General features: G+C 61.4%; 1 protein-coding gene across 1 annotated transcript; it reads left to right on the plus strand.

Annotated features, from left to right (window-relative positions):
- PLXND1 (plexin D1) lies at positions 4,600 to 52,969 on the plus strand. Its single transcript, XM_018067223.1, is given in 37 exon segments — positions 4,600 to 5,943; positions 21,738 to 21,914; positions 24,667 to 24,798; positions 25,047 to 25,147; positions 25,232 to 25,361; positions 26,659 to 26,836; positions 26,994 to 27,102; positions 27,523 to 27,625; positions 32,179 to 32,283; positions 34,866 to 34,955; positions 35,169 to 35,262; positions 36,181 to 36,335; positions 37,089 to 37,240; positions 38,316 to 38,415; positions 38,496 to 38,520; positions 38,523 to 38,634; positions 39,344 to 39,511; positions 39,600 to 39,690; positions 39,855 to 40,118; positions 40,692 to 40,841; positions 41,606 to 41,720; positions 43,859 to 43,966; positions 44,119 to 44,231; positions 44,926 to 45,030; positions 45,520 to 45,650; positions 46,011 to 46,209; positions 46,791 to 46,937; positions 47,055 to 47,211; positions 47,536 to 47,639; positions 47,719 to 47,782; positions 48,452 to 48,486; positions 48,706 to 48,810; positions 49,285 to 49,448; positions 50,107 to 50,254; positions 51,177 to 51,317; positions 51,496 to 51,570; positions 51,852 to 52,969. Coding segments are annotated over 37 exon segments (5,793 nt in total). The 5' UTR covers positions 4,600 to 4,614; the 3' UTR covers positions 51,969 to 52,969.

The raw sequence follows: 56,643 nt of genomic DNA on the forward strand, positions 1-56,643 counted from the left end.
ACCTGCCAGGCCTTTATGTGTCGGTTTTTCCATTCTCACCGCAGCCTTGTGAGCCGGCTTACCCTCCCCTTTGCCAGATGAGGAAACCGAGGCTCAAAGAGAGGCAGTTGCCACCAAGCTCACCCAGGCAGCTGGGGCAGACACAGCTGGGCCTGGAACTCAGGCCTCCCCAACGCCAGGGCAGGACATAGAGGGTCACAGTGGCCTAGAGCGGGGTTCAGAAGCCGCTGAGCCGTGCCACTGTGGGCAAAGGGTGGCACCTCCCTGACCCTCAATGTTCCCATCTGTAAAATGGGGCTGAGAAAACCCACCCATCAGGCTTGTTCCCAGGGGGAGTGAGATGGGCAGAGCCTTGAAGAGGAGCTGCAGGGGGGCCCCTGGCGCTGTCAGGGGGCCCGGGCTGGGGTGCTGAGCTGTCCCGGAGGACCCTGTCCCTGTCACCATGGTGGTGCACGAAGCAGGGAGCATGTGGGGATCACTTCCTGCAGGGGAAGCGCTGGGGGAGGAGGCCAGCCCACGGGACCGGAGGGCAGGGGCCCCCTCCTCCCTGCCAGCCCTGGCCCCACTGTTATTTTTTCCAATTGAAGAAGGAAAACATTTCCTCCTCCTCCTCCTCCTTGCACTCTGCCCTGGGCGGCCAGAGAGCAGAGGACAGACGTGTCAGGATGGGGAACCCCCCGCGCCCCGGCCCAGCCCAGACGACGGGGAAAGGCCCAGGGCCCCCTTTCTCTGGGCGGGCCTGGCCGCTGGACCCCTGGGTGTCGAGGCAAGGACCTGCCCCATCTGGGCACCGTGTCCTCATCTCCAAGCACACTGGTTTCTATCAGTGTTTCCCAAATGTTAGACTCTTCATACCACCTGGATTATGACCCTATTTGTCTTTAAATCAACCCACATTTTAAAGACTTCCATAAATGCATTTATCAAGCATGCTTGACATCGGTATTACTTGGAAAGCCAGCTTCACTTGCCCAAGCCATAAAATAAGTGCCAATATTATAAAGAAAACAAGGAGCTATAAGCAAAATTCTAGAATGCTGAGCTTGAGTCCGCGTCTCTATTAAAAATGGACAGTGACAAATGTTAGAGAGGTATTAAAGATACATGGGCCCCAAGCAGAAACTTCCTCTTGAGCAGACACAGAGAAGGGCCTGATCACAGTGCGACCCAGGGTAGCTGGCAGCCACTCCAGGGTGGGTTAATCCGGGTGAGTTAACTCAGCGTGGGTTGATGGTGGGTACCACCTAACCCCCCCTGCCTGGGGACCATCCATCTCCCCCGTGTCCCCTCTAAAATCCCTTCTCAAAGGATACCCCCTACCCCTCCACCTCTTAGCATGACTAGGGGAGATACGGGCTCTTCCCTTCCTTCCTTCCTTCCTTCCTTCCTTCCTTCCTTCCCTCAGCCTGCAGCTATCAGCACCTCTCGGGGGTCCAGCACGCCCAGCCGGGGGTCCAGTGTGGCCGCCACCGCGATCCATCGTGGCCTGAGGGCAATGAACGGGCAGAGGGGGAAAAGCATGTGACCTGGAGAGAGCTGGGTTCAAATTGTCACCTCGCTGATGCCCCCTCCATTTCTCCATCTGTGAAATGGGTTTGATGACCCCTGCGTTTTCCGCTGACTGTGAGGATGGCATGAGGTTGTGCAGGGCAGTGCTGGGTACAGTAGTTTGCTCTTGGTGGAGAGTGGGTCTGCGAGCTGCCATGGGGCCCTGATATAAGGGGAAAAGCAGACAGTTACCCAGGGCCTGCTGTGTGCCCAGCACTGGGCTGGCTTCACATCCACAGCCTCCCAGGGGCTGGAGGCCTGTTACGACTCTCCTCATTTTACAGACAAGGAAACAGGCTCAGAGAGGGCAAGGGCCTTGCCCTAGGCCACACAGCACTTCCACCTCCAGCTTCCGTGAAGACGCTTAGACCCTGGCCGTGGCTTCCGCGGCTCACCTGGCCTGTGTAGCCCCAGCTCCCCGGCATCTCCAGAGACCCAGCCCTTGGCTTGGCAGGTAGTTTGGTGTCCAGAGCTCCCGGAACCATCCACCATGCGCAGACTGAAGTTGCGACCACAGAGAGCATTCTCCTCAAGGCTCGGTGGGGGGAGCTGCAGGATGTGGCAAGATGAGCTGGGAGCCAGGAAGGAAGCTAGGAGGGGCGAGGGGGGTGGGGAGAGAGAGGGGTTGGGAGATCGGGGGAGGGAGATTAAGAGAGGCAGAGACTCAGAGAGAGATGCCCACACAAAGATACAGAGTGGAAGGGTTGGGTGGGAGAGACAGAGAACGGGGGAGAGACCGGGAAGAGTGAGAAGGCAGACAGAACCAGAGACCAAAGACGGGGTGGGGAAGGCTGAGGAGGATGAGATGGGGCGGGATTTATTCAGAGGGAGGGGAGCCCCGGGGAGGGGGGCGAGGTGCACTGGGGCAGCCCCCGCACCCGTCCCGGGCTGCCCCACAGGTAGCACAGCTAAGTGCTCCCCACCAAGGCTGGAGGTGGGGACATGGGTCTTATCAGGCTGTCTGCTGAGTGGCCTTGAGCCCCCAGGGGTGGGGGATGGGGCCCGCGAAGCAGAACCTCTGGCTTCCTGCGTGGAGTGCTGGCCGTCAGGGCAGCAGTCAGACCCGTCGGAGGGCTTGGAAAGAGGCAGGCTGATGCGCACATCCTGATGGCAGGAAGCCGGGGCGTTTGGGGAAGTGGGGGCCTGCTATCAGCCTGGCCTTTCCTGTCTGCCCCATGGGGCCCTAGAAACACCCCCCCATCCTTCCTTCCTGGCTAGGTGGGAACAGGTGAGGGAGGCTACACTCCCCATCACAGTCTAGACCCAGGCCACCATGTGGGAGCTCCCCCCACCCAGTTCTGAGAGACTGGAGCTGGCCAGGGCTGCAGCGGGAGAGTTAGGTGGGGTTCGGACCGGGGCTTTCAAACATCATAGCTCTGCTCCTTAGGAGGTGTGCGTCTGGAGCCAGTCCCTCCACCCCTGGGGCCTCAGGCTCTGAATCTGTAAGGTGGGACAGTAATCTGAGCAGCCTCAGAGGTGGCTGCGAGGGCCGAGTGAGTCAGAGTGTGCTTGGTATGGCGTATGGCAGGGGGCGAGCCTTGCTTGGGCATCCGCAGTGGTCAGATGCCACGCGTGTGCGTGCGCCTTGTGCAGGCCCCGTGACCTGTCATCATCGCTGCCCACTGCTGCCCCCAATGCCCACCTGCTCCTCCCACGTGAAAGGAGAAGCAAGCCTGGGGCCAGCTTACCTGTGGCTGTGCCCACAAGCAAGCATGCTAAGTCACTTCCGTCGTGTCCGACTCCCTGTGACCCCATGGACCATAGCCCACCAGGCTCCTCTGTGCATGGGATTCTCCAGGCCAGAATACTGGAGTGGGTTGCCATGGCCTCCTCCAAGGGATCTTCCCAGCCCAGGGATCAAGCCCGCCTCTCTTGCACTGGCAGGCGGATTCTTTACCGCTGCATCACCAGGGAAGTCCCAATGTGGCTGATCTTCCCCTAAATTTGGGGGGATTTTAGATCCTCCTAGAGTTCTTAATAAGTTCTGGAAGGGCAGCTTCCACCCTGTGGGCCTCCTGGGGCCATCACACCGCCCCCCCCAACCAGGACCAAGGCCCCACTCTGGGTGCCCTGGGCTCTGCGCGGCCCTGAAATAGTTCCTCTCCGCTTTCCCCTGATCTGTGTGCTGACCCTTGAGTCCAGGCCCCTGCCACTGGTCAAGGCCCCTTCCAGGCTGAAGATCATGGAATCTGAGGGGGTGGTGCCCCTGCCCAGCTGACCTGGGGGTGCCCAGGCTCTGGGGTCTGAGGCCTGGACAGTATATCCTGTGAAAAAGACTGGAGTGTGAGGTGGGGAGAGACCAGGAGTACGGGGATGAGGAGGGTGGACAGAGGTGGACGAGAGGGGACAGAGGGCTCCAGGGAGACAGAGGGCCCGAGGGGGCGGGCTCAGAGGGAGCCACCAGGCCAGAGCAGGGGAGGGTGGGTGAAGCAGAGACCAGGAAAAGGAGAGACGGCGCGCACGGAGCTGGGGTGAGGGGCGGGCCACGCAGAGACGGGGAGACGCCGAGAGACATTCAGCGAGAAAGACAGACACAGAGAAAGAGATGGGAGAAAAGAGGAAGGAAAAATAAAGCACGAGAGACAGGCCAAGGCAGCCAAGAGGGAGAAGGAACTCAGCAGCCAGCGACGGAGGCGGGGGCAGCTCCGAGTGCCGCGCGAGAGGGCCGTGCAGGGCGCCGGGCAGCCGACCCACCGACAGCCGAGCGGCACCCGGCGGGGCGAGGCCCCTGGCCGCCAGGGGCGGGGGACCCGGGGTGCGTGCGGGAGCGGGGCCCGCGGCCGGGAGGGGGCCCGGGAGGCGGGGCGCGGCCGGGCGGGGCGCGGCGGGGGCGGGGCCCGAGGGCGTGTCCGCGGCGGAGCCGCCCCCGCCCCGCCCCCGAGTTGCGCGGAGCGACGGAGCCGGGCCGGGGCGCCGGGGCCGGGGGCGGCTGGCTGGCTGGCGCGGGCAGGAAGCGCGCCTCGCGGCCCGGGCCCGCCCCCCGCCTCCTGCCGCCTCCGGGCTCCCGGCTCCCGGCCGCGCCGCGCCCCATGCACTCGCCGTGCCGCGCAGCCCGCGCACGCCCGGATGGCTCGTCGCGCCGCGGGCGGCGCACCCCTTAGCGCCCGGGCCGCCGCGGCCAGCCCCCTGCCGCCGCGCCCGCCATTCCGGGCCCCGCAGTGCCCGCCGCCGCCGCCGCCGCTTTGGCTGCTGCTGCTCCTGGGGGCGGCGCGGGTCGGCGCCCTGGAGATCCAGCGCCGGTTCCCCTCGCCCACGCCCACCAACAACTTCGCCCTGGACGGCGCGGCGGGGACCGTGTACTTGGCGGCCGTCAACCGCCTCTACCAGCTGTCGGGCGCCAACCTGAGCCTGGAAGCCGAGGCGGCCGTGGGCCCGGTGGCCGACAGCCCGCTGTGTCACGCCCCGCAGCTCCCGCAGGCCTCGTGCGAGCACCCGCGGCGCCTCACCGACAACTACAACAAGATCCTGCAGCTGGACCCGGGCCAGGGCCTGGTGGTCGTGTGCGGCTCCGTCTACCAGGGTTTCTGCCAGCTGCGGCGGCGGGGCAACATCTCGGCGGTGGCCGTGCCCTTCCCGCCCGCCGCGCCGCCCGCCGCTCCCGTCACGGTGTTCCCCAGCATGCTGAACGTGGCGGCCAACCACCCCAACGCGTCCACCGTGGGGCTGCTCCTGCCACCGGCGGCCGGCGCCGGGGGCAGCCGCCTGCTCGTGGGCGCCACGTACACGGGCTACGGCAGCGCCTTCTTCCCGCGCAACCGCAGCCTGGAGGACCACCGCTTCGAGAACACGCCCGAGATCGCCATCCGCTCCCTGGACGCGCGCGGCGACCTGGCCAAGCTCTTCACCTTCGACCTCAACCCCTCCGACGACAACATTCTCAAGATCAAGCAGGGCGCCAAGGAGCAGCACAAGCTGGGCTTCGTCCGCGCCTTCCTGCACCCTCCCGACCCGCGACCCGGCGCGCAGACCTACGCGTACCTGGCGCTCAACAGCGAGGCGCGCGCGGGCGACAAGGAGAGCCAGGCGCGGAGCCTGCTGGCGCGTATCTGCCTGCCCCGCGGCGCCGGCGGCGACGCCAAGAAGCTCACGGAGTCCTACATCCAGCTGGGCTTGCAGTGCGCGGGTGGCGCGGGCCGCGGCGACCTCTACAGCCGCCTGGTGTCCGTCTTCCCCACGCGCGAGCTGCTCTTCGCGGTCTTCGAGCGGCCGCAGGGGACCCCGGGGGCCCGCGCGGCTCCAGCCGCGCTCTGCGCCTTCCGCTTCGCCGACGTGCAAGCCGCGATCCGCGCCGCGCGCACCGCCTGCTTCGTGGATCCTGCACCCGACGTGGTGGCCGTGCTCGACAGCGTGGTGCAGGGCACTGGGCCGGCCTGCGAGCGCAAGCGCAACATCCAGGTAGGACGCCCAGGCCGCCGGGGCTCGGGGACCGTCCCAGGGCGCCGGCGGGAGGGCGTGCGGGTAACTGGGCAGGTTGTGGAGCTGAGCAGGTCCCACGTGTGAGCGTTCCTCGACCCAGATGTGCATGTATGGGGACCCAAGTGTGAACTCTGCGCCCCAGGTGCTTCTGGGGAGTCCCGGGTGTTGACCGAGGATACAGGTGTCAGCCGAGGTGGGGGGCACTGGCCTGAATATGGTGTGAGCCCGTTGGGCAGTCCTAGGAGTGCTCCCTTACAGGTGCACGTGTCTAGGTGTAGGGGCATATCTTCTAAAGAGGCATCTGAAAGACATGTTCTGAAGAGAGGTGGGTGTGCAAGTCAGGGTCGTAGCAGTGGGCTGAGGGCACAGAGTGAGTGCCGTGTCTCCCCAAGGTGTGTTCAGGGCTGGCTGTGTGGGCCCCTCAGAGCCGCCTTTGGGAGCTGGCAGATGTGTGCATGGGTGTGGCAGGTGTGTGCCAGGGCCGTGCTGGCGGGGCGTGGGGAGAGGAACAAGTGTGTGCAGCAGACCCGCGTGTCGCTGAGCTGGGTGACGCGGGAGTGGAGGCAGTCCAATGGGGCGGCACAGGGACCCTGGCATTTGGGAACCCATCGGTGCTCCAGGGAGGCTGCCGCTTGGCAACAGCACCGTTACGGAGCATTTAGCTTGCACCAGGCGCGGGGTTCCCTACTAAGTGCATCCCAAGAGCGTGACTCTATGTTCAAGCAGTAGTCCTCTCAAGTAGGCTCTGTTCCCATCCCCATTTTACGGATGAAGCAACTGAGGCCCAGAGAGGTTGAGTAACTTGCTGCAGATCACACAGCTCAGGAGGAGCAGAGGCGGGATCTGGGTCCAGGCTGTGTGGCCTGGAGCTCAGAGTGTGAGTGTCCGAGGAGGAGTGGAGGGAGGCGAGCAGAACTGTGTGTGTAGCGCCTGAGTGGGAGCTGGAGGGAAGGGGGAGGGTCAGGTACCCCAGCAGAAGAATGGGAGGCGGCCCAGGCATCTGGGGCTGGGCTTGGCAGGGGCGAGGGGATGTCCAGGCTGGGGGTTCGATATCTCCGTTGATCTGGGGTGAACGTGACTCGAGGGCGCTGGAGGGAATTGTGTCGTCCTCAAGGAAGCCAACCAGCAAGGGGTCCCTTCTTCAGGGGGCCCTAGAGGTGGACCCCCGTGCCTTTTCCGCTTTTTCCATCCCCAGCTGAGTCAGGGGACCCCTGGCCACTCCCCTCGGAAACCTCGACTTCTTCAAGTGCAGAACTCAGCCTTCCCTGGAGAGGACGGGAAGGAGCCCTCCCTGGGGCTGGTCACGAGATGAATTATTCCCCCTGTGGGTGTGCCCAACACTGGAGCTTTGGGAAAACACAAATTCCTTCGCTGCAGCTGGGCTGGCCCCCGCCCTGGCCCCCACCAGTGCCCACCACTCGGCTGGCCGGCTGCCCTGAAAGTGAAGGTCACGGTGGGTGAGCGGGGTGGGCGGACCGGGAGACAGCAGCCGCCCAGCGCCGTGCTTGGGACATCCACTCTTCCCCTCCCTGAAACCCTCAAGCTCTGCCAGGCTGTGGGACACAAGCTTTGTGTCCAGGGTGGGTCTCAGAGCTGCAGGAGGGGAATGGGGAGTCTCCCTGATCCCTGGAGGAGAGACCCCGTTGGAAGGGCCTTTCCAGGCCTGCACGGCCATCCGGGCCCACGGTGTGAGGCCATCTGTGGGATTCCTCAGGCCGCAGCCTCCCTTCCCCCTCCAGCAGGAGCCGCCCTGGTTCCCACGGTCCCTCGTCCCCAGCCTGGCCTGGCCTGCTGCCGTGAGTCACTCTGCTGAAGGGGGCTGGGGCTTCCCTTTCCTGGGGGGCAGGGCCTCTGCAGGGACACCGCCCCAGGAACAGTGGCCCAGTGCCTCCTTGCCACCCCAGGGCCTATTCTTGGCCCTGCCTGGCACTCTCCCTGTGTCCTCCACACCCCCTTCCCTTCCCTGTGCCCAGCTGTGGGCACAGGCCAGGGCTGCTCCCAGATGTGTGCAGGGTCCCCGGTCCAGACCTCTAGCCCTGGGGGGCAGGCGGCAGTGGGAAGGGCAGTGGTTTTTCTCGCCCGCTCCCCCCTTAAAAGCTAAGGATGTGGACTTCGCACACTGGGTTAAATCCTGCTCTTGCTGCTTTCCAGCTGTGTGACCTCGACAACTGGCTTATCTCTCTGAGGCTTAGTTGCCTCCTCTGTAAACTGGGGACCTTAGATCACTAAGGATTCAGTTCAGTTCAATTCAGTTTAGTCGCTCAGTCGTGTCTGACTCTCTGCGACCCCATGGACTGCAGCACGCCAGGCCTCCCTGTCTATCACCAACTCCCGGAGCTTGCTTAAACTCAAGTCCATTGAGTCAGTGATGCCATCCAACCGTCAACCCTCGTCTCTAAGGATTGATAAGGACCAAATGAGTTAATTTTCAGTATCCAGCACACAACGGGCGCCTGGGGTGTTAGTAGCACGTCTGAGCTTAGTCCTGGACATCAACCAGTGACCTCTCCTGGCTTATTCTGCAACCCTGAAGACCCCGGAAACATTGCCTAAGTCCCTGTGGTGTTACTGGGGCCCAGGGGAGGCTCCCTCACCGTCTGTTCTCCTGGACCGTGCTAGGCGAGTGGAGGCCTGGACACGTGGCCAGGGCGTGGGCGCTGTGATGGGGGAGCTCAGAGGGGCCTCCAGGCCTCTGGGGAGAGTGGTGTCAAAGCGCAGGTGGGTGGGTGAACCGGAGTTGGGCTCATGAAAATGGCAGGAGGAGAAGGAAGGGGTCCAGGTCAAGGGTCACAGGTCCAAGGGCCTGGAGCGGCAAGGCGGGCTGGGGCGGTGCAGGGTGAACAGTGTGCCGGGGCGGGGATCGGGAAGTATGAGCTGGGTCAGGGGGGTAGGCGGGCCTGCCCTCGGCACAGCTGTGTCCTGGGGACACGGGGTAGGGGGTTGGGGGACTCTAAGGGCTTCAGCCAGAGCATCCGATCTGAAGGAGCATCTCAGTTTCCCCGTCTGTAGAATGGGAGTGATAACAAAAGTACCGCCCTTCCAGGACTGCGGTGGGATTAAATAAGATGCCACAGGTGAGGCCCCTAGCAGCGTGCTGGGCACAGGTGCTTGCAGTTACTGGGGTTATATTTAGCGGAGCTAGTTTAGAAAGTTGCTAGTTGAGAAGGACAGAGGAGAAGCAGGGTGAGAAGGAAGGAGGCTGGTGCCATCTTGCAGGCAAGTGGGTTCCTCCTGTATTTGCACGTATTTCTTAAGCACCTACTGCGTGCTGGGCCCTGTGGCGGACGCTGGGGCAGCCGTGGGGGCAGCCAGCCGGGCCTTGTTCCTGGGGGACGGGTGTGAGCAGCCTGGCGGGCCTGGTCTGAGCGCGTGGAGGGAAGCAGGGGGCTCTGGATGGGTTCGCATGCCCCAGAGGTGGGGACAGACAGGATGGAGGAGGGAGCGGCCCCGTCCAGCCCAGCACCGGGGTAGAAAGTGGGGTAGGAGCTGAGACAGGTGCCTCTTGGGGAGAGAGTGAGTTCGGTCAGGGGTGGGGGTGAGTACCAGGGGCCTAGAGTCCATCTCCCTCCCAACCTCTTGGGGCCTGACCGCCGCAGCAGCAGGGGGCCTCGGTGGGGCTGACCACGGGGGCCAGGACCCTGGTCTCTCATCTCCTCTCCAGGGATGTCTGACCCCCAAGCCAGGTGGCTCCTCCAGACCTGTGGATACCCGACCCTCATGCTCTTTTCTTTGGGGCCTGGAACTCCAGAGCCCCGGTTGGGGTGGCCTTGGACATTCCAGCTCCTCTCCTGGCAGACTCTGCCCCTTGCCCGCCACCTTGAAGACAATGAAGAGGTGGGGAACCTTGGCTCCCAGGCTTCAGAGGCCCTCAGCTTTGTCACTGATTGTTTTGGGCGTATTTGGGTCTTTGGACTATTCTGAGAAAGTGAGGGAGGGAATGAGCCTGCATCGCGTGTAGATCGCATCCCTTCCCTCACTTCGTGACTGCGGTTTGAAAGTGGGACAGGAGGTCGCCTCATGCTGTCATTGGGGAAACTGAGGCACAGAGCCGCCCAGCACGGCGAGGGCAGGCTGAATCCAGCTCCCTTCCCTGGGTCTTTCCCTTCAACCTTTGAATGACCGAAAGTTCGTGTTTTTAAATCAAAAAGAAAACCAACAGGGAAATGTCAATGCTGCATTTTCAAGGTGTCTTTTTATAGTAAAGGTGGAAAAAAATTGCTCAGGCAGTTTTAAACTGGCATGCAGTGGGTGGGTGCCCGTTGTCAAGAAGGCGTTTTCTGAGCCGATTTAGGGGCTGAAATACAGGGTGGAGGTGGAGGGAGATAAGCTTGCAAGATGGCTTTCCATTTGGAGTTGGGCTGGAGGCTGGGAGTGAGCTCCCCGTAGTCAAGGGTATGAGCAGAGACACCGGGTAGGACTTAGGATGGGGGTTCCAGTGGGGTTGGCAGAATGACCTTCTAGCCTAGAGAGACAGACAGGTTCCTCGGCCAGGAGATGGTTACCATCCCTCTCTGCCCAGGGCACATCATCAGTCTTGATCTCCAGGTACATTAGGGTAAAGCTGATGGTGACTCGTCTTCCTCCTGCCTGTAAGCTGTGTGACCCGGGGTAAGTCATTTACCTTCTCTGGGCTCCATGCATTCTCCTGGTCAAATGGAACAGTGTCTCCTCCTGAACTGAAATCTCACATGAAGCACTCAGGCCATGGCAGGTGGAGGTACTGGTACCAGGAGAAGAGAAATACCTCTGGGAAAAGTGTGCTCAGTGTGTGGAATAGCCGCTGGGGCAGGGAGCACTCAGAGGCGGGAGGAGATGGGCCAAACCAGGCCCTGCAGGTGAGCGGGGTGTGGGGTGGTGGGGAGAGAGGGGAGTGTCGGGTGTCCCCCAGCCCAAGCTCCCTGGTGGTAGACACACCCCAAAATAAACCAGGCCTGGCATCACCACTGCTATTCGTGGTGCAGGCGCTGCGTGTCTAGTGGGCCTGAGGGGTGTGTGGATGGCTCTTTGGGGCTGAATAGGAACCATGGCTGCGTTCCCGGTTCTGAGAAGAAAGCTCTGAGGGCCCTTCAGAGGCATCAGTGTGTTTGTTCTCACAGCCCCCGCCCCCAGCCTGTGAGGGAGGGAGTGCTGTTATCCCCACTTTACAGATGGGAAAACTGAGGCCCAGGGTCTCACACAGCTGGTTAACAGAGTAGGGTCTGCAGACTGGCTGGCTGGCTGGCTCTGGAGTCGGCGGTGGATGTCCTCCCGTGTTAGCTGTGGGCTCTCAGCTGGGGGTCTGCAGTTACCCCCACACCCCAGGGAAATTTGGGAGGGCCTCTGTGTTGACATGAAACGCCCTCTGTGACAGCACCTCCCAGCTGGCCCCAGATGGAAGCCAGGAGCCGCCGCGGCAGTGACTCAGTTCCTGGGCAGCGTGATGCTGGTGAGGATGTCTGCAGAGGCCAGGCCACAAGATGGGGGCTGGGGGTTGCTGATCGGGTCTCCTAGGGGAAGTGAGGGCATCAGGGAAGGTGCCTGGTAACACTCATCTCTGAGAAGGGGATTGTTTGTTAGCCCTGGCCGTTTGGGTGCGTGAGTGAGAGGTGTGGTCGGTTTGAGTGACTTGACAGCTGCTTTCCGCCCTGACCGCAGCCCCGGATGGTGCTGTGTCCTGGGGCAGGGCAGTGCTTCAGGGTCCGGAGTTCACTAGGAAAGTGGAGGGTACGTCACTGCCCCCGCCACGCCCAAAGCCGTGGACAGACTGGTGCAGACTCCCTGGATGCAAATCCTGCCTCTGCACCTCCTCCCTGTGGCCTCCAGCTAGTCACCCTCCTCCTCCCAGCCTGTACTTCCCCATCTGTAAAGTGGGCTCGGCCGTCAACGAGAACAGGGCTGCCTGAAGTCCAGTGGAGGCCGAGCATGTGTCGGCTCGGGCCCTGCAGAATCTGCCTCTACAGGAGTCTGACTTGCCCGTGGCCGCGGCTGGTGGATTTCATGGAGATGAAGGAAGCAGGCCGGGTTCTGGGTTCTGGTTGCCCGAGGGTAGAGAGCAGATGCAGTGTGTACAGAAGAGGAGCCTGAGGGACCCCCTCCCCGTTCTGGGCCTCGGTTTCCCAGCCTGAACTGGGCTGCGGGGTGGCCAGAAAGCCCTCACTGTGCCGCCAGAGCCTCCGTCAGCAGCAGCATGGTTACTATTCCCCTATTATTGTTGCTTCCTGGGAACTGATTTTCTGTTGGGCACTTCGCGAAATTGCATGTGATGTGTATCTTTTAACCCTGCCAGAAACAGAATGGGGTTAGGATTACCCCCAGGCTACAGAAAGGGAAAACAGAGGCCCAGAGAGGGAAAGTGACTTGCCTGAGATCGCACAGCGGTGGAGCAGGTATTGGGCTTCAGAGTCCGCGCTCATCGCCTTCCCTTCTTGTTTGCTCTGAAAATGCTGACCTGATGGGTGTGAGCCGCAGAGGCCCTCAAGGTCATGGTGGGAAGGGGTGGGTGGGTCCCTCATGAAGGTGAGGGACCTGAGACCCAGGGACGTCCTTCCCCTGCTGGGGCTGTGGCAAGATCTCCCGTGCCCAGCATGGTCCCAGGCTGGGACCAGGTCCCCTGGGTGCGGGGCTCCTGACCCCATGATGACAGCCGTCTCCAGCTTCGCCCACCAGAGCCCAGACCTCCTAGGCAACATGCCCTGCCTGTCTGCGCTACTGGTGGAGGGTGCTCTGGAGTGTGGCAGGGAGGGGGGCTCAGCTCTGTTACCCAGCAGCCCCTCAAAAGAGATGAATCAGCCCCTGCCTCTGTCCTCCAGGAGCCCCTAGATGGTCTGGCAGGAGATCAAGACAGGAGGTAGAACACCCAAGCCAGAGCTGCATGCTGACCAGCCTCCTCTGAGGCAGTCAGGGAGGGTTTCCTGGAGGAGGGGGTATTGCAGCAGAGCCTTTGATGGATAGGGCTGGAGGATGCCTTCCAGGCAGAGGGCATGGCTGGGGCAGAGGTCCAGAGATGCAGCAGAACACGGCCTGGGTAGCTGGCAGAGATGAAGCTGAGAAGTCTGTGAGGCCTGGGGTGCAGGCCAAGGGTCTGGACGCTGTCCTGTGGGCTGCGGGGAGCCAGCAAGGCCTTGGGGAAAGAGTGAGACACGGGCGGTCTGGCTCTGGAGCAGACCCAGCGCTGTCTGCCCTGCATCAGTCCTGCCTGGAGCCGGCGGGAGCCCCCACTGGGGCTGGACCAGGTGACTCCTGAGGGCCCACTGGCTCTGCCAGTGGCGTGGGGGTCGCTATGGAAACCAGCTGGTCCCCGCGTGGGCACAGGCCCGGGAAGTCTCCTAGCGCCGGCCACGTGGATGTGGATCCCGGCTGTCCCCAGAGCTCGGCCGCTTCCGTTTTCTCCAAAGCCCGTGTTGGGCCAGGGCTGAGCCCAGCAGGCCACGTGGAAGGACCCCGAGCTGCCCACTCTCTCCAGCAGCCCTGGGTCCCGGTGTGATGCCAGTGCTCCTCCGATCGGCCGGGCCAGCAAGGCTCGCCCCGCCCCGTCCACCATCCGTCACCCTGAAATTCAATAAATCATGTGCTGGGGGAGGGAGGAAGCTCGCAGCTCCATTACGAGGCCCCACGAGGCCCCGGTGGGGCGTTAATCACGGAGCGCTTCTGCTCTGATCGGTAAATAATGAGGGAGCGGGCCGTGGGCAGAGGCCTTGAAACGGAGGCCGGGCCAGTAACAGAACTCAGCCACCATCAGCGCTTACCTCCACCCCCAGCCCCTCTCAGAACCCTCCACTGTCTGTGGTGGAGGCGGTCATCTCCTTGATGGGCCCCAGTTTCCCCAGCTCACAACCCAGGGCCTTTCCAGCTCCACGCTGCCAAATTCCCAGCAGCTGTTGGTGGTCCGCAACAGAACAGGGGGGTGGCGGGACTGTGGGGTTCCGGAGCCAGCCTGCCTAGGTGTGAGGCTCACGTCCGGCTCTTCAGGCTGTGTGACCCAGGGCAAGTCACTTGACCTGTCTGTGCCTCAGCTTCCTTTTCTGTAAAGTAGCAGTAGCAAGTGAGGATCTGGTGAGGGTTCCATGAGGTTCTCCAGACAGAGGTCTCTGCACACGGGAAACCATCTCTGCTTTTTCTTGTTGTGTTACCCGTGCTATTGCGTTGCTGTAGTTGTAAAGCTATCCCTTCTCCGTTGAGGGTCAGCCCCTGGACTGGGATGCTGGCAGCTAGAGAGAAGGGACACGTCTCTGTGTCTCCAGCACATGGGACCCAGCCCAGAGATGTTTGCTCAGGGCCCCCCCGCCCAACTGCCCTGGGCTGCGGTCACAAGCCGTTGTAAGATGACTCTGGGACCCAGGCCAGCACCCCGGAGGATGGGGAGGAGGGTGTGAGTTCCAGCCTCCAGGCCCCCTCAGCCCCTGGAGGAGGAGAGCCCAGCGTCCCCAGGAGAGACAGCTGCTCCCAGCTCCTCCTGGCCCTCGTCCCTTCAGGGGAAGGAGTGGGGACCCAAACCCGTCCCCCCAGGGCGAGGAGCTGCCCCGCCCCCACTGGCGAACCATCCACCCCCCGCCCAAACCCCGCAAGCCCCGCCCCCGCCACTTTGGCCTGAATCCTGGCTGCCCATCCCGTCCTGGGCTCCTCTGGGACCCGGGGGGAGGGCTGGAAATGCGGCCAGGCTGGGCTGGAATGAGAAACAGCTTCGAGAAGGGGGAGCTGGGTGTCCAGGGGGCCGCGTCCAGCTAACAAAACAAGGGCTGCTTGAGTCAGCGGCCGCGGCGGCAGTTCCCAGGCAGGCCCCGGGTGAGAGCGGCACGGATAGTCCAGCCTCTGATGCTCGACTTCAGGGAGCGGGGGAGCAGCTGCTCCTGGGGGGGCCCTCCTGTCCTCGAGCATCCTGGTCCCTGCCTGGTGACCTGCAGAACTAATTGGGAACGTAGCCACCCCCTAGGATTGGGGGCTGCTGTGAGCTGAGCCTCTGTGGTGGGTGCAGGGCCTATCCCCATTTCACAGATGAGGACTCAGAAGCTCAGTGAGGGTGGGGCAGCCCACAGGGAGTTTAGAGACTTGGCACTTCAGGAGCCTCAGTTTCTCTGCCTGTTAAATGGGAACACGCTGGGAGAGTGTGCTTAGCGCCTGCACATGGCAAGTCAGCAGTGTGGCCCAGCCTCTGACCCCAGCCTGGGGCCATCCCTTCAGACTGGCAGGTCAGGGGTGCCTGTTGTGGGTGGGTGGACATGTGGTGCTCAGGGTGGCCCGGCTGGCTGGTCCACACAGCCCTTGGCGCTGGGTGACCCACCTGCTCCAGAGGTCAGGGGGTCGGGAGACCGAGGCGGGCCTCGCGGAAACTTGGAAGGGTGCGTGCAAGCTGCTGTGCCTGTTGCCATTGGCCGGTTTTTCCTGCCTGATTCAGGCCAGGTCAGGATAACCGCACCGCGTGTCCTAAGGGAGCCTCTGCCCACTCTGTGCCTCAGTTTCCCCAGCTTTCCCCCCGGGCTCAGAGCCAGGCCTCCTGACTGACTTGTCCTCTGGCCTGGTTGGCTGTTCTTTCCCACCCTGCCCCGCACGCCCCCCGCCCCAGGAAGTGAGCATCTTGACTGCCAACGGGGAGGTGCTGGTATTTCCTCTCTTGGCTGCAGGCAGCCTCCTCCTTGGTGTGGGGGCCGTTGCCAGAACCCCCCCCAGCCAGCCCCCCCAGAGCTGGATCTGTCCTGCCCCATCCCAGGGCCCGCACACAGTAGCCCAGGTTTTCCATGCCTCAGTTTACCCTCTATGGAGGGTCACTCAATGGGGTTGTGTCCTGGGAGGCCTCTCAGGCTGACGTGACTGGGAGGAGTCTGGGTTTGAGGGTCACAGGGGTGGCTTCAAACCTGGAGCCAACCGGTGCCCTCGGAGGCCTCAGGGACCTTTCCCTTTAACCACAGAGCTTCGGAGGAAGCTTGGGAGAGATGTTGCTCAGCTGAGCTCTGCAGGAAGCAGCGTTCAGTGCGTGCCCTGTTTCTAGGCCTGTCTTTTGAGGGTGCGTGTGTGTGTGTGTGGGGGGTGTCTGTGTGGTGTGTGTGTGGTGTGTGTCTGTGTCTGTGTGGTGTGTGTGTCTGTGTGGTGTGTGTGTGGTGTGTGTCTGTGTCTGTGTGGTGTGTGTGTCTGTGTGGTGTGTGTGGTGTGTGTCTGTGTGTTGGTCACTCACTAACTTTGCAGCCCTGCAGATTGTAGCCCTCCAAGGTCCTCTGTCCATGGACTTCTCCCGGCGAGAGTACTGGACCTCCGCTGCTACCCTGCTGGGCCCTGCTGGCTCCTGCTTCTCCAGTCTTGTCCTTGGGACACCCTCCCAGGCCCACACTGAGGGAGAAGGAGCCGTGGGGACAGGGGCTGAGGGGAGCCACAGGGGGCAGGCCAGGTGCACCAGGGCTTTGAGGGCCCGGGAGCAAAGTTTGGGTTTATGTTGAGGGCACTGGGGAGCCACTGAAGGCTGTAGAGCTGTGGGAGGGGCACCACCTGCTTTGCATTTTTTCATTTGTTTTCCGATGGCCACGCAGCTGGGCACATGGGATTTTAGTTCCCTGACCAGGGATTGAACTCGTGCCGCCTGCAGTGGGAGCTCAGAGTCTTAACCACTGGACCACCAGGAAGGTCCCTCTTTTTTTAAAAAAAACAAAACTGATTCAGTTATTCATCTGCATCGGGTCTTGGTCTCAGCACATGGGCTCTTTCTTGCTTCATGCAGGATTTTTTGTTGCGACACACGGACTCCGTAGTGTGGTACTTAGACTCAGTAGTTGCAGTGTGTGGGCTTAGCTGCTCTGCAGCATATGGTATCTTACATTCCTGACCAGGGATCGAACCTGCGTCCTCTGCGTTGCAAGGTGGGTTCTGAACCAGTGGACCCCCAAGGATGTCCCATCCGTTTTTTTTTTTTTTAAACAACTTTTTAGTTCGGAATAGCTTTAGGTTTACAGGAAGTTATAAAGACAGTACGGATAGTTCCTGCATACCCTTCCCTTGGGTGCTAGTGGTAAAGAACCCGCCTGCCAATGCAGGAGACATAAGAGACGCAGGTTTGATCCCTGGATTGCGATGATCCCATGGAGGAGGGCATGGCAACCCACTCGAGTGTTCTTGCCTGGAGAATCCCATGGACAGAGGAGCCTGGGGGGCTGCAGCCCATGGGGTCGCACTGAGTCGGACACGACTGAAGCAACGACTCACGTTGCATATGGTGCTTTGCAGCTGTGAAGGCTCCTTCTGGCTGCTGTGTCAGAGTTGGGGAGGGTCTCGGTCCAGCCCCCAGCCCCCTGTGATGAGCGCAGGCCCCCCTGCTGCTTGCTCTTCACGCCACAAAGTGATCGTGTTCTTTCAGCTCCTCAGCAGTGAAACCTCACCTTCCTGGGATCAGGATTCGATAGCAATCAGAAACCTCGAGGCAAGAAGGTACCCCCCATTTCCCAGACACAGAGGCCCCACAGCCGGTGTCGTCTACACCGGGGGCGGAACCGCCGGGGTTTGTAGTCGGCTGTTGACGCCTCATCCTCCTTGGAGCCACCTGCCGTGGGGCTGAGGTTTGGTGGGGTCTGCAGGCAGGAGGTGGGAGGCCTGAGAAGCAGGCTCTGGATGCTCTTGTTCCACTGGCTTCCTGGGGAGAAAAAGTCAACACAATTACAGTTGGTAGTGAAATCAATATGTCAGCGCTCTAATGTGAGAGTGGGCAGAGCTGAGCTTTGGCCCCGGGAGGCAGCCAGCCAGCCTGGGAAGGGAGGGAGTGTTCCACTCTCCTGGAAAAGAGCTGAGGCCAGCAGCCGCCTGCCGCTCATCCCATTTTCGAGAGGGATAAACTGAGGTTCTCAGAGGAACCAGAAGTAGCAGCCAGGTGCTGCCTGGCCCCAAAGACCTGTGTTGTCACACACAGCATTGACATACAGTTGACTCGTGTTTTTCCTTCAGTTCAACAGCACCCAGCATGGGCGGTGTTGTTCTCAGTATTTCTGCTTGGCAAAGAAGCAGCTGAATACAGTCATTCACACTTTAGTCAAAGCTAGTTTCCTTTCTTTAGTTAAACCCGCAGCACAGTCTCCTCCCTAAAGGAGCTCATGGAGGAATCAAAGTGGTGAGCAGCACAAAGGAGGGGAGAGGTGGTTGTTTTTGGTTTTTTTTTTGGAGCTGCATCTTGAAGGCGGGCTGAAAGCTTGCTGCCTGGGCGCACCCAGCAAAGGGAGCAGCAAGGGTCAGGACTAGAGGGCCAAGGAGGGGTCCAGGGGCTCAGAGGTTTGGGAGGGCGTTGGTTGCTGAAGGAACAGCATTATGAAGGTTCAGCCGCCCTGGGAGGAAAGCGTGGCCACATTTGAGAAAGGGCAGAGACTAGTGTGGTGGGAGCCAGGGGTGAGGCAGAGAGAGAAGTGAGACTCCAGGCTGAAGCTGCCGGCAGGAGCCAGCTCACCCAGGCCTTGAGTGCCAGCTTGACCCAGGGCGGCCAGGAGCCAGGGAGGGGCTGGCCAGTCCTGTGCTGGGAAGGTGGCCCCCATGGGTTGGAGGAGGCCGCTGTGGGCGCCCAGCCCTCCCCCTGCACTGGGGAATTGGTGTTGTGAAAGACCAAGGCCGAGTGAGACTCGAAGGCGGGCCGGTGCTGACGGAGGAATTTCAGGCCATGTCACAGGGTCAGGGAAGGCAGTATTTTGGACCTTGGAGCCGACTGCCACCCCTTGGAGACCGAGTTCGGCTGAGGCCACACTTGGGACGGCCGGCCGCCAGGTCCCCGGAGCCCGCTGACCCCCTTTCCCGGGCCGTATCCCCCCAAGAGCAGAGGCCTCGCTCGCCTGCCCACTGGACGTGCGTGTCCAGCTTCCGTTTTCGAGGCAGTTGAAGCCTTGTGATTTCCCCTGGCGGCCGGGGAGCCAGCCTCCCCCTCAGATCACAGATCGCGCAGTGAGCAGCCAATGGGTGACTTCTCCTTTAAACTTTTTTTTTTTTTAATTTTATTTTTAGGATAAGGAAAAAAAAAAGTCAGAGGAAAGGCTTTTTAGAGAATTCCTCCGGTGCAGAATTAATGGCTCTGCACTTTGGGGCGGGCAGGCCAGTCAGATTCCCAGGCTGCCCCACCTGGCCCTCTCTGCCGCCCTGGCCCGCAAATCACCCTGGTCCATGCGGTTCCCAGGAACCCCACCCTGCTGGACCGGGGACCCACATCACGGAAAACCCCAAAGGTGTCCCCCGGGCCCCCCAGGTGGCCCTTCCTGCCCCCCTGCCTCCCCCAGAATGCAGGGAGGAAGCTTGCGTCCCCTGGGCCAGGGTTTGCAATGTTAATTTTAGAACAACGTATTATTTAATGACGCCTGTCATCCGTATCCAGGAAAGAGAAGTTACGCAATCCCTGGGGAAGGCGTCCTCGTGAAGGTCTGGGGCCCAGGTGCCCACTCTCCTGGCTGCTCGCTGCCTTACCTCTTCCCTGCAGCCCCGGGAAGGGAAGTGGGCCCTGGGAAGAGGAGCAGGCCGCTGCCTTCCAGGGCCGTCCCCCAACTCAGACCCCACGATGAACACAGAGGATGAGTCAGATAGGGTAGGTCCGAAGCTGGAAGATGAGGAGCGAAAAGTGATAAGACAGTGTGGGCGGCGGCATCCGAGGCCGAGGGACTGACACGTGCAAAGGCCCTGGGGCAGGACCCAGCTTGGACCGAGGGGCAGAGACAAGGCCCGTGGCTGGAGTGGAGGGGGGAGGGTGAGGGACGGGCCCCCGGCTCCTCAGGCCCCTGGGAGGGGTGTGAGGGTGGTTTAGGATGTGAGGCTTATTCTCAGTATCGCATCAACCATCAGAGAGGGATGGTTTGAGACCTCTGCAGAGGAGCGCTCCGCACCTTTACAGGGCTCTCTCGGCACCTCTGTTCCGGGGGAAATGTTGAGGACAGGGTCAGCCCAGAGAGCAGGGGCCAGCCAAGAGAGCCTCCTTTATGGGAAGACGGCTGTCTTGAGGTGGTCCTGGGGGTCCAGGTGAGAAAGCTTCTGAGGCAGACATGATTTACCCCTAAATTCCACTTGGTAACAGCCATGTCAGGGACCATCACGTCTGAAACAGCAATAGTGTCAGTTCACACTTCCGGGGCGTTGACCGTGGGCCACGCTGAATGCTGGCGCTCCACAGTGAACTGTCTGATCCACGTGCCTGTGAGGGGGGCGCTGGAGATGCACCAGTGTTGGTTTTTTTTTAAGGTTTTTGAAAAGTTGTTCATGTCTAGTTCTGGCTGTGCTGGGCCTTCACTGCTGCTCGCGGGCTTTCTGAAGCCCATTGCAGTGCTGGGGCTTCGCGTTGAGGTGGCTTCTCTTGTTGCAGAGCTCAGGCTCTGGACTACAGACAAGTTCAGTAGTTGGGCCGCATGGGCTCCATTGCTCCGAAGTGTCCGGGGTCTTCCCAGTCTAGGGATCGAACATGAGTCACCTGCATTGGCAGGCAGATTCTCAACCACTGGACTTACCCGGGAAGTCCCAGATGCGCCCACTTCACAGCTTGGTAAACCGAGGCTCGGGAGTGACGTGACTTGCTCAGGTCGCCCCTAACTCTCCTGCGGAAGGCCACCCCGTGGTGGGTTGTGGCCCCGGGGCCCTCCCCAGCCCCACCTCATCTCTGGGCTCAGGGCTCAGCTGTGTTTATTTTTCCAAGAATGAAGGACCTGGTATTCATGGTTTGCTTTTGAAAACCAGCCGAGATTGTGTACAAAACCCATGTGGGCACATCACTGGCGGCTTCAGCATGCAGGAAAGCCCAGGTAAGGGAGGAAAGCTTCTCTGAAGCCAGTCCTGCCTGCTTTAGTCCTGGTGGCCCGACGTCGCAGCCGGTGACCTGGAGCGGGCCACGTCCCCGCTGAGCCTCAGTTATCCCATCTGTGACATGGGATCTCAGAGCGGGGCCAGGATTCAGCAAACCACAGGCCTGGTGCAGGGTCCGTTCCCAGCAAGCGTGGCCTGTGGTGTGTGTGCTGCCGTGACTGGTGACGTTTATGTGCCCCTCTTACCAGAAAGGCCCCGTGACGCCCTGTGAGTTTTCTCAGCCAGAGTCTCCTTCTTCGCCATCAGTGTAGATCCGTGGTGTTGCCTGGGCTGGGCCGTCCCTGCCGGGTGGTGCACGCCATCCTGTCCGTCCCTGCCATCCACTCTCCCAGACCACCCTGTGTCCACATCCTGGTGGATCTGCACAGTTGGCTTCTCAGAGGCACTTCCTGGAGGCCTGTGTTGTATTTTTGTGCAAATTGCAAAAGAAACCTTCAAAAGATCATCCTGCCCCTGTGAGCTGGGGCTGACGTGGATGCCAGGAGTGTGCATTTGCACACCCCTGGCCTTGACTTGCCCATCTGTAACGTGGGCAGATGAAGGGATGTGTGTTGGGGCCTCAGTCTGGGGAGGCCTCAACCTTTGTCTAGTAACCTGTTGGGAAGTTGGGGGGTGGGGGTTGCTGGGGTCAGAGCAGGAATCTGGCGGAGGGGAGAAAAACCCCATGGTTGCTATGGAGACCCAGCCAGACAGGATGGACACCTCTTGGGTATCAGGAGGTAAGTTGGGGCAGAGGTTGCCTCCCTCACATGACCCTTCCTGGCCAGCTCCTGTGTACCCGGGACGGACCCCTCTGCTAGGGGCAGCTCCATGATTGAAACCAAGGGCAGGGGTTGACCTGGGCTCAGAGACGTGGTCCTGCTTGCATCGGGGCCTGAGCCCAGCGCAGAGCAGGAGCAGGACTTTGAAACCTCGGAGGTGGCGGCCGGAGGTCCCAGCTGGCGGCGGGGGGCTGGGAGCTGCAAAAGGTTCTGGAACCGTGGTCTGACGCGCTGTCTCTCTTGCAGCTGCAGCCAGAGCAGCTGGATTGCGGGGCCGCCCACCTGCAGCACCCGCTGTCCGTCCTGCAGCCGCTGAAGGCCTTGCCTGTGTTCCGAGCGCCGGGCCTCTCCTCTGTGGCCGTGGCCAGTGTGGGCAACTACACCGTGGTCTTCCTAGGCACGGTCAGCGGGCGGCTGCTGAAGGTACGGCTGGGCCGGGGTGCTCGGCAGGGGCGGGGGGCCCACAGGTTAGATGGCGTCTTCCACGTCTGTTCCTTCCACTCCGGTTCACACCAGTGAGTTCCCATCATGCAGACGAGGGAAGCAGAGCTCAGGGGGCCTGTCTCTGGGGGCCTCCAGGACCCGGCTTCAGAAGCCGGCGGATCTGTGTTCAAGTCTCTGGGCTCTGCCACTTGGCAGGCTGTTTGACCTGGAGCAGTGAAGGTGTTCTCTCCCAGCTTCAGTGTCCCCAGCCATCAAAGGCTGAAAGTTCAGCCTCTCAAGACTCTTGCAGGGCTTTGACAGGGGGTTGGGGAGGCCACAGCCTGGCAAGTGAGGGTCTTCCCCTTTCCCCCATTTCCTCCGTTCCTCCACCAGCCTCTGAGGATGCCCCAGCTCCCAACCAAGGTGACTGGTTTCTGCAGGTAATGCTTCCTGCCCCCGAGATGCCGAGAGCTGGGTGAGAGGAGTCAGTCTCCCTACTAAGCGGTCCCAGGGGAGGGCATGGACCCTGGGTGGCCCTCCAGCCACCTCCCACCCCCGGCCTGTCCAGAGCGTCAGCCGTCTGGCCTGGCTCCGACGTGCACCAGGCCCTGGTAACTAATTGATTCAGATCTGATAATGCAATTCGCTCAGCTTCCCCGGGCAGACGCCACAGGCTGGTGGTGAACAGTGGGGGTCAGAGTCCCAGCCTGCCCGGCCCCGGGACCCCAGTTGCTGACATCCCTGGGGGAGAGCCCAGTCGTGGGAGCAGGGGCAGGGGCCCTTCTCCACCTTCACAGCTTCCACTGAAGGTCCATAGACCGGGGGGGCTTGTGCTCAGGGTCAAACACTTGCATGTGGCTCCTGGCTCTCGCCCTCCCAGCTGCAGTACCTGGGGAGGTTTCCCCATCTGTCCAGGAGTCTCCCCGACCCCAGCCCATGAGGCCGCAGTTATTAGGCGCCACTGTCTACCCAGCCTCAACAGGCACATCACGGGCATTCTCACGTTTAATTCTCACATTGCTTCGAGGGAGGCAGAGCCGTGATCCCCGTTTCACAGATGAGGACACTGAGGTTCTGCGAGGGGAACCGAGTGTCCCAAAGTCACATAGCGGGAAAAGTGAAAGTCGCTCAGTCGTGTCTGACTCTCTGCGGCCTCATGGACTGTACAGTCCATGGAATTCTCCAGGCCAGAATACTGGAGTGGGTAGCCTTTCCCTTCTCCAGGGGATCTTCCCAACCCAGGGATTGAACCCAAGTCTCCCACATCACAAGTGGATTCTTTACCAGCTGAGCCATCAGGGAAGCCCACACAGCAGGAACCGGGGAGGAATCCAAGTCCAGTCAGCTCAGAGGCTGCCCCGCCCCTCAGTCCTGACCTCTGCACCCACCACCCTGCTTCATGCCCGCTCATCTGCTGCCCACTCTCGCCTCACTTGAGGCTTTGATCACAGCCCCCAGCCCAGGCCCCAGAGCATGCCAGGTGCTTGGTAGACTTTGGAAAGAGTGGAAACATGTCTGCTGGATGCCTGGGGGATGCAGGGGGCCAAGCTGCCTGGGACAGACTCTGCCAAGAGGCTGCTTGGGATGAGGCATGTCCCAGGGGCTGGGGAGAGAAAAATTGCAGTTTAGGGTGGGGGGGGGGCGGTCAGGGAGGCTGTTTTGCTGAAGACTTTGGGAGGACAGCTCCCGGCCCAAGGGGGAGAGGAAGGTGTTTGAGACCGGAGCACAACAGGGAGAAGACATGGGGGCTGGATGTTGAGTTGGGTTTAGTGACTAGAGAGGAGGCTCGTGGAATAAGATGGGGTGGACGGTCAGGGCCCCGAATGCCAGAACACACTGATTCCACAAGCAGGAGCAGCTGTTAAAGGTCCTGGAGCCCACGGAGGAGGACTGGGGGGTTGGAGGCCCCCTCGCCCCAGCTCAGAGCTTGACAAGGCCTTGACAAGGCAACATGGAATGTGAGATCAGCAGAGAAGAGCAGTTTGAGGAGTCTCTGACCAGCCTTGTCAGGACTCTGGGGGACGTGCAGAGGGGCCCTCAGCCAGAGAAGCTTCCAGACCCCAGCTAGTCCTGGTCCTTCTCCTGCCTGGACATTGGACCCCAGCCTTGGATCTGGGGTCAGATGGACCTAGACCTCCATCGTGACCCTGAGGCATCTTCCTTTTAGGACTCTTGCCAAGTCCCTTGGCTCCTCTGGGCCTCAGTTTCCTCATCTGTGAGATGGGCGTGTGAGAGGGGAGGGGTGAGAGCAGTGGGCCTGCCGCCTCTCCGGGGCCTGGCCCCAGCAGCGCTTCGCCTGCATCTTCCCCAGCACGCCCCACGGCCCCGCGGGGCGGGTGCCGTCCTCAGCCCCGTGAGCTCAGAGAGGGGAAGTGACTCGGATGGCTCGGGCCTGTGCAGCTTGTAAATGTCAAGGCCAGAATTCAAACCCAGGTCCCCACTCCCTGGCATGATGCCCACAGCCTCCCAGAGAATGTTTTCTTAACTGTGAAGCCCGGCCCTGTGCATACCAGGGTAGGACGTGCTGGTGAGGGCAGGGAGTGGGGGTTCCTGGGGGGGAAGAGCGCACAACAGAGGACGAAGTGTGGGGGCCGGCTGCCACCGCCAGTCCTGGAAGGGCCCAAGGCTGAGACTCCCAAGCTTGGGGCAGCCCGCCCCCCCCCAACAGGGCTGGTCCCCAGCCTGCCCCTACCTGGGGACACCCTCCTGGTGCCCCATCCCCTGACAGCCACCCCCCTCCGCACCCCCCCAGGTCAACCTGAATGAGAGCATGCAGGTGGTGAGCCGGAAGGTGGTGACGGTGGCATACGGGGAGCCTGTGCACCACGTGATGCAGTTTGACCCCGTGGACCCTGGTTACCTGTATCTGATGACGTCCCACCAGGTATGGCCGGGCCTCAGCCTGATGAAGCCCCAGGATGCGCTGAGCCCCAGCCCCCCTTGCCTCTGCACGAAAGAGGCTGCTCCTGCCGGAAGCGTCGCCCCCTCCCTTCAGGCCTGCCGTGGCCTCTGCAGGGAAGCCTCGTTCCCCGCACCCCCCACGCTGTGACAGCCTCAGTTTCCCCAGCTTCTCCCGGCCCTCGCCCGGCTGCCCCTCCCCCGCTAAGCTGGGCCCCCCATCTCTGTCTGCAGATGGCCAGGGTGAAGGTTGCTGCGTGCGCCGTGCACACCACCTGCGGGGACTGCGTGGGCACGGCCGACGCCTACTGCGGCTGGTGCACCCTGGAGACTCGGTGAGGCCCCTGGGGCACAGGCTGGGCCCGGGAGCCCTCGGGGGTGGGGGCGCCCCAGACCCTGACCTGCGCCGGGCGTCCCAGGTGCACTCTGCGGCAGGACTGCGCCAACTCCAGCCAGCCACACTTCTGGACCAGTGCCAGTGCGGGCCCCAGCCGCTGCCCTGCCATGACCGTCCTGCCGGCTGAGATCAACGTGCACCAGGAGTACCCGGTGAGTCTGGGGGGGCCAGGACCCCAGCTCCGGGCTCAGGGGTGTGGGTAGAGAGCAGCCCTTCCCTGGCACCCAGACCCGACAGGTGGAGCCCCCTGGGTGTGGCGCCCCAGGGACCTGGAGGCAGATGATGAGACCAGTGCCTGGGTGCTCTTAACATCCTCATCATACAGATGGGGAAACTGAGGCACAGAGTGGTAAAGTGACTTGTGCAAGATTATACAGTGAGGAAGTGCCCAAGCTGGGAGTTGAATTCAAGTAGCTGCCCCCCTGCCCCCACAATCCATGTCCAGGAATGCCTAGGCCTGCCGCAGCTGGCTCCCTGCTTACCTGTAGCAGACAGCCTCGGTGGAGGGGATTCCAGGGAGCAGGAGCTGAGGGGCAGATGGGCTTGGGTGCCCCCCACCCCAGTCCTGCCCTCAGAGACTTCTCTGGGGCAGACATCCTCGTCTGTCACGTGATGGTTCTGATGACCAACAGGAGCTGGGGCTCCCGTGCCCCCGCTCCCCATCGTTACACATCATAGTTCTGCACATACGTCCTCTGGTCAAGCAGGCAGTCCGGGGCTCCCGTGCTCCCCGTTCCCCACCGTTACACATCATAATCCTGCACATATGTCTTCTGGTCAAGCAGGCAGTCCGGGGCTTTGTCCATCCATTCATTCATTTAGTCATTCATCAATAACAGTAGGTGTTATTGAGCACCTGCTCTGTGCCATGTACAGCCCTGGACTTTGGGACACAGCAGTGAACAAGAGAGGCAAACCGCTGGTCCTTGAGGGGTGGACACACTCCCAGAGGAGAGAGCGGAAACAATATAAAATGCCAAGATGGTGATAAGTGCTGTGGAGAAGAAGGAAGCAGAGCAGAGGACAGGGTACAGAGCACGCAGCCTGGCAGGGGCTAGTATTGACATTTTAGATCAGGTCGGGGTGGTGGGGGGCTCACTGCAAGGTAAACATCCAAGCAGCGATAGGAAGCCAGCGTGAGCATCTGGGCAGAGGGATCCACCATCGCAAGGCCCTGGGGTGGGGGCCAGACTCATGACTGAGAGAGTGTTAAGAGGCTAGCATCCAAGGTCAGGGGCCAGATTGTACAGGGCCTCTGGCTCCTGCAAGATGGTCAGTTTTACTTTGCAGAGGGGGAAACTGAGGCCCTCGTAGGCTGCATCCCCATGGCCCTGGAGTCAAGGCTACTGACCAACCTCTTCTCCCCAGGTTCCAGGGTGGGGGTGGGGCGGTGTGTGGCATGGCCTCCCCTACCCCCCGCACCCCCAACTAAGGGTCCCTGGCCTCCAGGGTATGATCCTGCAGATCTCGGGGAGCCTGCCCAGCCTCAGCGGCATGGAGATGGCCTGTGACTATGGCCATGGCATCCGCACGGTGGCTCGGGTCCCGGGCCCAGCCTTCGGCCACCAGATCGCCTACTGCAACCTCCTGCCCAGGGATCAGTTCCCGCCCTTCCCTCCCCACCAAGGTAGGTGCCTCATGGCCCGGGGTGCAGGGACGGCTGATGGGGCCCTCGGATGGTGGACTCTCAGGCATGGGGGGCTCCTGATGGCGCAGCTGCTGGTGTCAGTGGGTCCCCCGTGTCCCCTTGTCCTTCTCTCCCTGGACGCCCTGCTCTGTTCCAGACCACGTGACCGTCGAGATGTCGGTGAGGGTCCAGGGGCAGAGCATCGTCAGGGCCAGCTTCACCATTTACGACTGCGGCCGGGTTGGGCAGGTGTACCCACACACAGCGTGAGTGGGGTGTTGGGACTAGCTGCCGGTGGGGGCAGGAGGCTTTGCTCTCGGGGAAGCTCCTCAAGAAAAATGGTGGTGTCACAGAGGCAGACGGGACCCTTGGCTATTCACCTGATGGCTCATTTGTGCAACAAACTCTCATCACCAAGTGTGCCCGAAGTCTGTGAGCACCCAGGCTAGTCGAGGCTCAGAAAAGTGCTTTGATTAGTCCCCTGGAGGCCCTGCTTGCCTGTCTCCTCCTTACATACCTCCTGGACTGGGGAGCTCATTACCTTACAACATGCCCAGCCCCTCTGGACAGCTCTGATATTGAGCAAGATCTGGTTTCACTGTGCTGGGATCTGTGTCCTGGGTCCCCGCTGCTGGGCACAGGGATGGGGAGCCAGGTAGCTGAGGGGAGCCCCCCCTGTCTTTCAGTTGTACCAGCTGCCTGTCGGCACAGTGGCCCTGTTTCTGGTGCGCCCAGCAGCACGCCTGTGTCTCCAACCAGTCTCGGTGTGAGGCCTCGCCAAATCCCACGGTAAGCCAGGCCCAGGGGTGCCCTCTGCCACCACTGTTCTTTTTCTTTCATTTAGCACGTCGAGAACATTTCCGTGTCGTTACAGTGTTTCCTTTGGCTCCAACTTTAACAGCCGCCGTGCTGGGCTCGTCACAGTGCATGTGACCAATCCCCTGTTGCCATTCTCTTCTCCAGGGGTTCTTCCCAACCCGGGGATTGAACCCGGGTCGCCTGCATTGCAGGCAGATTCTTCACCATCTGAGCCACCAGGGAAGCCCCTCCAATCTGCTGTTGTTGGACGTGCTGAGCGTGCCTCTTTCTTTTTTGTGTTCTGATACGTGCAGGGCATTGCATGGCCTTGACTGTCCCCTGGAGACCAGTTCTTCAGCATGGCATTTTGGGGTGAAAGCCCATACTTTTAGCTCAGCTGACCCCAGAAAGCCTGCGCCTGTTTACGCTTCCAGCCTTTTAGGACATGGCCCCTTCTTGCACATCATACTGACTTTCATTTTATCTTCAAAGTTTTCCGCAACCCTCGCGGGTCAGGGAGTACCAGGCCTTGAATCAAAATCCCTCTTGTTGGCAGTCCATGTTCTCCCTGCTTCCCCAAGTCAGGGGCTGGGCCGAAAGACCCCAGCCTCCGTCTCCCACAGGCACTGGGGCCCCAGGGCCAGGGATTGCTGTGGCTCTTGCTGGGTGGAGAAAGCGAGTGACCTCCCGAGCCGCAGGTTCCCAGGTCCTCCTGTTTGACTGGCCTGATGGCGCCCTGAGCTAGGGGACAGCATGCCATCAGTTACACGGGGCGGGCGTGTTGGGGAGGGCGGGGATGGGCAGAGACACAGGCCGAGGTGCCATGTACCTTGCCGCCGGCTGGTTTGAGTGTGGTCACTTGCAAGGTGGCTTCACGTCTTTACCCAGAGAGCTTCTATGGTCGTCCCAGCCTTGTGCCAGGGACGACTGGGCGGGACTCCCGAGACTGGTTGAGGTGGGATGGCTGGACTGCGTTGGGTGCCAGGCCGGGTTGGCTGGCCCAGGATGGTGCCAGGTCATATGCCAGCTCATCCCCCGTCAGGCCCGCCCGCTGGATCTTCCGTTTCGTATTAGGGCCGTGAGAGGCTCGGGGTGAGGTACCAGGTTCTTGCCTGCAGCTCATCTCTCCAGGAAAGGGGAGTTCCCACTCATTTTCCAAATGGCACAGTTGAGGTAGTCAGCGTAACCCCTGGCTCCCAGCAGGGAGAGGTCACTGAGGCCCAGCCTGCATCCCTAGGAAGCAACCTGGTGCCCACTGGGGAAGCAGCCAGTCAGACCCGGTTCTGCCCTCCTCACCATGGACACAAGAGCCTGAGGCGTGAGTCGTGGCTGTGTGACCGTGGGCAGGCTGCCACACCTCTCTGTGCCCGTCTTCCCGTCTGTGAAAGGGGGCCTGTCTCAAAGGGGGATCCAGAGCGACACCAGCTCCGTACCCAACACGCCGTGGGTAGCCCCTCAGCTGGGAGGACTTCTCCAGGAGGGGAACCTTCTGCCAGGTTCTGGCAGACGCATAGGAGCTCACCAGCCTGGAAGTGTTTCTGGACCAGCACCCCCAGGGACACACCCCCTCCCCGCCCCACCTTGCTGAGGTCTGCGGGTCAGAGATGCGTTGGGGGCACAGAGAGGGCCTGTCTCAGAGGATTATGGTAGTGCAGAGGGAGAAGAGGCCGCTCCCGCCTGGGTCTGGCCTGCTGCTTAATCCAGCATTTAATTTGGAGCCAGCCGGTCGGTCGGTCGTGGAGGCCTCAGGGCTCGGGCCAGGCTGGAGAGGGGTCTAGGGGCAGGCATGAGCCAGGGACTATGTCTCCTGACTTCCTGTTGCCTCATGGGCCCCAGAGGAAGGAAGTAGGGGGTACAGGATGCTGCGAGGAGGGCTGCAGCTTTTTTCCAAGGAGGGGAGGGGAGTGGAGAAGGCCACTATGTCTGCCCCTTCCAGTTGTCCTTCCGCAAGGTGGGGTGACCTTAGGCGGTGAGGGTTTGGGCGGGTGCCGGGGTCAGGCTCCCTGGATGGGCACCTCTACGAAGATGGCTTCGTTAGGAGCTGGTGGGGAGGGCAGTTGGTGGGAACGTGGGGGCAGTTTATAGAAGCGGGGCAGGGCGACTCAGAAAGGCAGGGAGGGAGCAGGTCGGGTGGGTTCAGTGGGGCCACTTGGTGCTCCGCCGGGTTGGGTCGCGAGCTCTGAACCCTTGCATGTGGAAAGACCTTGGGGGAGTCTGTGAGCTCCAGCGCAGAGTCAGGCAAGGCCTCGCCGTGGCCCGCACGCGCTGGGCTGACATCTGGGCTTCCTGGGGCTCCCACCTCGCTGTCCCCCCAGCTCCTGTTCTCCCGCCTTCTCGGCTCTGCCCAGAGTCGGGCCGTGGTTTCCTGAGCCTGGAGGCTATACTCTTGCCAAGGAGGAGAAGCCACTCAGCTTGTCTCTGAGGCTTGAATGGTTTGGCTTGGGACGGGACAAGGAGGCCGTGGTTCTCTGCGAACCGGCGGCCACGGCCCTAGCAGAGGCAGTCAGCCTTTGTGAGTGCAGAGGCCCAGGGGCGGCATCCCCTTCAGGCTCAGCTGGATCCGGAGGCACTGCCTTCGTCACCAGGGCTTCCCCGCCCCTCCGAGTGGCCTCGGGCGCTCCGGCAGGCCCTCCCCTTTGGCCCGGGTGGGGTCCTGATCCCCAGCAATCCCAGGAGACCCTTCTTCTTGTTGGTTCTGCGGAAGTTTTCCAGGGGAACTGGATCACATCCACTCCCCGAACCAATTGCTAAGCCCAGGACAGGCCTGGGTGCCTGCCCATCCCTGGGGCTAGGGAAGAGAGTCAGTCCTCCCATACCACAGGCCTGGGGGGCAGGGAGAGGCAGGCACTCTTGGATCAGCTGTCCCCAGGGGAGATGAGTGACCCTGGGGGCGGCCCTGGAAGAGGGCAGAGGCGCACCCACACTCTCCCAGACTTGCCCACTCTGGAGAGTGCATCCACGGTGGGTTATGAGGATCGAGGAGAGTTGGGCCCTCCGGGATGGCCCCACGTTGTTTCCTCTGGACCCGCACGCCTCCAGCCCCTGCTGGCCACCTCCCCTCGGCTGGGCCGGAGCCAGGGTCGCAGCCGCAGGGCCCCCGGCCAGCTGTGAAGCGGGCTGGCAGCGGCGGTGAAACCCGATTGGAAACATGTGGGTTCCATTCCCCGAAATTCCACGGGGCTTACACATGGGACGGCTCAGGACGGCAGCTCAGGGGAGGGACGGCCTTGCGTGTCACACAGCAAGCCGGACGCCAGCTCCTGCCTTGCAGCCCTGCAGTGGTGGCCGGGCTGGGCAGCCTCCTTGGCCCGTGTGGTCGGCAGCAGGCAGCGCTCCCAGGGAAGCTCATCGTCTGGGCACGGTGTCTGGCCTGGGGGTCTGCAGCAGGGTCTGCGCCGTTAGAGCCCACTGTGCTGCCCGCCCCGTCCTGGGCACACCACTCTGTTTCTGTGCCTCAGTGTTCCAGTCTGTCAAGTGGGTATAATGGTGGTACCCACCTCACAGCACATTTGGGAGGAGGGTTTGGTGAATTAATACAGCACAGGGTGCTCGGAACTTTCCAGGTGCACATGGAGGGCTGTGGGTGCCGGCCGCTAACCACCGTCGCTACCCTGTCGCTATTTATGACCGTGGTCAACGATAATAAATGAAGCATTGGTGTCCCTCAAGCTCTGGTTTCACACTGGGCCCCTGAGGGTCCCCCCAAGGAGCTCCTTGTCTGCTGAACAATGCTGAGAAAAGACCCCGGGTCCCCGTCTCTCACCTTGGTCCTCAGTTTCAGGCCGCAGTCTCTGGCCCGAGAACCCGGGAAGGATTGAAGGAAGGAGGAGAAGGGGGTGGCAGAGGATGAGCTGGTTGGTTGGCATGGACTTGAGTTTGAGCAAACTCCAGGAGGTAGTGAGGGACAGGGAAGCCTGGCATGCTGCAGTCCCGGGGGTCGCAGAGAGTCAGACACGACCGAGTGAATGAACAATGGACTCCACATCTGAGACGGGAATGCAGATGCCCAGGCCCCCTGCTCAGGGCCCGTGATGCGTCCAGGCAGTGGGGAGGGGTGTGCAGCCTCACACCCTGTTTCTCATGGGCCGCTCTGAAGTCTGCGGTTTCCTCTTTCGTGAATCATTCATCGTTTGTCCATCTGGAAACTGGAATTCCAGAGCTGGAGGGAGCCTCAGAAAGTGAGTGCAGCGCCTCATTTTACAGCTGGGGAAAGATGAGGCCCAGAGCCAGGGAGGTCTTCCCTAAGAGGCTCTCCGTGGAGTGGCCATGGGGATTCCACTGGGCAGGTTACTGCCTCTTTCCGTGCCTCAGTCTCGTCTGTGAAATGGGGCCAATACACCTTCCCGCTCGGAGGATCGGGTGAGATGGTGTGTGCGAGGCGGTGGATGTGGCTCTCATTTTATTAGCAGCGTTTCCTGCCTGCATAGGCTGCCCAGCGCCTCCCCAGGGAGATGGGACGGCACCGGCTGGCTGGGGTGGCTGTGAATCCCGTCTCCTCTGGAACACCCCAGAGTCAGCCCCGCTTCCTTGTGTTTTGGCTGCAGAGCCCTCAGGAGTGCCCGCAGATCCTGCCCTCCCCCCTGGCCCCCATGCCTACTGGCGGCTCCCAGAGCATCCCCGTGCACCTGGCCAGTGCCGCCTTCTTCCAGGTAAGCGGGGGCAGGGCCCACCGCCCATGCTTTGCTTTTCCACTTATGTATTTATTTGGCTGCCTGGGTCTTAGTTGCAGCGTGCAGGATCTCTAGTTGTGGTATGTGGGATCTAGATCCCTGACCAGAGATTGAACCCAGATCCCCTCCATGGGGAGCTCAGAGTCTTAGCCATTAGCCCACCCAGGAAGTCCCATGCTTTGGTTTTCTTCCTCTGAGTTTCTGGGCTCTGTTGGAGAAAGCCCTGCCCTGGTTGCACGGAAGTAGGGGGAAGGAAGGTGGGTGGTGGGCACAGGTCTTGGGGACAGCCAGCTGCCCCTAGCTCCTGCAGGAAAGGAGGGTCTGGCCAGGACCCCAGACCCTATCCCCTGTCACAGCCCCCGACAGGCCCAGCCCCTGCCCAGTGCTGCAGCCCACGGGTGACTTTGTCCTGCCCTGCCCCCAGGCTGGGTTGTGACCCTGGACATACCCCGCCCCTAGTTTGAGGCCTACACGTCTTCCCTGGAAAATGGCTCAAGACCCTCTTGGCCGCCCCATCCCCATCATCCCGGTGGGAAAAGCAGGAGGGGAAGCAGACGCCTCCAGGGACACGGCATTGGGCTAGACTCGCACCCTAGCCCTGGACTCCTTGTCCAGTGCCCTTCCCCACCACCAGCCTTCCCTGCCTGCGTGCCGCCCCCCACACCCCCGCCACCCATCTGGGCTGGGGGAATGGAGGCCTCCCCTTGCTGGGTCCCTCCTGGAGGAGTGTCCTGGGTGGGAAGTGTTGACGAGTCCTGGATGTGTGCCAGCCACCCTCTCCCCAGCTCTCAGGGACTTGCCATCTGTCGCTTCCACAGGGGAGCTGGGGCCCTTGACGACTTGTCACAAGTGGGGGCCACGTGCCGGGGAGCCTCATCATGGCAGAGGACGCTGCCCTGTGAAGGGCTGGGGGGCTGTGCCCTCGGTCCTGGGGCTCCTCCCCATGGTGGTCGGGGCAGAGCTTCCGGGGCATTTGGAGGAGGGGAAGGCCATGCTGCTCCCCTGGGCTGCCGGAGCCTGGGTCAGGGAGGCCCAGGGCTTGAGTGTGGGTCCTGCCTCCTGCTTTTGAGCAGAGTGTAATTGAGGGGCCCGCGTCTGCCTTCCTGGGGCCTTGGTGATCCTGGCCCGCCTTCCCCTGTTTCTGACTCTGCCTGGGCTCTGCAGCAGCCCGATCCACGGAGCTCACCCTCGGCAGAGCCCCAGACAGGCTGGCCAGCTACCGTGAGCCCAGATGCTCAGGAGACCCAGCTCAGTGTGGCAGGGATACAGGAGCTCTCAACCTGTCAACAGCCACTTCCCTGTGTTAGTTTCGTAGCGAAGCGGGGAGGGGCAGGGCCAGGGGGTGGCTGACCTGCCTTCTCCTCAGGGTAACGTATCTACCAACGACAGGGACATAAACAGGAAGTCCTGCCACACAGCTAGCCTAGCCCTCTTGAAACTTGGGTTTGTTCACTCAGCAAATATTTACTGATGGCTGCTCCCGGGAGGCCTGTGCTGGGCTGAGGGCAAGATGGCATTGGGGAATTGGCCCTGTTTATTTTCTCCCCCCAAACAAAGCATTTATTGAGCACTTCCTGCATACTGATCACAGCCAGCATATATTAGGTGCCCACAGCGTGCAACCCACTAAAGACACATGGTGTCCAGTCTCCTTAGAATCTGCAGAGTAGGGGGGTCTCTTTGCATTGCTGAGTTTAGAGACCCACACAGCTCAGAGGAGGAGCCACCTGCACAGAGTCACACAGCTAGGAGGTCGCAGAGGTGGAATTCGGACCTGAGTGGGCCTGTGTCAAGGTTGAGCCTGCGCTCTTTCAACTGCCATCTTCCCGGAGGTGTCAGAGGGCCCGAAACCCAGCCCCCCACCTCCTCCCCAGTGGGTGGAGAAACAGGTATAGACAGAGCCTGGGCAGGGGATAGGGGAGCAGGTTGGGGAAGGCTGTCGGAGCTTAATGAAGCCCCCCAGCACACACCCTAATATTCATTGCCTAATGGATGGAAGCTCAAGTGAGGGGTGTCCCTGTGATTTGGGTGAGGGGCGGTCTGGGAAGGCTGTTGGAACATGGGACGTTTGAGCTGGATTTTGAAGGCTGTGTTGAGGTTTGCTGGGGTGGAAGTATGGACTTGGACAGAGGCTGAGGGCAGGACGGCGTGTGCGTTGTCAACCCGCATCCTGTGTGACTGATCCCAGACCGTGGGGGTTTTGAGGCTGCAGGGCAGGCGGAGTCTCCTGGGATGAACCTTGTAAGTGTCGTTCGTGCCGAAGAGTCGGGGCTTTACCAGCGGAGTGAAAGGCCCCGGGGTTAGGCCACTGGAAGTTGTCGGTGAGGTTTTTAGTGGTGTGAGAGCACAAAGCCAGAGTTCTGGGTGTTTGTGTGTACCTCCCCACCCCGTGCCCGCCCCCGCCTCTGTCAGACTTAGGGCCAGGAAGGAACATTCTGGAGGAGACGTAGTCCAGGGAGAGAGCCCCCGCCCACTCCTCCGGACAGCAATCTCTGGCATCCTGAAGAAGGTAGGGGGCGGTGGGTGCTGCCTGGACGCCCCCTGACCCCCGTGTCCTGCAGGGTGCAGCCCTGGAGTGTAGCTTCGGTCTGGAGGAGACCTTCGAGGCTGTGTGGGTGAATGAATCGGCCGTACGCTGCAAACAAGTGGTGGTGAGTGACAGGGCGTCACGGCGGGGGTAGCGGGGTGGAGGGGAAGGGCAGGCCAGCCCGAGTCCAGATACACACACGCCTTCCTTTCTGCCTCCCCTTTTGGGTCCCCTTGCCCCCAGTGGCCCTGCCCTCGTCCTTCCCCCAATGTGCCCTCCCCGCAACAGAGACCCAGACAGCATCCACACCCGTCATGCATTTCCCTGTCTTTTGCAGCTGCACACGACCCAGAAGAGCCAGGTATTTCCGCTCAGCCTCCAGCTGAAGGGGCGGCCGGCCCGGTTCCTGGACAGCCCTGACCCCATGACAGGTGGGAGGCGCCCCCCGACCTCACATGGCCACAGTGGGTGGGACGCAGCCTTGGGGGGCTCCATCCAGTGCTTGGGTATCCCCCCACCACTCCCTGACACACACTGTCTCTCAGGTCCCAACCCCGCCTCTCTGCCAGCTTGCTCACTCCGCACCTCACTATGGAGCCGCTCCTCTGGGCTGGCACCACACCCTCGGGGCATCCGCATGCCCGTGGCTCTGCCCCCCAGCACCCACTCACCTGCCCTTTCTCAGCCTCAGGGTCCTCCCGTGAAGCGCAGGCCCGGTTGCAGAGGGCGGGGCCGAGGGTTTGCTGAGACGATGCATGCAGAGCCCTGCAGGGCTGTCTGGGACACAGTCTGCGCCCCTAGATGGTGGCGGGTGGCCTTGCTCTTATTAGACGTGTCGAATCAACTCTCCAGGGGCCTGTTTAGCAGGAGGTGGGGCCTGTGCACATCTACCCCACCCCCCGCCCCACTTCTGTACTATAAGGTCCCAGACAGAAGCCCCAGAACCAGCTTGTACGCCCTGGGGACCCACCCTGCACTCCTGCCTGGGCCTGTCTGAGAGCCTGAGGCTTGCACAGCCCGCATTGCTCAGTGGTTCTCTAGTGTCCCAGAGCTCTGCTGGGGACTCAGGAGACCCACTTGGGCCTGGCTGTGACTCCAGCTCTCCCACTCACAGGCTGTGTGACCTCAGGCAAGTCACTCTGCCTCTCTGAGCCTCGTCTCTTTACCTGTCAATTGGGGCTGATAAACAGCCCCCACTGGATAGGATCCTTGTGCAGATGACTGTTAACGGGGCTGTGGCTGCACTGTGCTTAGGGCTGGGGGTTGGAGAAGGTACTAAGAGCTTCCTGGGCCCTGACTCTTAAGAAGCAGGACCCAGCTGAGCTGGGCCGGCTCCATGTCTCCCGCAGTGGAGGTCTACAACTGCGCCGTGGGCAGCCCCGACTGCTCCCAGTGCCTGGGCCGCGAGGATCTGGGCCACCTGTGTGTGTGGAGCGACGGCTGCCGCCCGCGGGGCACCATGCAGCCCCTGCCTGGCACCTGCCCCGCCCCTGAGATCCGAGCGGTAAGCACCCCACCCCCACTCCCCCCGCCTCTGGGACCTGTCACACCCACACACCTGAATGTGCGCACGCACAGCGCCCCACATGGGCTCCGGGACCCGCAACTCACGTGTTTGCACGTACCCGGGCCCCCATGCACTGCATCACCCACTGAGCACCCACTGGGTGCCAGCTCCCCCCTGCCACCCCATCCCAGGGCTGGAGACACAGCAGTGAACACGCACGTGCCTATCTTCATGGAGCTCACGGTTCCATTGGGGTTGGAGGACAATGATGAGAAAGGAGGTGATTTGCATAGAGAAGATGGTGAGGGCTGCGGATGGGCCGGGCATGAGGGAGGCATTGGAGTCTGGGGTGGAAGAGAAGCTGGGGTTGAGTGTCTTTATGGTGAGGTCTGGGTACCCTTGCTGATAAGGGGAAAACTGGGGTAACCCACGAGCCTCCTTTTCAATTAAGAAAACGTCTCAGGGAAGGGTTCTGTTTGCCTTAGCCTGGTTCTCCTGCCCATCCCAGGCCCAGCCAGCTCTGCCTGGGGTTTAGGGTCACGTGGTCAGACATGGGTCCCCGTGGCCACGGGGACTGGACCTCAGCGTCCCCAGGAGACGCCCCTCCAACAGCACTGGCTCTGTCCCTGCGCACTGGTGTCCCTGGGCAGGCTGCGTGTCTCACGTCCCCAGTGGCAGCCCTGGTAACCTGCCTCCCCGGACACCCCAGCCTCAGAGCCCCATCCTCCTGTCTCTCCGATTGCCTGGCAGATTGAGCCCTTGAGCGGCCCTTTGGATGGCGGGACCCAGCTGACCATCCGCGGCAGGAACCTGGGCCGGCGGTTCAGCGATGTGGCCCACGGCGTGTGGATCGGCAGCGTGGCCTGTGAGCCGCTGGCCGACAGATACACGGTGTCGGAGGAGTGAGTGGAGGGCGGTCCCGGGGACCCTTCAGTGACCTGCAGGCCCATCCACCTGGAAGTGCCAGCTGTACCTCTGCCCTCCCCTCGCCACCCCTACCGCTCTGCCCTCGACCACCCCACCATCCCTGGATCCCTTCTGCTCCCCAGAAGTCACTCACTCCCAGGTCTCCCAGACTTTGCTCAGACCATTCCCGCCATGCGTCCTGCCCTTCCCTGCTTCACCACTCCGGAGCCTGCTGCCCCAGGAAGCCCTCCCAGGTTCCCCTGAGCAGCCCTGCTTCCACAGGAGCCTCGCTCTGAGGAAAACAGCTGCTGTTAGGAAAGTGTAGGTCTGCTGCTGTGTGCAGAGACCTGGGCCTACAGCCATGGGGCCCAGCCCGGACAGGCTTGAGGAAACATCATGGGCAGGGACTGAGCCCGGTTTCCTTTCCGGAGGCCGTAAGCCAAGCTTGCAGATAAGGGCATCAGTCTCCCAGCCCAGCAGATGTTCTCATGGTTGGAGAACTTTCAAGTATCCCCTTGGGCTTCCCTGGTGGCACAGCGGTAAAAAAGCCACTTGCCAACGCAGGAGACACAGGATCAGTCCCTGGGTCGGGAAGATCCCCGGGAGGAAGAAATGGCAACCCACTGCAGTATGCTTGCCTGCAGAATCCCGTGGAGAGAGGAGCCCTGGAGGCTACAGTCCATGGGGTTCCAGAGTCAGATATGACTTAGCGAGTAAATGACAAAAGACCACCTTATCCAATCCCCTGCCTGCTAGTCGCAGAATTGTGGTAGACTCAGGGAGGGCAGTTCCGGAGAGGAGCTCGGCACCAGGGTGACACCTGGGAACTCGGTGGCTGTTCAGCTGACCGGGAATTGGTTCAGGATTTTGCTAAGGGTGACGCCGTTGGGTGTCCTGGCCCAGGTGCCAATCCCAGCTGAGTGGGGGGTGGGGGGCTGAGTGCAAGGAGACGGGGCTCGCACATCCTGGGAGTCGAGAGGGGGCATTGTTTGAGGGAGAAACCAGGGGGCGCCTGCCTGGCCCCCGGACCCCACCGGCTGCTCCTTGACCAGACTCACCTCCCCGACCCAGGATCGTGTGTGCCACGGGCCCAGCCACAGAGGCGTTCTCAGACGTGGTGACGGTGAACGCCTCCAAGGAGGGCAGGTCTCAGGAGCGCTTCTCCTATGTGGTAAGGGAATGCAGCCTGCCCCCGCCCCCACCCTGCCAGGCAGGGCAGGCCTGGGGCCTGACCGCCTGCCTTCCCCACAGCTGCCCCTGGTCCACTCCCTGGAGCCCCCATGGGCCCCAAAGCAGGGGGCACCAGGATCACCATCCACGGGAGTGACCTCCACGTGGGCTCTGAGCTCCAGGTCCTGGTGAATAACACGGAGCCCTGCACAGAGCTGCTGTAAGTCCCTGGTCTGGGGGAACCAGAGGGCTGGGAGGAGAATGTCCTGGCACTGAGCATCACCGGGGACGTCACTGGCTGTGTCCCCTGGCCAGGCCCCTTCCTCTGTCTCAGCCTCAGTGTTCTCGCCCAGTACGGACAGTACCCTTGAGTTGTGGGGAGTACTGTGCCCTTCATGAGTGATCTTAACCTGTGGTGAAAACAGTGATGATTGTGCATGGTCTGAGGCCTGTAGCCGGCCCAGGGGTGTGGCCAGAGGCAGGGGCGTGGTCCAGAATGTCTCAGTGAAATGCCCATCTGTATTATGCACTTACTGTGTACCAGGTCCCATTGATGGGCACAAGATGAGCCCCACTGTCTTAGCCCCCAGGGGACCACAGTCTCCCGGGAACTAAGAACATCCAGTGGGGTTGGGGTTGGGAGGAGGGCTTTCAGGGCTGTAGGGGTTAGAGCTCTTGCAGGGGTGGAAGCCGGGAGGGTATCTCTGGGGAGGCTTCTTGGAGGAGGTGGGAGGAGGCAGGGTCAGAGAGAAGGGGAGGTGTCCAGGGTGGGGTGGGCGGCCGGAGCGCAGGTGCGGCAGTGGGAAGGTGGAAATGGTGTCTGTGTGAGGCGGGGGCTGGCGGGTGGGTGGCTCCGGGCCATGGGATGATGGGCAGCGGTGGTGGCGGGAGGCGGGTCTGTGCTGACAGGCCTGCCGCTCCTCCCGCAGGCGCTCGGATGCCAGCATCGCCTGCACGGTGCCGGGGGGCAGCCTGCCGGCCGTGGTGCCCGTGTGTGTGCGCTTCGAGCAGCGGGGCTGCGTGCATGGCGGCCTCAGCTTCCAGTACATGCCGAACCCGGTCATCACGGCCATCAGCCCCCACCGCAGCCACGTCAGGTGAGACCCGGGCGCCGCCCTCCGCCCCGGCACGCCCCGGGGCTGCTCGTGAGCTCACGGGGCTTGCTGTCCACCCGCCCCCCTGCAGTGGCGGCAGGACCATCACGGTGGCCGGCGAGCGCTTCCACATGGTGCAGAAGGTGTCCATGGCCGTGCACCACATCGGCCGCGAGCCCACGGTGAGGGCGGGGCCCGGCGGGCAGGGTGGTCGTGGCCCCGGCTGACCAGGCCTCCCTGTGCGGTGTTTCTCATCTTTGCCCCCCCTCTCTCTTTCTCTTCTTCCATGTTTCCCCTGCCCACTGTCCACCACATTCCCCGCTTTGGCCCCCGTGACCCCTCTCAGCTCTGCAAGGTTCTCAACTCCACCCTCATCACCTGTCCGTCCCCCGGGGCTCTCAGCAACGCCTCAGCCCCCGTGGACTTCTTCCTCAACGGCCGGGTCTACGCGGACGAGGCGGTGGTGGCCGAGGAGCTGCTGGAGCCCGAGGAGGCCCAGCGGGGCAGCCAGTTCCGCCTGGATTACCTCCCCGACCCGCAGTTCTCCACGGCCAAGCGGGAGAAGTGGATCAAGCACCACCCTGGGGAGCCCCTCACCCTGGTGATCCACGTGGGTGCCGGCGGGGGCGCGGGGCGGGGAGGGAGCGTGAGCGGGTCCACGTGGGTGCCGGCGGGGGGCGCGGGGCGGAGAGGGGGCCCGGTGAGCAGATCAGGCGCGGGGCGGGGAGAGGGGGACCTATGCAAGTCAGGCGCGGGGTGGGGAGCGGGGGTCGTGAACCGATCCACATGAGCGCCCGTGGGTGCCGGCCGGGGCGGGGTTGGGGGGGGCGTAAGCAGATCAGGCGGGGGGGGGGGGCGGGGCGGGTTCGTGAGCAGATTGACAAGAGCGCGCGTGGGTGCTGGCGGTGGCGCAGGGCGGGGAGGGGGGTCGTGAACGGGTCCACGTGAGCGCCCATGGGTGCGGGCGGGGTGCGGGCGGGGTGCGAGGGCATAAGCAGATCCACATGAGTGCCCCGTGGGTGCCAGCGGTGGTGCAGGGCGGGGAGAGGGGCCCTAAGCAGATCAGGCGCGGGATGGGGGGGCGTGAGCGGATTCTCGTGAGCGCCCGTAGCTGGGGGGGGGGGGTGTGAGCAGATCGGGCTCTGCCCTGGGCCCCGGGTGAGCACCCCCTCTGCTCCCGCAGAAGGAGCAGGATGGGCTGGGGCTCGAAAGCCATGAGTACCGTGTCAAGATCGGCCAGGTGGCCTGCGACATCCAGATTGTCTCCGAGAGAGTCATCCACTGCTCCGTCAATGAGTCCCTGGGCACGGCTGAGGGGCAGCTGCCCATCACAGTGAGTGGATGGGGCGCTGGAGGCAGGAGCTCAGACAGTGGAGGAAAGCAGAGCTTTATGTCCCCACTGGGCAGATGAGGAAACTCGAGGCCTGAGTGACCTGTTCAGGGTCCATGACTGGCCCCCAGCTGTGCCCAATGGGCTGGATTCTCAGAGGCCATGAGAGGTGGTCCCTGTTCCACCTGGTGGCATACCCAGAGTCTGGGCTGCCAGTCACCAGGCAGTCACAGAGGGAGGGAAGCAGGAGAGGTGGGGAGAAGGCCTGGAAAGGGGGTCTCTTCTGCACTTTACCTGCTTGCATGCTTCCCAGGATGGGGAACTCATTCCCTTTCTGGCAGCACACATACCCCATGATGGCTGTGAACTGCAGAAGCTGCCTTTCGCCTGCACCCCAGTCCCAGTTCTGCAGTCTGAGTCCTGAGAACTCACTTGCTGGGCAGCCCAACAGATACTTCAGTTCACAGGCCAGGCTCTGGGAACTGCCTGTAGTCATCACAGAACTAGTAATCACAGTTCCCTGTATTTCTTGAGTCGCCCGTTCCGTGCCAGGCCCAGGACTAAGGGTTTGACAAGTGTCATCTCTTGTAGCCCTCACAGTGTCCCCAGGAGGCGGGTGGGGTTCTCTCTTCTATTGATACTTGGGGCATCCGAGGCTCAGAGAGGTTAGGTGAGTTGCTCCAGGCCATACAGCCAGTGAGGAGAAGAGCCAGGGCGTATGTCCAGGAAAGCTACCGCTCCCTCATCACAACCTCCCATCCCCACAGATCCAGGTAGGGAACTTCAACCAGACCATCGCCACGCTGCAGCTGGGGGGCAGCGAGACTGCCATCATCGTGTCCATCGTTATCTGCAGCGTCTTGCTGCTTCTCTCCGTGGTCGGTAAGGAGCCTCTGAAGGTCGGCGGGTAGGACAGAGGTGTATTGGGCCGGGCACACTGAACAAAGGTGTGGAGCTAGGAGCGGGTTAGGTGCTCAGAGCGGGGTGAGGAGGGCGTCTCAGCGACCGTGCAAAGTGTGCAGGACGGGCCCTGCGTGCCAGGCAGAGGGCCTTGGAACCATGGGCTGTAGGGCTACTGAAGCTACTTCTGAGGGGGCTGCTCGGGGAAGACGACCCTACGCATTAGGTAGGCTATACCCCTGTTGAAATAATGGTCACAAAAGTACTATATTCAGTCGCAGGGCAGTGGAGCCCTCGTACACTGCTGGTGGGAATTTGCCTGGTGCCGCTGCTATGGCAAACTCACCACCAGTTTCCTCGAAAGGTTAGCGTTACTGCATGACCCAGCAGTTCCCTACCCTGGGCATCTGCCCAGGAGAATGAGAACAGTCGTCCGCACCAGCCCCTGTGTACCAGGGTTCACAGTGGCAACTGCCCAAAATGTCCATCTGCTGATGGACAAAGAACATGTGGTTTAGCCATGTGGGGGAATAGTGTGAAGTCATACAAAGGAAGGGAGTTCTGACACGTACGTCAGCGTGGGTGACCCTTGACATCATCATGGTAAGTGAAAGACGCCAGATATAAAAGGCTACCTCTCGTTTGGTCCCACTTAGATAAAATGTCCAGAACAGGTAAATCAAAAAACACAAGACACATTAGTGGTTCCTAGAGGCAGGAGGAGGCTGTACAGGGACTGATTACTTGTGGTCGTGGGTCTCCTAGGGGCAGGAAAAGTGCTAAAATTCGATCGTGGATGGTGTCACAACCCCATAGTATACTAGAAGGCAGTGAATTGTCTACGTAGGTAGATTAGATGGCACGTGTATTATCCCAAAGAAGCTGGTTTTTAAAAAGCAATATATTCAATGTAGAAAATTTTAGGGAAAACAGAGATAGAATATACAAATATCTTTCTGCTAAAAGAGAAGAGAAATCACCCATCATTCTCGTAGCTAGAGCAATCCACTGTTGATCACTATTTTATGCTTTTTGCTCCACAAGTAATTTACTTTTTCAATTAATTTTATTAGAGTTAATTTACAACGTGGTGTTAGTTTCCAGTGGGCTGCAAAGGGACTGAGCTACACACAGACCTCTGTCCATTCTTTTTCCATGTAGGTTATTACACAGTATAGAGTTCCCTGTGCTAGGCAGTAGGCCCCAGTTGGTGAGCTGTTTTATATAAGTAGTGTGGATACGTCCCTCCTCTCACCTCTCCCCTTTGGTAACCACAAGTCGGTTAAAGTCTGTGAGTCTTTCCGCTTCGTAAATAAGTTCATTTGTATTATATTTGTCTAACTCCCTTCACTTGGAACGATAGTCTCTAGGTCTATCCATGATGCTATAAATGGCTTTACGTCCTTCTTTATGGCTGAGTAGTATTTCATCGCATCCTCTTTATCCACTCCTCTGTCGATGGACATGCAGGTTGCTCCCATGTAAATTGTAAATAGTGCTGCAGTGAACACTGGGCTGCATGTCTTTTGGAAATCATGGTTTTCCCCAGATATATGCCCTGGAGTAGAATTGCTGGGTCATATGGTAGCTCTCCAGGAGATGGTGATGGACAGGGAGGCCTGGCGTGCTGTGATTCATGGGGTCGCTAAGAGTCGGACACAACTGAGTGACTTCACTTTCATGCACTGGAGAAGGAAATGGCAACCCACTCCAGTGTTCTTGCCTGGTGGGCTGCCATCTACAGGGTCGCACAGAGTTGGACACGACTGAAGCGCCTTAGCAGCAGCAGCCTCTTTGATGATGGCCATTCTGACCAGTGTGAGGTGATACGGCGTCGTTGAGATTTGCAGTTCTCTAATCATTAGTGACGCGCGTCTTCTCATGTGCCTCTTGGCCACCTGTATGTCTTCTTTGGAGAAATGTCTATTTTAGGATCTTCCACCCATTTGTTGATGGGGTGGTTTGCTGTTTTAGGCGTTGAGCTGAGTGAGCTGCCAGAGGAGCTGAGGCTCGCAGGCAGGCTGTCTCCCTTCCACCCAGGCCCTGCACACGGCAGGTGACGACACACACTTGGACACCAAAGGGATCACAGGCCTGACCCACCTCTCTGCTGCCCACAGCCCTGTTCGTCTTCTGCACCAAGAGCCGCCGTGCCGAGCGCTACTGGCAGAAGACGCTGCTGCAGATGGAGGAGATGGAGTCCCAGATCCGGGAGGAGATCCGTAAAGGTAGCGGGGCGGCCACGCGGGGAGGAGATCTGTGAAGGTAGTGGGGCGGCCACGCGGGGAGGAGATCCGTGAAGGTAGCGGGGTGGCCACGTGGGGCCTTGGGCCTTGGCATTGCCCCCTGATCCACTCACGGCCACCTGCCTGCCCACCAGGCTTCGCAGAGCTGCAGACGGACATGACGGACCTGACCAAGGAGCTGAACCGCAGCCAGGGCATCCCCTTCCTGGAGTACAAGCACTTCGTGACCCGTACCTTCTTCCCCAAGGTTAGGGCAGGCTCCCGCCAGCTGGTGATACCTCAGGAGTTCCTTGAGCCTGCCCTTGAGCAGTGTGAAACCTGCATACCCACCTATGGCAGCCCAGCCACCTTCCCTGGCCGCCCTGCTGGCCCCAACTTGCTTTCTCTGCTGACTTGATGTTTGAGTGTGCCTACTGAAGCCAGCTGTCAGCCCCTCTTTCCTCCTGGGGTGCTGGGCCTGCCTCTCCTCTCACCAAGGAGCCATCCCCTCTCCATCTCTTCCATCTCTCCTGTCCACTGGACTCAGTCCCCTCGCTTCCATGCCTCCTCGTGCTGTTCCAGGGGCCGCTGCCCCATCCCCACCTTCCTCAGCCTGTCAAGAATATCTCTTAGGGTGGCCCCACTCTTCTCAGTGGGACATCAAGCCCCTGTTGGGTCCCCTCAGGCCTCTCTGCCTCGTTTCCTCCTTCCACACCGGGCTGCTTTAGCTTCCTCTTACGCCTGTGCGCTCCAGCTTCGCCACCCGTGGACTTCAGGCTGGTTCTGCTTTTCCTCCAGGAAGCCCCCCTGGGACTCCCCTCCCCTCTCCTCTGGAGTCCTGTGGCCCCTGGGTGTGGCCCACTGCCTCTTCCTGTCGCGTGGGCTTGCGCATTTGTGGGGCAGCACCTGCGTGGGTCGGGGGGTACGCAGCCCTACTGAGACGCTGGGGGTCTGCTCCACAGTGCTCCTCCCTCTATGAAGAGCGTTACGTGCTCCCCTCCCAGACCCTCAACTCCCAGGGCAGCTCCCCAGTGCAGGAGACCCACCCGCTGCTGGGAGAGTGGAAGGTGAGTAGCCCCCCACCCGTACACACACACACAAGGGGCTGCCTTGGGGCACCCCCACCTCTTTCTGGGCCCTGCTTTCTAGTTCATCTGATCCGTTGATCTTAATCTTGGGAAGTTGGGAGGAACTTGCCATTGTAAGGTAGTGAGCTCTCCATCCCAGCAGGTAGTCAAGTGGCCATTCAGGGTATTCTACATACTGAGTCCCAGACCAGAGAGGGGAAAGGGTTGGGTCCCCCTGGACATCTCTCTCCCCCTGCTGCCTAGAGAATGGGAGAGGGGTCCCCACACAGGGATATGGGGTGGGCAACCTCGCCTGAGCCCCCCTTTCTAGCTCAGCTGAGCCACTGTTCCTGGTCACAGCGAGTTAGGCATTTCCCACTAAGGGGTAATGAGCTCGCCATCCCGGGAAGCATCCAAGGTCCCACTCTGGGCATCCTGAGTGATCAGACCTGGGACCCTGTCGACATCCCTCACCGCTTGCCCCCACAGATCCCTGAGAGCTGCCGGCCCAACATGGAAGAAGGCATCAGCCTGTTCTCCTCGCTGCTCAACAACAAGCACTTTCTCATCGTCTTTGTCCATGCGCTGGAGCAGCAGAAGGACTTCGCGGTGCGGGACAGGTCAGGCTGCAGTGCGGGCTCTGGGGAAGGATAACGCGTCCTGGGTCTGCCAGGCTGGATCCAAGGCTGGGGCAGTTTGCAGGGCCCCGTGTCCTTGGGGCGGCTGGCATCTCCCCAGAGTCAGGCCCTGAGGCCTTGGCCCGCCTCCCCATTCTGCCCCTTCCTGGTCCTGCCTGCCCAGGACGGGGCTCGTGGGTATGGTGGTTAAGCAGCAGGGAGGGTAGGCTTTTCTCCAGGGAGATTTCTGCTGCACCTGCCTCATCCAGTGACAAGGGGGGCACTGGAGACCCCGCACTATGGTCCTCGGGGTCCCGGGGCCTCACAGTGTGGCTGACCCCCCACTCCCACGCCTGCCCACAGGTGCAGCCTGGCCTCCCTGCTGACCATTGCGCTCCACGGCAAGCTCGAGTACTACACAGGCATCATGAAGGAGCTGCTGGTGGACCTCATCGATGCCTCGGCCGCCAAGAACCCCAAGCTGATGCTGCGGCGCACAGAGTCCGTGGTTGAGAAGATGCTCACCAACTGGATGTCCATCTGCATGTACAGCTGCCTGCGGGTGAGGGCGCCAGGCAGCCGTACCCCTGTCCCGGAGATCTCACTTCCTTTTATCTTCCTGCCATCTCTGCCAGGACCAGTGACTGTGGTCTCTGCGCACATGTGGGAAAGGGGCTGACCCACAGGGTCCGTTATACGGGTGGGGGAATCAAGGCTCAGAGCTACCCTGGGAACAGAGGCCGTGTCAGGAAGACACTCTCTCAGCCCCCGAGCCCTCCCTGGCATGCCTTTGAGTCCAGCTCTGCCGCCTCCCTGCTGGGTGACCTTGAGCAGCTTGCTTGCCCTCTCTGAGCCTCGGCTGTGAGGATGCTACTGCTACCTGGAAAGGTTGCCAGTGCGATAAAAATGAATGCAGCCGCCCAGGTTGGGCGATGTCTGAGCTGGGAGTCCAGGGAGACGCCCTGGGTGTGGGGGTGGGAGGGCTGAGCGGCACCAAGATCAAAAGGAAGGCGGGAAGCAGGCAGCTGCTGGGGGGTTGGTGGAAGCGGGTATGCAGGGGTCCAGGTGGGGGCCACAGGCTCGGGGCTGGAGTCTGGAGAGTGGGCAGCTGGCTTCAGTCTCTGACTGCCCCCCCGCCCCCAGGAGACGGTGGGGGAGCCCTTCTTCCTGCTTCTGTGCGCCATCAAGCAGCAAATCAACAAGGGCTCCATCGACGCCATCACAGGCAAAGCCCGCTACACGCTCAACGAGGAGTGGCTGCTGCGGGAAAACATCGAGGCCAAGCCCCGGGTGAGCTGGCTCGGGGGGTGGAGGAGCTCCCAGCTTCGCTCCTGACACCCCTGCCCGCAGGCTGTCTGCCTGTCCGGTCGGTGGACAGCTGCTGAGCCCCCTCTCTCTCTCCTGCAGAACCTGAACGTGTCCTTCCAGGGCTGCGGCATGGACTCGCTGAGCGTGCGCGCCATGGACACGGACACGCTGACGCAGGTGAAGGAGAAGATTCTGGAAGCCTTCTGCAAGAACGTGCCCTACTCCCAGTGGCCGCGTGCCGAGGACGTGGACCTAGGTGGGCTGGGTGGGAAGGCGGCCGATGGGCCCCGCTCAGTCACGTGTGTGCTGTCTGGGGCTCTAGGGATGTGGAGACGGTGCCCATCAGCCAGGAGCTGATGTTGGGGCCCCGTGGGGAGTTCGCCGCAGGTGATGAAGGCCCGGCCAGCTGGTGACCGCCCCGCGGATGGCTGTGTGGAGCCGCGGCTCCGTGCCCCCGCTCTGGCCCCCCCACCCGGCCTTCCAGATGCAGGAGTAGAGGCTCAGAGAGCTCTGGGGGGACCCCCGCTTCTCTCCCCGTGGGGGGGCACCCCGGCCCTCACCCCCGGTCCCCCACCCCCAGAGTGGTTCGCCTCGAGCACCCAGAGCTACATACTGCGGGACTTGGACGACACCTCGGTGGTGGAGGACGGCCGCAAGAAGCTCAACACGCTGGCCCACTATAAGGTGGGCCCCAGCCCCGCCCGCCCTGCTGCGCCACCCTCCCTGACCTCCGCCTTCTGACCGCAGCCTCTCTCCCTATCAGATCCCCGAAGGCGCCTCCCTGGCCATGAGCCTCACAGACAAGAAGGACAACACCCTGGGCCGAGGTAGTGCGGGCGGACAGGGGGCCGGGCCCTCCTGAGTAGCCCCGGCAGGGGGTGGGTAACTGAGGCTTCCAGGGGCAGGGCCGGGCCGGGCGCGGCGCCCCACCGCAGTGCTGCTCGGGCGGGGCCTGTGGCCAGGCCTCCTCGGCGCTGGGTTCCTGCAGGCAGCCGAGAGGGGCCCCAGGAGCAGGGAGGTGGTTGTAAGAGGTCTGAGCAGGCGCCAGGCCATTGGGGTTCAGGCTGTGTCCCTGCCTCACCCCCGCATCCCTACCTTCAGATGCCCCAAGCTTGGGGGTCCTAGGTTCCTGGAGGCCTTGGGGTCCCTTCCAGCAGCTGGTGAGGTCTGGGCTCGGCGCAGTGGGCCCTCGTGGGGAGCTGCCCCGTGTCCATCTGTGATCATCTCCCTGCTTCTCCTGTCCCCTGTGGACGCCTTTCTGTCTCTCTCAACGCCTCTGTCTTTCTGTCTGGGCCTCCTTCCATGCGTGTCTCTAGCTCTCACTCTCCACTGTCTTTCTGTGCATTTCTCGTCTCCTCTCCACACGTCTATTTGGCTGTGCCCATCTCACTGGGTTTCTTTCTCCAGCTTTTTGCCTCCATTTCTCGTTTGCTCGCTCTCTCCCCGCCTGCTCCTGGCTCTTGTTTATTTATCGTGTGTGTGTTTCCCTCTCGCAGTGAAAGACTTGGACACGGAGAAGTATTTCCACTTGGTGAGTGCCCTGCCTCTGGCCCTCGGGGTGCCCGCCCCTCACTGGGAGTGGACTTGGCCTCCTGCCACCCTGGGCCTCTGGAGGCCGTGCTCCCAGGCCTGGGGAAGGCTGGGCTGGGGAGTGTGCAAAGCCAGGCACCGGCGGGGGCCGGGTAGGGCCTCCCAGGGGCGGCTGAGGGTGGTGCCCGGCGCCAGCACTGACCCAGCCTGGGCCTCCCAGGTGCTGCCCACAGACGAGCTAGCAGAGCCCAAGAAGTCCCACCGGCAGAGCCACCGCAAGAAGGTGCTCCCGGAGATCTACCTGACCCGCCTGCTCTCCACCAAGGTGGGCCCGCCCCCCGCATGTCCTCACTCCCGGGGGTCAACTGGGACCACACACTGGGGGAGCGGGGGACAGCTCTTCCCCTGCGGGGCCAGCGGCACCCCCAGCCTGAAGGGCGCCGGCAACGACTTCTCTGTTCGCTGGAGTGACAGAGAGGGCAGTAGTGGCCCAGAAACGTCCCCAAGGCCACATGGCTAGAGGCAGAGAGCCCACACCCCAGCCCACCAATTCCCTGCTCTGTGTCCAAGTCCTTCCGACACTCCTGTGCCGTGGGTTTCACCAACCCATTTCACAGACAGGAAAACTGAGGCCCAGAGCACGTAGGAGGCCAGCCTGGGGCCACACAGCTTCCCGTTCACCCAGCACTGCTCAGCCCCAGCACCACGGGCTCCCCACAGCTGCCAGAGGTGCCTGTCACCAACCCCCTCCCGCCCCCATGTGTTCCTGGGCTGATGGCCGCCACTCACTCCCCTGCAGGGCACGCTGCAGAAGTTTCTGGATGACCTGTTCAAGGCCATCCTGAGCATCCGGGAAGACAAGCCCCCACTGGCCGTCAAGTACTTCTTTGACTTCCTAGAAGAGCAAGCCGAGAAGAGGGGCATCTCAGACCCCGACACACTGCACATCTGGAAGACCAACAGGTGGGGGGCCCTCAGGGGGTCCGGTAAGGGGCAGGGCTGCTTCACTGGATCACGCAGGCAACAGTGGGGTTGGGGTTCAGAGCCTGGGTTCGGTCCCTTATGCCATTCCAAGCTAATAACAAGAGACTTCTCTGAGCTTTAGTTTCCCCCAGCTGGAAAACCAGGGCAGTAAAAGGAACCCTCCTTAATTGTAAGGATTAACTAGAAGTGAGCATTGTCTAAGTTTTGCCCTGTCGTCCCTCTCCCCCCGCCCCCTTGGGTGGGCACTGTCGGCTCCATTTTGCAGACAAGCACGGTGAGGCTCCCAGAGACGTGCCTGCTTCCATCACATCCCTCCTTGGAGGCATGTGTTAGCTTTTCAGAGACCCAAACCCCTAACAGGAAGTTGTTGAAAAGTTCAGCCTGACTCTCTCTCCAACTCAGGCCTCTCTGCCGCCCCTCCCCACCCCCTACCGGCTAGGGACAGTCACCAACCCCGTTTTGTGGAGGAGACACCGAGGTTCCCAGAGCTTCCATCCAGTCTCCGCTGGCCTCAGGAGCAAAGCCAGCCTGTCCTCTGGGCCTGCTGGCCTCCCTGGCCGAGCCCCCACCAGTGACCGCCTCCTCCGCGACCCACCCTCAGGCGGGGCTCATGCCACTGCCTCCCTCTGTCCCCCAGTCTTCCTCTGCGCTTCTGGGTGAACATCCTGAAAAACCCGCAGTTTGTCTTTGACATCGAGAAGACGGATCACATTGACGCCTGCCTCTCGGTCATCGCTCAGGCCTTCATTGACGCCTGCTCCATCTCCGACCTGCAGCTGGGCAAGGTCAGCTGCTGTGGGCGGGCCGCCCAGTGCTGCAGGGACGGCGGACTTTCTGGGAGGGAACCGGAGGAGCTCGAATGTAGGGTGAATGGGGTCATCAAATGGGGGTTCTCCCGGAAACGGGCACCCACAGTCACAAACTCCAGGGCTGCAGCTGCCTCAGCTGTGCCCAGCACCAGCTCCCAAATCTTCAGGCCCTAGAGCCAGGCGGGGAGAAGCCAGGTGGGCGTGGAAAGCCCAGGTGGTCTGATACAGTGTCGGCAACCAGCCGGGCTCCAGGCGACAGCCCTGATGGTCAAGAGCCGCAGGAGGAGACCGGAGAGAGAGCGGACTGTAGGGAGAGGGCGCAGCAGGCCTGAGAGAGCCTGGCATTCCAGGCCGAGGGGCTGTGAGTGTTCATGAGATGGGAGTTAGACCTGGCCCTGCCTTTAGCCCGTGACTTTCAGAGACAGACCACAAAAATGGCAGAAAACGCCATCACCTCTCACAGGCTATCTGGGAGAGCAGGACACCCGTGACAGACAAAGAACCAGGAGCGTACTTGGCACGCTTCGCTCTCGGGAGTAGGAAACACGTGCTGGGAAATATTCCACTGAGACAGCAGTCAGGCTTCCAGAAATCTTAGCCACCGAGACCCATAACCCTCAGCAAGGTCGCAAACTAAATAGCCTGCCTGTCCAAGAGCTGGCACGAGCCCGTGCACTTTCCCCTCCAAGTAGGTCCCCCGTGAGGTCGTCACCCTGAGAGTCGTGCAGAAAACGGGGCGGAGAGGAGAGGAGTGGGGCGCCCCGGTGTAGAGCCTGCAGCGCGGATGCTGGCTCAGGGGTGGCCCCGTGTGTGCGGTGGTGTCGACACGGGCCGGCCCAGGAAGAGCCTGCTGTCTCCACCCGGCGTCTTACTCCCTGGCTCCTGTCCACCCACCCAGGACTCACCAACCAACAAGCTGCTCTACGCCAAGGAGATCCCTGAGTACCGGAAGATCGTGCAGCGCTACTACAAGCAGATCCATGACATGACCCCGCTCAGCGAGCAGGAGATGAACGCACACCTGGCCGAGGAGTCGCGGGTGCTGCCGGCCCCACTGGGACCTCGCCGGGAGGACGGGGGTGGTGGGCAGGACTCGACCGTCAGAGCTGGGGGCGGCGTGGGGCTGTGTACAAGCAGCAGGTCTTGACTGGGCTGGGCCTGGCTCGGACCGCGGAGTCTCCACCACAGTCCAACTCCCGGCCCGTCTTTCCTCACAGAAATACCAGAATGAGTTCAACACCAACGTGGCCATGGCAGAGATCTACAAATACGCCAAGAGGTATCGCCCGCAGGTGAGCAGCCCCCAGCGTGAGGCCCGGGGCACCCCCTGCCCCACGTCAGCCCTTCCCAGCCGCTCATGGAAACCGGGGGGGAGCGGGGGGCTCAGGTACTCCGGGCCCCAGGACAGTGGACTGTGCTGTGGGCGTGGCTGCTAGCAGCGGGAATCCAGGCCACGTGTGCGCGTGCGTGTGTGTGTGTGTGTGCTCCCCACAGATGTGTGGTGGGGCCGGGCGGGGGTGTCCTGGGCCCTGAACTAGCTCCTCTGCCAACTACTCGCCCTCCACCACCCCAGATCGTGAGCGCCCTGGAGGCGAACCCCACGGCGCGGAGGACGCAGCTGCAGCACAAGTTCGAGCAGGTGGTGGCCCTCATGGAGGACAACATCTACGAGTGCTACAGCGAGGCCTGAGCGGGGGGCGGCGGCGGGCGGGCGCCCCCCCGCCCCCGCCCCGCGTGCCTCCGACGCCGGCTGGGAAAGGACGTGCACCAGGGGCTTTTTCTGAGCCCAGCAGAGGAGCCCCCGGCCCGGCCCCTCAGGCGCCGGCCCCTCCCACCTGCCCTCAGACCCCAGCTCCAGGCTGAGGCCTTGAACGCCGTCCACCCAGCACAGCCTGGACAGTGCCGCCCCTAACTCGCTCTGTCCCGGCCCAGTGCCGCCGAGGCCGCCGACGGGCAAGGAGGGCCGCCTGGGCCCCAGGCCACAGCCAGAAACGCTACCTCATCCTGCCTGGCGGAGAGGGAGGCCCCGTGACCCAGCCCTCGGTTCGCTTCTGCTTCCACCACCAAGACGTTGCCCACCCCCGCCATCTCCACTTGCCTGTGGAGGAGCCTGGCCCGTTCCCGGCTTCCAGCGGCTCCAGCGGACACCAGCGGAGCGGGCAGCGTCCACGGCCTGCGGGAGGCTCCCCGCTGTCCTGGGAGCCAGGCTGAGGCCGGGGGGGCCGTCCCGGGGGGGCCGTCCCGGGGGGGCAGGGGCGGGAGGGGGTGGGGGAAGGGGGTTGAGTTGCACCAAGGCTGTAGCTGGGCTACGTGATCTTGCTGGAAGTGTTTCTAAAGATAGCACCACTTTTTTGTTGTTTTTTAAAAAGAAGCTTTTATATATTAAAGAAACTTATCACGCGCCAACTGTGAATAGCTGCAGCTAGTGCGGAGGCCCCGGGAGGGGCCCCCCCGGGGCTCCCAGCGCAACACTGGAAATGACTGTTCCAGGGGCAGGCGGACCGGCAGAGACGCCCCGCCCCCAAACCCGATCCCCGAGATCATCGCCCTTTCTCTTCTGTTGCAAGCGGCCGCCTGGGGCTGGCCTGGTCAGTGCCTGGACGGGCTGTGGCCCACGGGGGCGGGGCTGGAGGGGGAGGCCAGGACGCTCTGGAACCTTCTTTATAATAAAAGCCTGATGGAAAAACCTGCCGTGAGCTCCAGCCTTTATCCTGAGGTGGCCGTGCTTGTAGCAGAAAGGAGGGCGGGGAGCCTGGCTTAGGACCCCGCCCAGCCCCCTTAGCGAGGGGCAGGCAGACACTGACTCTTGCTTCTGAGCAGCTCTGCGGGGTAACCACGCCCGTGCCCACTGGCCGCCAGGACGAGGTCACAGCAGCTGTGTGTCACCTACCGCTGCCCCTAACCTGCTTACCCGTGTAACAGGCCGTGAGGAGAATGTGTCCCCATTTGACAGATGTAGAAACAGACTCTCAGCACAGGCGGGGACTCTCCCAGGTCTTGGGACAGGGAGGGCGCCACACCAGTGTGCTTCCTCCGGCCGCGTGTCCACAGTGGCCCCCAAGCTGCGTGGGGAGCTCCAAGCTGACCACCCTGAAAGAGACTGGATGTTTACATGCTTATCCTGAGTTTGTCATCAGTCTTGACAAATATGCACAGGCTTCCCCCGGGGCTCAGATAGTAAAGAATCCACCTGCAATGCAGGAGATCTGGGCTCAATCCCTCTGTAGGGAAGACCCCCTGGAGACGGGCATGGCAACCCACTCCAGTATGCTTGCCTGGAGAATCTCATGGACAGAGGAGCCTGGCAGGCTACAGTCCAGGGGGTCGCGCAGAGTCGGATACAACTGAGCAACTCACTCAACACTTTGACAAACATGTACCATCAACCCTGTTATGCAGATGAGGAAATGCAGACTGCTCCGGGCTGGTATAACCCTGGACTCTTCCTCGCCACTGTCCTTGACTTGGGATCAGCAAATACCACAGAGACCCCCAGCCCTGCCTGCCCCCCAGTTGGCTCTGGGCCTGAGCCGAGGCTAAAGATCACTGAGCCCCAGGAACCGTCACTAGAAGACCAGCCCCAAATTAAAAGCGGCTTAAGTTTTTTTCCTTTTAGGAAGGAGAAATAACCACACATATATATCAGGAGTAAGAACTAGGACAGAAACATACACAATTTAAACAAAACCCCACCAACACCAGTTCTAGAATTAATGAGCACAGCAAAGTGAGGAGAGAAAAGTAAACAATTTTTAGCTTTAAAAATAGCCTCTTCCTGTCATGCCTTCTGGGTGGAGAGAGATTATCTTTTCAAATTTTCTATTCTGATCACTGATGCGTTTTTATTAAGCAGCAGATTTTCTAATGTGAGTTATTGACACATTTGATGGGGGTTTTTTTTGGTGGGGGGGAGGTGTGATTCTAGAATGAATACATATTTTCTGCAGAACTGTCAAGGAGGACAGAAAGCATGGAGAAAATAAAAGCCACCCTAACCCACTCGTGGTGTGAATCTCAGAGAATGTTGTCCCAAAGCCCAAATCGTGTACCCGCCTAGGCCGTGGGCAGACGGGTAGGAACTGGAATCAGGACGTGCTCCATCCTGCAAGCTGCCTTTTCCCCATGTGGCCTTTCGTCAGCACCATCTTTCCATGCCATTAAATATTCCACAGCCTGTTTTAATGCCTGATTAACATGTGAGTCCTCCTTGAAGTTTAAAGACACATTGCGAGTGGAGGAAATCTCTCGCCTCTGAGGTCGTCTGCTCACCACCCCCAGTCCTTGCCTGGGCCCCCAGAGGCTTGCCTTGTGGCTCCAGGTGTCCCTTGGCTCCGTCTGTGGGCCACAGCAGGTGGGGACTTTGGTGGACTGTCTGTCCTCAAGCCGGGGAGTAGGCTTTCCCGAATCTCATGGGTGCTCCATGCTGTCCAACCTTGGTCAGGTTGGGGCTCCTGGCCAGCCCCCAGCTCGTAGAGATGCCCAGTGATGCCCACCCCCAAGAGCCTGCCCGGGGTGCCTCCCACAACTGGACCCCTCTCGTGGAAAGTGCCAGCCCAGTTCCCTGCCAGCTGCTCACGGTGCCCCTGGGGGCTCTGCCGGCAGCCCCATGACAGAGGCCCCAAGGAAGCTGCAAAGCCCGACAAAGCTTCGCGTGGGATTGGCAAGGCAAGGGCGGGGCTGAGAGGAGGGCAGGGAGGGAAGACGACACTGGGCTGCCTCAGTTTCCCTTTGTGTCCATCTGCCCCTGCCAAGTGCTGTCCAGTTGACCTCTGACGCCCCTTAAATCCATTCCGTTGGTCTCCACCCCCCTCCCTGGCTCAGCGGTCACCCCTCCTCTGGACCATCTCTCAGCAGCCTTCTGAACGAGCTGAGTTCTCACCCCACCAGGTGGGTGCCGAGCAGGTACTCGTGTGGACCCAACATTATGGACTCATCACTGACCCCTTTCTACACACACTCCCCCAACAAATCCCATCCACCGAGCGTAAACATCTACCTAGCATCCACCACTTCTGACCCCTCCCTCCGTGGCCAGCCACCCCTCAGCTGGACCACAGCAGGGGCTACCACCCTGGCTTCCCTCGTAGCTTAGACAGTAAAAGACTCTGCCAGCAATGCAGGAGACCCACGTTCGATCCCTAGGTCGGCAAGATCCCCTGGAGAAGGGAAATGGCTACCCACTCCAATATTCTTGCCTGGAGAGTCCCATGGACAGAGGAGCCTGGCAGGCTACAGTCTATGGGGTTGCAGAGTCAGACACGGCTGAGGTACTCACACACACACACACCGCCCTGGCCTCCTGTGGCTGCCCGTGTCCCCCTGTGGGCACTCAGATGCTCAATGGCCTCAAATGGGCATTTATCACAATTAAAACCCAAAGTTCTTACCCTGGCTCGCGAGGCCCTTCAAGATCTAACCCTTGTCCACCCTGCAGCTCTTGTTATAGTGTCTCCCGCTGCATAACAAACCACCTCAGTACACAGTGCGTCTCGTGCATCTGTGATCAGGGCAGGGCTCGCGAGGGAAAGCCCGTCCTTGGTGTCAGTGGGGCCGCTCAACAGGGGCAGAAGATCCAGTTCCTGGATGGCGCATGCCCAAGGGGGCCAAATTGGCGCTGGCTGGTCAAGGAGCTCAGCTGGGGCTGAGAACTGGGGTGTCTCGATTCTCATCCAACAGCTGTTTAGGCTTCCCTACCGCATGGCGGCTGAATTCCAAGCACAAGTGTTAAAAAACGGAAAAGCAACCCGCACACAGGAAGCAGAAGCTGCCGGTCTCTTGCACCCTGGGCCCAGAAAGTGTCCCCGTGTCATCTCCTCAGTACCCGATTCAAGTGATCACAAAGCCCAGAATGAAGGTGCAGGGAGGCAGACTCAACCTCTCCTCGCGCAGAGTGTCAGATAGGTTTAAAAATAACCCCAGCCCTCACCTCCGCACCTCCGGCTACCGTCTCTGTGTGGGCTTTAGCCATTATGAACCGCCCTGAGTTCCGTAGCTCACTCCCAACCCGGGGCCCCTGCACTTCCACTTCCTTCTGCAGATTCCCGCAGGACCCACAGTCCTGCTCAGTGACCAGTCCAGTGATCCATACTTCCTCTCAGCTCCTCTAATCCTTCCTCTCTGCAGCCACAGAGCTCCTTCTCAACACACATACCAGTCTCTCCTGGCCTGTAACCCTCCCTGGCTGCCACTGCCCCCAGGATGCCGCCTGCCTTCCCTAGCCTACTCCGCCATGCCTTGCTGCCCCATCCCCACGGCCCAGGGCTCATGCCACCCCTCCCCGACTTGTGCTCCTCTCAAAGCCACAATTCGCCCCCGTCCAGTCTTATCCCACTGCCTGCAAGCCCTCCTCCCCTCATCTGTCTGGC

This window comes from Capra hircus, chromosome 22 (genome assembly GCF_001704415.2).
Source record: "Capra hircus breed San Clemente chromosome 22, ASM170441v1, whole genome shotgun sequence".
NCBI lineage: Eukaryota > Metazoa > Chordata > Mammalia > Artiodactyla > Bovidae > Capra > Capra hircus.